General features: G+C 54.4%; 1 protein-coding gene across 1 annotated transcript; it reads right to left on the reverse strand.

Annotated features, from left to right (window-relative positions):
- Positions 1 to 16,088: 16,088 nt before the first annotated feature.
- Positions 16,089 to 58,766, reverse strand: LOC309684127 (electroneutral sodium bicarbonate exchanger 1-like; the record flags this gene model as incomplete). Its single annotated transcript, XM_082500083.1, has 20 exons — positions 16,089 to 16,268; positions 16,369 to 16,542; positions 17,823 to 17,891; positions 19,336 to 19,587; positions 20,187 to 20,348; positions 20,702 to 20,815; positions 21,519 to 21,680; positions 22,573 to 22,678; positions 22,781 to 23,026; positions 23,905 to 24,038; positions 24,173 to 24,340; positions 25,096 to 25,236; positions 25,674 to 25,761; positions 26,136 to 26,287; positions 26,734 to 26,870; positions 27,825 to 27,985; positions 28,177 to 28,312; positions 28,716 to 28,859; positions 29,571 to 29,652; positions 58,761 to 58,766. 20 exons carry the CDS (start codon positions 58,764 to 58,766, stop codon positions 16,089 to 16,091), a joined length of 2,814 nt encoding a protein of 937 aa, XP_082356209.1.
- Positions 58,767 to 70,601: the final 11,835 nt, after the last annotated feature.

Raw genomic sequence — 70,601 nt, forward strand, 5'->3', positions numbered from 1 at the left:
GGAAACCTCAGCTGGTCCGAGGGATCAGAATGCGAGTTTAACATTGACCTTGAGCAGATATCCGTGTACCCTTGAAGAGACTGGGGAGTCCTGAGAAGAGCTAAGTAAAAGGATAAGGGTTGGCAAACATCCTGGCTTTGACCAGAGCATGAACAGCGTGTGATGTGAGAGCGTATCGGGCAAAAGTAGAATGCTGAATATATGCATAGATAAGCACCTGGGTAAGAGAATATAAAAAAGCACTGCTTGTTAAATGAAGAAATTGGATTGCTGCAACTTGATGTTCAGTGTCATGTCCGTCCAACAACGACACCTGGGTATTGCGAGGGCCGCAGCAGCACATGGGAAAGGAGTTTGCCAGACCTGTGTTCCATTTTCAGCTGCTTTAGTGTGTTTGCTGAGTTTACGGGTTTTATCCCAACGTCCTTGGTGAAAAGAAACGGCAGCAAGCCTGGGCTCTAAAGTTCAAAGTTGGGATGCTGAAACCAACCAAGCAAGGCAAAAGCGCTACCGCTCACTGAGCCAAGAAACCGTCGGAGGCAGTTGCTCTGTCACCTGAGCTGAATTTACAGGCCGTGTTTCAGTGGAAAGCTGCCCCCAGGTCAGCGTGCTCCATGCTCTGTTTCACAAGTCCTTCCCCATTGAATTGTTCCTTTCAGGCCATGGAGAGAGAGGTCAGTGCCGCATTTGGCAGAGGTGAGCCAGATGAGATCATGAGCAGTGCCTTCAAACTAAAGGTCACTCGCGAAGACATCCACACGCTCAGGAACCTTTGCTGGCTAAACGATGAGGTAAAACCAGCTGCAGCACAGGGCTAGTCTCACTCAGCCTTTATAGAAATCTCTGTACAGGTCTTATTTGAGGTATTGAAGGGTCGATCGTTTCTGGAAGTTCCGTTACTTCTTGTATGACGCAGCTTCCAGGAGTTCGTCCGGGTTATTGGCATGGGGGGCAGGTGTTTTGATCAAACTGCCAATGTAACCCCATGTGAAATTCTGGGAACAAAAGCTGACAGCTGAGGCTGGAGTTCTCTCCGCTGCGTGCTTAAGGGTGGCCAGAAAAGACGTGGTGCTGTATTTTTGGTTGGGGATGCCAGCGTCTTATTTTTACACCTCATGTTTCCTCTTTATGGTACAGGTCGTTAATTTCTACGTGGGTCTGCTGATGGAAAAAGGCAAGAAGGAAGGGTATCCAGTGGTCCACGCTTTCAGTACCTTCTTTTATCCCAAACTAACATCTGGGGGCTACGATGCAGTAAGAAGATGGACCAGAAGTGTCGATGTCTTCAAGCAGGACATCATCTTTGTGCCTGTGAACTTGCGAGCGCACTGGACACTAGCCGTGAGTCCCACGGGCTTTTTCTGTAGAATTGGACAGGGAGCAAAAACTGGCAAGAGAAGTCATTTAGGTGTTGGGGGGTGTGCGGCAGAAGGTTGTGCTTTGTCTAATGGTCACCTTTTAATAACAGGTCATAGATCTCAGGAAGAATACGATCACGTACTTGGACTCGCTGGGCCAGAAAGGGGACAAGATTTGTCAGACTTTGCTGTAAGTAACCGCTCCGTCACTGCTTTTATGGTGTGAATGAGGAGAGGGTTTTTAGATTGAGTCCCTGTAAGGCGACTGCAAGTTTTCACATGGCTTGTAGATAACCAACCCGGAATCTTGGAGTTGCTTGCTGCGAGTTGTCTGGCATCGACTGCTTATCTGCTGTCACAGCGTCCCCTCCGCCCACGGTCTGGGGTGCCTGGATTCTGCCACCTTCCCGTGAGAGGCACAGCCAAATACGCCATAGCCCTGTGGCACACATGTGCCGACTTTGTTAGTCAGATCCCAGGATGTGGGATCAAGGCACTCGGTGGAATTATGGCATTACGGTTCCCTGCTTGGTTTGTCTCTTGGTCCTCTGATAACATGTGATTTGGGGTTTTTTGACCTCTCTGAAGCAATGAACTTAGGTTTGTGTGGAAGCTTCTGTTGGAATCGTTGGCCTCGTTCTTGACCATTAGCTCACAGCCTCTCCCCATGTTTGTAAGTTTCAGATTGGGATTTTTCCTCCCAAATCAGCCTTAAATCAGCTGCTGTGAGAATCCTCTGACATTTTCCCGTTCTGCCGTCTGTCTTCCTGTGATCCTTCAGCCGCTTTATTTTGTTGTTGGCCTAAATTACAGAGATGAAAAGGGATTTCTGTTTTTCCCTTTTGTTTTAACCAGCCAATACCTGCAAAAAGAAAGCCGGGAAAAAAGAAACCTGGAGCTGAATGTTTTGGAGTGGACTCTTCACAGCATGGAGCCACGTGTACGTGAGCACCACTTGGGTTTGAAATGGGAACTGTCAGTGCTTCTTTGGGGCCCAGATCCTGGCACGTGACAAAGCAAAGGGTTGAGCTGATGTTTTTCGAGGAGTTAATAGTAAAAATCGGTCCCTAAAGACTGGATTTAAGAAAGGTCACTTGAGAAAGACGCCGTGCGAACCTCAAGACGCCTCGCAGGGAGGAGGGCTGCTGCCCCTTCTGGGCCTGCCAAGAATTTGGATTGTAGTGTCCGAGTCCGGGAGGCAGAGGGGAGGGATGGTGCGCAGTGAACTGGGTCTGTTCCTCGTGGGCGGGAGTGAGTATTCGGGATTACGCAAGTAGGGTCAGGAGTGTGCGGTGAGCGCAGTGTCGGTGTGGGTAATGTGCGCTACTTCCAAGTTGCTTTTCTTTTGAGACAGAGGGAAATCCTCCATCTTCTTTGCATTCCTTAGGAGATCCCTCAGCAGCTGAACGGAAGCGACTGCGGCGTCTTTATGTGCAAATACGCAGATGACATCTCCAGAGAGAAACCGTTCAACTTTAGCCAGGTGAGTGAAGGTCATAAACCCCTCCAAGCCCCTCTCGCCCAGGGACAGGAGCCAGGGAGGTTACGCAGCAGCTCTTAATTGTGTCCGGGGCAGGGGCTGAGGTTTCGTGCCCCGTTTCGGTGCGTAGTTGCTGGGGTCAGAACTTCCAAGTGGCCTGGGCAGGGCAGAGCTGTGGTTCTCCATCCCCGTCTTTGGGACCTGCTGCTGGTGAGATTCCTCTTGGGCAAGATACTGCCCACGGAATTCGAAAAAAGCTGCTTCTTACCAGAGCTTCATGCAGGCGGTGCAAGGCGTGCTCCAGGTTGGCTCTTCCCCCTGGCACCATGCTGGAGCAGGCGAAGTTGAGCAGATTTGTCACTAGAAATGCAACAAAAACCAACAGAAAGTCAGTTTCCATCAAGAAAGAGGAAAAGGTACGATACAAGGCAGCGGGCAAACAGAGCAGACAGACTGGAGACCCAGAAAAGGCACCGAAAAAAAAGGCAGGTTATCCGGTATCACGCTCTCTCCCTTCAGAGCAGCTTTGGGACCAGTAGCTCCGGAGATAGATCTGGCAGTTGAGGTGGGACAGCTACAAACACCCCTGACCGTCTCTCCCGGAGGACGCGACTGAGAGCACCACCGGTTGTTATCTGTTCACTGTCCCATCAGATCTGAGCACCCTCGGGTGCTACCAGCCATGAAGGCAGTCAAGGAAAGGAGGGAGATGGTCCCAAAGGACAAAAAGCTGCTGTGAAAACACAGAGTTTTCGACCCTTAGTATCTCGGGGGGGGGGACCTGGGAAGAAAAGCGTTAAGAGAAACCTCTGTCCTGTGTTTCCGGCTGCGTTGCGATGTCTCCCCAGGGCTTCCACACCAGCGACGCTCCCTCCTCCTCCTCTTCCAACCGGGATCTGTCCTGGAGGTCTGGGATCTCCGCCTGAAATTCACTGCCGCCGTTGACGTGTCTGAAATCGTTAAGGCAGAGGAGGTGAGGAAGCAGAGCTGGGAACAGCACGATAGCACGCACCCGCTTCAAAGGAGGGGACGTGTCAGGTACGGCAGTTATTTCCCAGCACAGCATCACCAACTGCCCTCTAACAACTCCCACAGCCCCTTCTCGCCACCAACAGCATTACCGTTCCACCACGTGAGCCCTTTTGCGCCCCATCGGGCAAGAAAATTGCCGCTTCCTTCCTCAAAAGCCTGAGCAAACTCGCAAAGTTCACTCTGAGACCGACAGCCAGCAGCAGAAGAGCTGCAACGGTGGGCCAAGACCACCGTTGGAATGTTGTGTAGAACGCGGGAGGCCGGCAACCAGCGTCATGAGGTCAGCCTGAGTGGCAAGCCCAGCCTGGGCTAGCACTGGCCATTTCTGGGCAGCACAGGGGTATACTCCAGCCAAAAATAACCCTCCATTACCCTCCGCAGTGCTGTGGGGCAGTGGGAGAAGTGGCCGAGCCACGGGGAGAAGGTCAATGGCAACAGCAAGGGCTGGCAGAGCCCTGGCGCCGAACCAACCACGCACCCGCTCCTCAGCCCCCTTTCCCCAGGGTTTGCGGTTATTCTGACCGCTGGGCCGGAGCTCACGGCCCAATGCGGATTTTAGAGTTAACCTTCATCGGCCTAAACACAACGTCCCCGGCCATTCTGCCCAAAAGATACATGAAAAAACCCGCTCACGGTAAAAATCATTGAGACCATCCTTTAGCCTTCCTCGTCATTGCACACCACTCCCCATTCTCCCAGAATTTCCCTCCTTTCGGGGAAATCTCTCACTGGACACAGAAGGTGTGGAGATGGACCCTCCGGATCTCCTGGCACAGCTGCCCCTCACCTGGGTCACAGTCGGCCCCGCAGGGATGGAGCCATTCGGGGCTTTTTCCAAGCCAAAGCCAGGAGTGGAGCAAAACCCCGGTGGGCTGTTTCAATCCCCGCTGCCATAACAGCAATCCCAAAGGAGAAAGGCACATCCTTTTTCACTTTTCCAGACTTTCTTTGGAAGGCAGGAGTCTTTTAACAATATAGTTTAATCACTGTCAACGTTAGATCTGCACTCGCATTTCCTGCGTAGAGCTCACTGCCTGTCTAGCTGGGAAATCTCTGCCGCTCAATTAGCGGCAAAAGATGGGAACTGGAGAAAAAAACCCAGCCGGACATCAATCCCCGGCATTATCAGGATACAGCCTGAAATAAGAGATGCGGTTAAGATCCCTTCTCCTTCCAGCGGCTACGTGAATTGCACCCATTGACAAATACGTATAAATATTTGTTTCAAAGTTACAGACATTGCTTTTTAATTGCGACACCAAAAAGGAATAACCTGCATTAAAAGTTCCAGGAGCATTTTGTTCCCACACCGTGCTGGAATTTCTGAAAAATCCTGTTTCCTGCACAGAAAAACTCATCATTTGTGGATAAGAAATGGCAAACTCAGCGTTTAGGGAAGGTGAGCTCTGACAGCAAAGGCAGTCAAAGCTTCCCAGCAGAGCATCCTTACTGCCTCCCTGTTCCTATAGCCCGGGAGATCCTCAGAGCCTTCCCACAGGAAGTGCAGGAAGACAGTAAGGCCTCCGAGTCCCAAACTCAAATAACAGATGGCTAAAAAGGAAGGAGGAGCACGTAGACATACTTGAATCCTGCTGAAAATAGTCAGCCATGGCCAACAGGAGCCGAGGAGGCAGTGGCCGTGGCCACCTGGCTCGGGGGAGCCGTGCAGCTCAGCACCTGTTTCGAGGCTTTTCAGAACAAGTAATAAAAGCTTGACAGCAGCAGGGAGTGCGGGAGTCATGGCAGCAGTTGCATCGATAAGCAATCTGTGCAACAGTTCCTAAAACAGGGGCCGCCCACAATCAGAAGTTGACTCTTTGGTACAAACTCCCTCCACACCAGTCATCACACAGGGGAAAAAAAACCACCAAGCTATTGTAGGGCTCAGTATTACCCATTTCTCTGCAGCTGGACAGAAATACACACTTCTGTGGCTTTTCCCACACTGGAAAATTCAAAGCATTAGTACTAATAAAAAGACTTCTTTTTCTAACGCCTCTGTTGGAGGGCTCCGGCCCGTGGTCTGCAACGAGCAAATATCCACACAAAAACAAGCCCCAGAAGTCCCATGAAGCGGCTCTACCTCTTACGGTTTATTGCTGGCGTCCCCACCAACACCTAAACCCACGTGCCACCCCACCCCCCCCAGTACATCCTTTGCCATTTTGAACTTCGCTGCAAAACATTTTACCATTTTTCCACCCCTCTTTCTTGGGAAAAGACAGAGGGAACGAGACAACTCCAAACCGCTCTCTTTTATTTGATCTGCAGCAATCTGACAACCCCAGCACTTCCCGCTGGATTAGGCTTTGGGAAACAATTCAAGGGTCCCCAGCCACGAGTAAGGAACGAGCCGTTACTAACTGGCGAATCAGTAGAAACACCAGCCCCAATCATTAGGAGAACGTCTCATTTTTCAGTCATGGATTTTCACGGGTTTTGTTTTCCGTCCACCCAAATAGGGTGCGCTTTTATAGCCATCAGCAATTAAGTTCTCCGTCCCCTCCAGAAAAGCCTTTTCCTACACAAAATCTAAAAAAAAGGAAAAGTTAAATAAGATTTGCTGTTACTCACCCACCAAAGCCTAACCACTACAACTGGCCCTTTCACAACCATGCCTGATCACAGATGCGGCGGGAGAAGAGAGGAAGAGAGGATGGTGGGGGGTGTGGGAGCGAGTGTGTGAGGGGAATAGGTGTTGTGTGAGGGGTGAATGGCTTTTCGGGAGAGGGAGGTTTGTAGGGCTGTGAGGTGCCTGTGAGAGAGGAGGCCCCGGAGGGAGGTGAGGGGAAAGGGCTGTGTGTGGAAAGAAAAGCTTTAAGGACAGGCTGGGCTGGGGAAAGGTGGTGGCCCTGAGGGAGGGCTTGGGGAGCGGGGCTAGAAGCGTGGGTTTGGGGCAAAACTCTGGGAAAGAAACTGCAGGACAGGGCCAATCTGAGTATACAGTTTTCGCGAAGCTTCAAGCAAAGGGTGACCAAAGGTGCCTCTTGTGGGCTGGTTTTGTCTAAGTTATTCATGCGAGTGGACTTTTGCCACACGGGATGGGAACGTTCGCTTCCCGGGATAGCTGATGCCCCTGGATAACCACTGCCCGCGAAGCACTGCGAAACCCCGTGTTCAAAAATGAGAACAAAGGCCGTGTTTTGCCTCTCAGAAGGATCTCTAAGCACCCTCTCCAAACTATTTTCAGTACCTTTCTGGTTGTTTTCTTTCCCCCCATCCCCGTGATGTCCGTCGGGGGGGCTGGCGGAGCTCTGCAGGCGGATGTCCGGCTCATTTTGGGGAGGGCTGTGCTGGCTTCGGGGGGTCCCGGTTCATTTTGGGGATAGCTGGGCTGGTTTCAGCCTCGCAGTGCCCGGTGCAGAGGGAAGCCGGCCCCTGGTTCTCCTCGGTGCGGTCACTCCCTTCTCGCCCGCTTTTGCCGAGGAGAAGCTGGGGGGCGTGGCCCGGGTTTGCCCCTCGGCGCATGCGCGGTTGGGCGGACGCGAAGGGGAGCACTTCCGGTGTACGGAGGGGGGTGGGAGTTGTGGACGTCGGTACCGGGGGAGACGGGGGGACCGGGACCGGGGCCGAGGAGGGCGGGAGCGGGAGCGGGAGCGGGAGCGTGGGCGTGGGCGTGGCGTGGCTTGGCGGCAGGAGCGGTGGTGCGGAGGTGTCCAAGGCCAGTTTGGGGGCTTTGTAGGGTGGCGGGACCGGGCTCGGGGGGCATCCTGGGCCTGTTTGGGGGGGCAGAGCCGAGTGGGGGGTCCCCGGGGAGAACAGGGCCGATTCAGGCCCCCCCCCTCGTTGCCGCCCCCTCACCCCCCACTCGCTCCCCGCAGGTGGCGGCAGCCCCGGCCGCAGCGCAGGGTGCCCGGGGCCGGCCTGTCCGGGCGCTTGGCTCCGCTCTGGGCTCCGCTCTCAGCCCCCCCCGGCAGGTCAGCCCGGCCGTGCCCCCTTGGCCCGCCTCCAGCCCACGGCCGAGTCCCCCCAGGTACCCCCGAGATGGGTCGGGGGGTGTCAGCGCTGGGCCCCCAAAGCGGGGGTGGGTGGTGGGCACGGGCATTGCTGGGAGCCCGTGGGCAGCCCTGGGACCCCCTTAAAGCCCACGGAGAGCCCTGGGGCCCCCTTGTCTCCCCCAGAGCCGACGGGGAGCCGTAGCTGTGGAGTCAGCTTAAGGAGTCTGCCCTAAGGACTGCTGCTTTTTGGAGCGTTGGGGGAGTGTTGGCTGTGTGTGGGAGGAGTCCTGTGTCTTGAGGGAGGTTTGGGGATGTTGGGCAGATTTGGGGGAGTGGGGGAGGGGTCCCCTCCTTTGGAGCTCCCTGGTTGGTTTCTTCTAAACTTTGTGAGGCAGCGGGCGAAGGGGGAAGGCAATAGAGTGAGTTGCTGTATTTCAGTCCTTGGTTGAGAGTCAGCGACTCTGCTCCCTTACTGCTCAGCAGACTATTAGCTCTGTGGGGCTCTTTCTCCAGGCAGGCTACGACTACAGAAAAGGCCCCAATTCCTCGGAAGAGTTGTCAGTGGTGACGTCTCCTGGGAACGTACTGCTTGACGTTGGATAGACCTGGCACCACGCAGCAGCTCAGAGCCCCGCAGCGTGTGCTGTCGCTCCCAGTTGGCTCCATCAAATCCTCCGACCTGAGAATGCCAAAGGTACGGAGTTGAAACGGGCCCTTCCTCACCTGCTGAGTCAGATGAACCTTTTTGCGCCCAAGTCGGCTGGGGACTGCTCCTGCCTCACCGCCTTCAGGCGGAGCATGGCTGTGAGCAGGGGAGCTCAACACACAGTGCTTGCTGATTGCACCTGCTCCCTGTTGCGTTAAAGGGGCAAAGTAGTTTTGGCAGAAAATAACCCCTCTTGCGTTCTCACACTCCTCACTGAGGTGGGAGGCGAGGTGCGGCTAGGTTTAAATTCTGAGTGATGCCCAACCACCACTATCAGTCCAGGCGCATTTAATATATTAAAGGTGTGAGGCGTTAGACCAGTGGGTGGCTGAGTAGGTACACCTTTAGAAGTTTTTTGGGGTACAGGTTTTGGGTTCTTTCAATTCTGTTTGCCAGTTCATAATTTTAGAACTTGGGCTTCTAAATAGGCATACACGATAAAAATAATATTACTGCCCGGATTAATGTCAAGATTCCTTGGAGGCACTTGAGGTCAGCGTAGGCCAATCCGTCGGTCCAGGTACAGTTCATTTAAGGTTCCTGTAAGACATAAAAGAAAAGAAAATCTGCTCGGTCTTATCTGACCGACGGGGTTAGAAAGAGGGCGAGATCCACTGGGTACTAATCCTGTGCATCTTTTCTGAACAATCTCTGGCTTCCTGTGCATGGGGATTTTGGGGAGTAATTAGTACCGTTGGTACTATCACCATTTGAGGCATTTTCGCCAGCACAGGTTGTCCAGGGTGAAATCTCCCTAGGTATTTTTCTGGTTTGGTGGGAACTTTTGGAGAGACGATATTAGCAGATGCACAGAAAGCTTTCATTTTAGGGCAGCCATCTCCACTCCATCTGTTATTTAATTGGTAGATGGCATCATCCAATCGCAAATGCCAACCAGGTTCGTGAGTTTTTGCAAAACGCTTAACCATGATTTCATTAGTGCCTTCTAACTAAGCATACCGCTTTGGAGCTGTGGGTTTCTGGGCAGTGCCGGCTGGTGGGGCTGTTCCTGTACGGACTACATCCAGGAGACAGAAAGGTCCCCGGATGATCACACTCTCTGTTCTCTTCTTATCTGCTCGGCTCGTTTCAACGCTCTCGCTGGGGACAGGAAACCCTTTTCAAGGTCTGAATATCTGTTCTCAGTGTCATTAAAGGAGTGAGAGCTAAATTCTAGTGGTCTTTCCGGTCCCGCTGGTCCCTTCTGCCAAACTGCAGTGAGAACCACGTTCACTGAACCCCCATTCTACATGGACAGGGTCAGTTGGATGTATAGGACCAAGTTGTTGGAATAACCTCAGCTCTTTTATTAGCAATTCCAAGGCATTGGTATGATGGTCAGTCCATTCCCAGGATTTTCCCTTCCTGAGCAAATTATCAAGGGGCGAGCAATGATGGAAAAGCCAGGGGTGTGTTTACGCCAACAGCTTAAAGTTCCTAGAACTTGCTGTAACTCCTTCACACTGGGTGGATTCTGCCCCTGTTCTGTTTTTTTTTAGGGTATCTTGAGGGACCGAAGCAGCTCCTTTAATCCACCAGAGCCCCAGGAATTGCACTTCCTGCGCCGGTCCTTGACACTTGGTGGGGAAAGGCCCCCGTTTCAGATCTGACCTTGGGGGATGAAACCAGGCTTGGGTCTAGTGGGAGGTGTCCCTGCCCATGGAGGGGGGTGGAACTCGATGATCTTCAAGGTCCCTTCCAACCCAAACCGTTCCGTGAGTCTATGATGGTGTCTGTCCAGCTGATGAGCTCCCACCTGAGTTTCACTCGGCGAAAAGCAGCAGCCGGTGCTTGGGTACCCAAAGGCTTCTTTTACATTTTTCCTCTTCTTTGTTTCTTAACTTTGTCAACTCAAACCAAAGGTGTTGGAAAGGGCGGCCCCGTGGGCAGAGAAATCATTCCTCCCTGCGAGATGGGCTGTGGCACCACAGGGCCATCTCACCTGAAAGGAGGAAACCCACAGGTCACTCCTTTTGGTCCAAAGAGTGGAAAAAAATAGAAAAGAGAAACAGCAACAACAACACACACACAAAAAAACCCCGAACCCAACCACCAAACCAGCCCCTCGCTGAAGGCGTAAGGTGGGAAATACTGCAACAACTGTATTTTTTGCAACAGCCCCACTTAAAAAACGCTGTAATGATTCATAACGACCCATCCGACTAAAACCAGGAGTAGCGGTGGCCTACCCGTCAGCTTTTAGCATCCTGCTAACCAGCTTAAAGGCACCGGTGAGGAGAAGAGTTCAGCCACAACCAGCTCGAAGGGGGAAAAGAGGATCTTGCTTTTAGGGGAACGGCTGTCTTTGCAGAAGGTAAGTGCCCCCGCGGCTCGACCGCCCCTTCAAACCACGATTTCTCCGGCTCAGTTTTCTCTGTAACTGCTCCCACAGCACCGCGGATCCTGCAGCTTTCCCTAAATCATAATAAAACCTTCCCTAAATCCGGCAGCCGGTTTCTGACGTCTCCAACGCCTCCGAGCATCGCGTGGGGATCCCGCACGCCACCAGTCCCCTGGGATTTCCAGGCTCTGACCCCTGGCTTGGCTCAGGTGCCCTCTTTTTTCACTCAGTTCCTCAAGTTTTAGGTAAAAGGGCACTGGGGATGCGCCTGCCTGACCCCACAGACCTGTGCCAGAGGGGGGTTTGAAAGAAATGAATAAAAAAAATACTATATGAAAGATAACTAGAATCTCTTTGGATTTTATGTAATGCTAATTAACTATTGCAAATGGACAAAAATATACCCCCAAGAATGTAGGGAGGAAAAAATGCTCAATTTCTGTTGTGCGCCGGCCCCTCCATCCCCCCAGTCCCCTTCCTGAGCTCCCTGAGCACCCCACAGTCTGGCAGAGGGGACACGTGTGATACTGGTGTCCCCTCCCTCCTGCAACACAGAGCTCATTGCAATTACTTGCACAGAGAAACAACCAAAATTATATATAAAAAAAACATTTAAAAACCCAAATTAAAGTAAACAACAAAATTTAAACCCCCAAATTTAATAACCCAAATTAAAAAAAAAATAAATTATAAACCAAAACATAGTTAAGTCATTAAATTTTTCAACCCCCAAACCCCCTAATTTCAGCCCTTTCCCCAGTCAGCTGGTTCCCCACCCCCAGCCCCAGGCAAATGGGCTTTCCCCCAAAAATCAGTGCTGCCCACTCCCCCATCCCCTCCAGCCCCCCCCCCCAAAAAAAGCTCCACAGCCCCCTCCGCCTCCTCCCCGCCCTCCCAAAGACACGGCAGCGGCGCAGTGAGACAAACGAGAGGTTTATTCCATTATTTTTCCCATTACGTTCAATGGGCAACAAGAGAAAAAGGGCCGACAGTCCCGGCTCCGGCGGGGGGAACCCCTCAGTCCACAGTGACGCTCCACCGACGGGACCCACGCGACGGCGACAGGGATTTGTGTCATTTGTGTTCCACAGAATGAACCCAAAATAAATTAAAAAACCCCAATGAAACAAAAAAACTAAACCCAGACACAAAACCACACAAAGATTCAAAGTTATAACTAACACAGATTTGCTTGGGGGATTCCCCCCCTCCCCCCGGTTTTATTTACAACACGGAGTGTTTCCAAACTAGATCATCTCTTACAATAAAATAAATACATTTCAGCATCTGCGCAAGAAAAAGAATTGCTGCATTTCTACATGTAGTGCACTGGGGGGGGGATTAAAATAATTTAACCCCCCCACCCTTTTATATTACCTTTTTACATTACACCCCCACCCCCCACCCCCCCCCCGCTTAATGATCTCTATTATGCGCATCATTTTAGGAAACTTCTTTCGAGGGGCCCCCGGGGGTGTGAGGAGCTGTTTGAAGGCACCGAAGCGCACAGCAGCCCCCGTCCCGCCTCGCTGGGAAGGGGCTTTGCTGCCAACTAAAGCATTGCGGGTCACTGCAGGGATATCTCTTTTGATTCCTAAAGCGACTCCAGCAGCAGCTTTGAGAGGGATTTTTCCTCCCGACTCCTCCCCGTAAAATTCTCCTCTGCACAGGGAAATATTAAATCCTCCCAAAATACGGAGCCGGCCGTGGGATCACGGGGCACAAAGGGGGGGACAGGCGCAGTACTGTGTCCCACAGTCAGTCCAGGGGGGTTACAGCCGCCTTTTAGGTGGCTCAGAGTCACGTTGTTAACCAAGACCTCAGCTTTCATTTAATTAAATACATAAATACATAAATAAATAAAAAATCTCACCCTGTAAGCAGCAAAAACCCCCGAGCTTTGAATGCAGAAGAGGGCCGCGCCGGGGAAATCTGCTTTGCTTTTTAAATAAGGAATTTTGGAGGCAGCCGCCAAGGTTTTGTGGCCCCTGGGGAGGGGGGAGATGCAGAGCCGGACTCAGCCCGCTCTGCCCCAAAACCGGCCGCGTTTTCCCTCCAGGGTGATTTTCTTCCTTTCTGTCTCTGCTGGAGTGATGCCCGGCACGTGCCGAAAACAATCCCAGTCTCTGGCCCTGGTCCCGGCCAGGAGGGAGTGAAGCTCAGCCCCACTCCCTCCTTTTACAGGGAGCAAAACAAAATGGAAAAAAAAAAAACAAATTGTCCTATATTAGAAGTGTATAATTCCATTTTAAGGGCAGGGCAGCAATAGGGCTGGTACCACACCCCCCCAGCCCCACAGCCACTGTGGGTCACCAGCGTAACGATTAAATTAAAGTTTCTTTTGGGAAGGGGGGAGAGACAGGGACTCTCCTGCTCTGGGACCTTTCCCCTCCGGGGAGGCAGAGCCGGAGCAGCGAGCACGGTCCTGCCGGGAGGGCAGCGTGGAGGGGACGCGCACGGGCATCCTGGAGGAACAGCAGCAAGGAAACCCGGCGCTGCACCTTTCCCTTCCTCCAAGCCTTTTTCTTTTCCTCTTTTAAGGGCTCAACCAGTTTCTTCCCCCTCCGACCGTCACCGTGGGGCACTGGCAGCAGCCGCTTTGCAAAACCCCATCCCGTAAAAGCCGCCTGATTTTGGCCCTGTTTGGGGATGCGCCGCTTCCATCCTTACAGAGCAAACTGATAGATGATTTGTTTTTCTCCCCCCTCCCCATTTAGCAAGAAGCACCAACGTGCCGTTGTCGTTTTGGGTCGGTTTGCTGCAGAAAAAGGCTCCCGCAGGGGACGGGATAAGCCGATGGCAGGAGGGTCCCTGCACCCATCCCACCGCTGCTGGTGGAGGGCGGCAAGGGGACCTTTTCTTCGGGGTTGTCCTCTCCTCCCGGGCTCCGCAGCCCCACGCCGCAGCCCAACGACCCCCCCGAGATGGGAAGAGAGCCCGAGAACCATCTCTGCTCAACAGCTTCTTCCTGCAAAGGGGCAGGAAAAAGGAGGAGGAAAAGGCACCTTCCCACTTGCCTCCGGGCTCATCCCACCCTGCGAGAGAGACGCGGCTTTGCGAGGAGAGGGGAGGAGGAAAAAACACCACAGAGAGAGAGCCAGGGAAGGAAAAGGAAGGAAAGCGGAGGGACAGCGGAGGGGCAGCCCGGGGACACAGAGCCCCAGGTCTCGCCTGGCCGCTCCCGCCACCACCCGGCGGATTGGAGTGGTTTGATCTGAAGCGCTGCCTTATATTAATTTAACAGCCGGGGGAGGAGAAGGCGCCATTTCTGCCTTTTGCAGCTTCCAGGCTGACGGCAGAGCCGAAGGAAGAAAAATAATTATAATAAAAACAAACAAACAAACAAACAAAAATTCCAAAAAAAACTCCAATGTAAAACTGGAGCGCAGGGAGCAAATGCTTTTCCTTCCCCTCGGCCCAACCGCTCGGGCGCTCCGCGCTGCCCCGCCACGGAGGGCATCCCTCTCCTGCCAGGGAGAGACAGAAGGGCGAACTGAAGGCAGGACCCCAAACCAGATCCGAGAACCTGGTCGCGATGAAGAAGAAAGTGGAGAATGCGTCACATACAACAGAAACATTCAGAGTTTATTTTGGGGGAACAAAAAAAAAAAGAGAAACAGAAGAGGAGGAGTGAGATATTAAAAAAATAGCACTGAACGATGAAGCGGCAGCAGTCCCTCTACCGCTACAAAACGGCAACAACCCACACACGAACACACGGAGGCGGAACACCACCGAACTCCCACTGACTGTCATGTGCACCTCAGTTTGCTGCTCTGGAGAGAGGGAATGCCTGAAGCACACCAAGGACAGCTGAAACCATCGCCGTGGCTTAAAGGGGAATCCTCCAACTGGAAAACAAAATAAAAGCGGTTTCTGCCCATGTCTGCGTGGGCACATCCCCGAGTCACGTTCTCACGCCTCTCCTTCAAAGTCAAGATTCCTACACATGAAAACTGGAGTCGGGGGGGAGGGAGGAGAGAGAAAAGGAGGGAGAGCGTCATCAGTGGGGCTGTTGCCCCGCTCGTGGGACCGCGCCGGCAGAGAGGAGCTGGTTCGTGTGCCGCAGCCCTTGCCGCTTGCTTGGCATTGCTGGCAAAAAAATACAAAAAGCCGTAGGCACGTGCCACCGCTCGCAAAGGAGCACGGCCACGTTCCCACGCGATCCTTTACCTCTTTCCTCCCCCGATTCAGACTGTTTCTGTGCTCATAGTGAGAGCCTTCCACATGGTTGTTTTCGACACCTCATCCGAGATATTAATCTCCGAAGGATCAGTCCTGCAATAAATATTTGAGACAGCAATCTGTGACTGTGGGAACTGACACCACCCAGCGCATCAGCACCAGCAAGAGGAACCGGGGGGAGGAGAACCAAAGCTGCGCATAAGCACAGCGGGTTGGGCGGGAGGAGGAGGTTTGGAAGGCGAGCCGGAGAGCCGCAGAGCTACAGCTCTGTGCAAAGGCTCTGCACAGAATCCCAGACTGGTCAGGGCTGGAAGGGCCCTCTGGAGCTCCCCCAGTCCCACGCCTGCCAGAGCAGGGGCACCTACAGCAGTGGCACAGGACACCTCCAGGCGGATTTGGAATGGCTCCCGAGTGGGAGACTCCCCCACCTCTCTGGGCAGCTGTGCCAGCGCTCTGCCGCCCGCCCTGCCCATAAATTTGCTCTTCCCGCCAAGCTGAGTGCATGGCGCTGGGATGCTCAGCAAAGATAAACGCAGTGAAAATTCTGCCAACCCCCTTCAGGCTAATCTTGCCGGGGGTCCTGCTGCTTGGTGGGGCTTTACCTGTCGCTGCTTGGCTTTGGGATATCCGCGGTGCTGCTCTTGCCCAGCTGCAGCCGAACGGAGTTTGCAGCAGCAGCTTCCATCATCTCCTGGGACTCCTGACATAAAAAGGGACAAATCAAAGTTCTCTGTCTATGATCGAAGTGGAGATAAACTAAACACCCAGCAAAGCCCACGTGCTGCCCTCTCCTTCTGACCTTCTGTTAGCGCAGCCGGGGAAAGACGTTTCACTCCAAACATTTTGGGTTAAAACCACCCTTATGAGCAAATCTTTCCATCATAATTATAATGTTTATTATAAATGGCACCTTTAAAAATTATACCGCTATTCAAGTGTTAAGCTCACTGCTAATTTAATGCGGGATCCAGGCTGTCAGGATCTATTTCTATTGAGTTCAGATCTTCCCCCAACATTTCAAGAGAAGCTGTGATGGAAAGAGGCAATCTCAGAGCCCGAGGGAGACATCCAGCCCCGAGCACCCAGCAAGCATCACCTCTTCTTTGGCTTCATTTTTGGCATCAGCCAACTTCTTCGTGCTTTCTGGCATAAGGTCATCCAAAAAGCTGAGCTCCCGCTTTGAGAAGCAGAAGTCCATCACTTTCCGGACAAACACGAGAGCCAAAACCTTCACAAAATGAGAGGGAAGAGGGGGTGAGGTGTAAGATGATGCTACGTCTCACTCCGACACTGCAAACGTCCCGCTGCTGAGCGGCACCGGCTCTTACCATCATGGGAAAGATGATGGCAGCACGGGACACCTTGATGGCCCAGAGCAGGACGAGGCAGATGAGCTGGATCATGGTGAAGAAATGCACCTTCCGCAAGGGAACGTGCCGCAGGTAGATGAAATCCGGCTGGTGTTTTGCCGGCATCCAAAAGAGCTTCAAGCGGTCAAAGAACTGCAAAATAAAAGCGGAAAAGTTACTCCTTGGGGCTGCGGAAAGTTTCCGGCCCTGTTGGGACGTGGAAGGAGTTTTCAGGATCTCACGTGCAGTGAGAAATCCTGGATCCCACTTTGTTCCTCCTGGGAGCAGCACCCGTTTTCCCTTTGCTCCATCTATAAACCAGTGTGTCCATGAGAGCTGCCCACCAAATTGCAATTATTCCACATCCTTCTATTATAGAAACACAGAAGGGTTTAGGTTGGAAGGGACCTCGAAGATCATCCAGTCCCACCCCCTGCCCTGGGCAGGGACACCTCCCACCAGCCCAGGTTGCTCCAAGCCCCGTCCAACCTGGCCTTGAACACCTCCAGGGATGGGGCAGCCACAGATTCTCAGGGCAACCCGCGCTGGTGCCTCACCACCCTCACAGGGAAAAATTTCTCCCTGATATCTCATCTCAATCTGCCCTCTGTCAGTGTAAAACCATCCACCCTCGTCCCATCGCTCCCCTCCCTCATCCAGAGTCCCTCCCCAACTCTCCTGGAGCCCCTTTAGGCACTGGAAGGGGCTCTGAGGGCTCCCTGGAGCCTTCTCTTCTCCGGGCTGAACACCCCCACCTCTCCCAGCCTGTCCTCCCAGCAGAGGGGCTCCAGCCCTCCCAGCAGCTCCGGGGCCTCCTCTGCCCCCGCTCCACCAGGTCCATGGCTCTCCTGTGCTGTGGCCTCCGAGCTGGAGGCAGCACTGCAGGAGGTCTCCCCAGAGCAGAGCACAGCAGAGGGCACAATCCCCCCTCGCCCTGCCGGCCACACTGCTGATGCAGCCCAGGATGTGGTCGGCCTTCCGGGCTGCGATCGCGCATTGCCGGCTCATGGTGAGCTTCTCATCAGTCCGCACCCCCAGGTCCTTCTCCTCATACCATCTCACCCCCCCTCCCTGTTCTTCTATAAAAATATATTTTTAATATATTCTATTCTTCTGTTTGTTATTTGGCATTTCTCAGCCCACTGAATCCCCCAGCGAGGATTCCCACCGGCAGTAGAAATTGCCTTCGCTTTGCACTGAATTCCCCCATTTTCACCACACCAAACAGTGCCCTGTCCCAAACCATGACGCAGAGCGCGCTGAACTTGCCTGGTCCTCCCGCCCTACGTACCTCCTGTGCCCCCACCAATCTTTTCCTTATACAAAATACTTTCACTGCCTGCTTTTGGGGAGGTTTTCTCCCACACCACTGCTTTTTTCCTGCGTCTCTGGAGATGACACAGCAGGGAGCTGCACGCTGTAAGAGTCCGTACCTGAATCCCTCTGAGCGACGACACACCCATGTAGAGAAAGACACCGTAAAGCACAGGCATGGGTATAAACTGGGAAATTAAAAAAAAAGAATGAAATAATTTATTTTTTTTAATTGCTTTTTCAGTATTACTGCTCTCTTCTAGAGGCACTGCCTAAAATTGCCTAAAGCTTTCCAGTTTCCACAGGGTTGGAGATGTGTCACCTCTTAACCCGTAGAGGTTTTGTGCGTGCGAGTGAGTTAATGCTCTGCTTTAGGCTGAGCTTCTGAGTTACGTTTCATTAGAATAATCCTGTTTTCCTGAAAGGTTGGAGGAAAATAGGCCATTTCACCCATGCTACTGTACGCCACGTTCTGTGATGGCAGAAGAACATTTCTACACATTCTTGCGGCAACACCCAAAAGCAAAGTGCCTCCTTTTAGCCTAGAGCTGAGGTGACTTTGTGGGAGTGTCCTGGTTTGAGAGACACAGGACTAATTTCTCTTCTAATGCTTGGGAAAACTGCACTTTTTTAGAAGACTCCAGTGTCTGAATTTGTGAAAATATTTACTTTACAGCCAGCTGTGGTGTGTGGGTCTCAAGGTCTCAGTGTTTTCGAGCTCGCCAGGTGCAGGGATGAGGAGGAGCGAGACCCGGGCACTTGACCCAAGCTGGCCAACAGGATTATTTCATACCATCAACGTCACACTCATTATAAATTAGAAAGTTTGCTGCGAAGTTCTCTCTCTCCCTTGATGGCTGCCATCCTGAGAACTTCGTGCCCTGGTGCCGGAGCCCTGAGGCCTTCCCTTCCTCCTGAAGCCATAGCACTCGCAGTGTCCCACATTAGCTGTCCACTGCTGGGAGTGCACAGCTTCCTACTGATAGAATTGGCCGAGTATAATCTTTGCATATTCTGTACTGGTGTCGGGATCAATATCAGTTCTTTAGTGCTGTTAATGTTAATTATCTAATCTTATTCTATTAAATCTGTTTATACTTCAGCTCTCGGGTTTTCTTGTTTTTCCCAATTTCCCTTTCCCAGGTGGGGAGGGGTCATCGGGTGATAGAATGATTGTCTAAATGACCACAAATTGTTATGGGTCTCTCAAACCGTAACAGGGAGGAACACACAAGGAAGCCCACGGGGATGATTTTGGTGTGTTTAGCTACTGGGAAAGGCTGTTGGGAGGCATTTGGGGGAGCCAATTGCATCCCATAAGGTGCTGCCTGCTTGAAAGACAGCAGTGTACTGGTCTGAATCCGCTTCATCATAACCCATAAACACAGGTGGGCCTGAGAGACACCTGGGAATTAAAGCAGTTGTCCTGCTCGCTTGCCTCGAGGACACCAAACTGGGGTGTGAAGGGCTGGAAAGCGTAACTGAGGCTGGTTCCCACCGTGGGCCAAGCCTCAAGGTTTGGGATCGCCTCCTCCTCTGCTCCACACCTACTCAGGCCTGGAGGGAGGGGATGGTTTTTGTATAACCTCCAGAAAGCTCACGCTTGTTGGGCATTTTGCATTTTCCTCTTACCTTTAACACCGAAGTGAAGAAGACAGAGCAGCCCATGAGCACAAAGATCATCAAGCCGGTGACTCTCTGCTCTCGTATCCCCAGAAACTTGGGTTGTTCTCCTGGAGCTGAGCAGCCAGACTCCACTTTGAGGCTATTGACGTGGGTGATGGACAGGACAGTCGCAGCCACAAACCAGGGCAGCCCCATCACGGAGCACACCCCGAGCATCACGGCCACCATGAAAAGGTCCAGGTGGTACCCGCATCCTTTCTGTGGGCAGCAAAACAAGGAACAGAGCATCTCACAGCACAAGAGTGAGGACAACGTTGCGACTCAGACTCAAACCCTACTTGGGCGCAAGTCACCCTCTTGAAAATTTAAGAGAAGAATTGGCAAAAATAAGGATGGATCCGGTCTTTGCGCAAGCACCTTGCATGAAAATCTGGCAGGGGTTCAGACCAAGTGGATTTGGGAGGTTTGTGCAATAGCTACTTCTCAAAAAAAAAAAAACAAACAAAAAAGACTATTTTCATTCATAAAGAAAGTTCTACCACTGGCAAGCAAGGCGTGACCCTGAGTTATCCCTGGCAGTGTGTCAAAACAGTTCGTTCCCCCAGCTCCTGCTGGCGTTTTGAAACAAAAACACGCTTCTATAGTGCTCGAAAATTAATTTGTTCCTCCAAAAGGTTGCTCATCTGAACTGCCCTCGTTTGCTCCCTGTGACATCACTAATCCAGCAGAGCATCCTGCCACACAGCCTGACATTGTCCCAAACCAACGCCTTCACAAAGCACTTGGCATAGGAGCTTCTCCCCACACCTGCAGCCCAGAGTGGGGTGGGGATGGGGTCAGCTCTTGCAGCCCCTTACCTTCAGCTTGTGCTCCTTCCTGTTGACAATGACAGCCGTGATCTGCTGATCCATGAATATCAAGATGGTGCAGAGCAGAGCTGGGATGGGCGCGGCCAACACTGTCCACCAAGGGTTGGGCCCTATGGGGTTGACCAACCACCCGCGGTCGTCTCTGGTAGGCTGCAACAAAGCCAAAACACACATCAGGATCAACTCCCAGCCCAGCCACTTCACTGGCTTTGATTTTCCTCTCCATCGCTGTGCCGCCTCATCTCCTGGCCCTGCCTTCGTGTCACCCTCTCCTACGGGGTTCAGCAGTGCCAGCGTCCTCATCGCAAGCACCTGTACATACTTCTGTAGGTATCAAGTTTTGGGGCTGGCGTCTTCTTTCCAGAAGGAAACAATGCACTCGGAGGTGGAAGAGGAGATGGTAACACCACCAGCATCTCCAGACTCAGCCCTGTCCTGTCCCAGCATCACCTTGTGGCATCCCCAAGGGCTGAAAGCGGCTCCACACCAAAACACCCCATTACCTTGAACATGTGGGGGACGTGGAGCTTCGGTGACGGGATCCCAACCAGGAAGTCAATGAGCACCATGACAACGATGGTGAGGAAGACACCAAAGTCACTTACTGCGGACCGTACCTGGGGCAAGAAAGGAGAGCTGAAAGGGACAGCACAAACGGGGCCATACCGTGAGATGGAAAAGTTAAAGACATCAACAGCATTAAGGCTGGTTAACAAATTCCCACCACTCTGAGAAGATGCAGCCAAATCCCTCGGTTAGATGCTGTTGCTGTGTTTGTACCTGCGAGATCTGGTGTCAGGCAATAAAAAAAGTTTAATTAGGTGGAAAAGGGTGGTTTAAATTCAAACTTTAAAAAAAAGCCAATAAATATTAAAAAATAAGGAAACAGACGTCTGCCACTACAGCTGCACTCACAGCGACAATGGGAATAAGGCACTGAGGCATCATTTACTCCTCAAAAGGAAGAAACAGTGTCTTTTGTGTCTTTTTCTATGGCAGCTCCTCATTTGAATCAACTTTCCCCTTGGGCACACCAGGTGAAAAAAAACACAAACGAAAAAACAACAAACAACCAACTTAGGAAGACCTGATTTCCCACTGCCTGGGCAAAAAACCGCTCCGGGGCAGGTCGCGAGGCAGGTGGGAAATGCTACGATCGTTTTGCACTCCTGGAAATGAGTGAGGGACATCCAAGTTTGGCCTTCAAGGTCCAATATTTCCCAGTTTGACCAAGCGGTGGCAAACACTGCTTAGTGCTCCGGGAAAGCCATTTTGGGAAATGAGTGTGGAGACTGCTGCTGGCCACCGTCTTCTACCTACTCTGGTCGGGAAGTAGCGGCTGGTCTTAAACTTCTTCAATAAGCCCGACAGGACAAAGGTGGAGAAGAAGAGGATGCAGCACCAGAAGAGGACATCGGGCGTGTAGGGGCCATCGTGTCCACAGGCAGGTCCACGAAACTCTCCATGCAAATACCGACATTCCTGGGGAAACAGAGCATCAGGACACAAAGGTAGTGCACATGCGGCAAGGAAACCTCGGATAACTAGGGAGTTTGGAGGATCTTGCTCCAAGATCTGTGACCTCGGGACTGCTGCTGCCAGCGGAGATTTATATTTAACGATCAACAGCAGCTGAATAAGTGACACATGGAACTACACAGACAGCGGAGAGAGGAGATGTGATGGGACACTGTACCACAGACCCATGGCACATCCTCTGCTTGAACAGCAGGTAACCGTGGCTGAAGAAGACACCAGAGGGGAAGGAAACACTGGAAACTCTTGGGGAGAGTGAAAGAGGGAACGGGGAATGAGGGCTAAGACAACAGCGACAGGAAAGGAGAAGAGACAAATTGTCCCTTCCCAGGGGCGGGCTCACAGGACACGGACAAGGGGGGTGAAGATGTCCATAAGAGCATCCCACCCTGTGCCTGAGCTCTGATTCCAGCAACAATGGCCCAAGGGGCTGCTCAGACATGCAAGTTTATGCACGTACCTTCAGACAGCGCTGAGTAAGAAAGCAAGGCCTGGAGTTACTAGGAACCAATTAAGGAAGCTAATTATGGCCTTCAAGCATGAACTGAAGTCCTCCAACTTCTCCAATAACCAAAGCACCCACTGAACCTTGCTCCCAGACAGAACCGCTGTCCTGAGGATAACAGTTATTGCCCACCATGTCGGGGATGAGGTAGAGTCTCCTTCCCAGGCCCAAGGGGGTTAAACCCACACCTTAGACTGAAGTAATGACTTTTCAGAGCACCACTGGCACAGTTGGAAGCCCATCATCACCTGAAGGGCTCTGAGCTTTGCACCAGGCCAGTGCCCCTGGAACCCGCGGCCGCAGCACGAGGAAGCAGTGACTCGGGGCACTTACAGTCACCGTGAGGTTCTCCCAGGTGATGCCAGACACATTGATCTTGTTGCTCTCCCAGAACTGCAGGGTTCCGTTGCTGGGATGGGTCGGTGCCTCACACTTACAGCTGGGAGGAGAGAAGCCAAGACAGGGGTGAGGGGAAGGCGATGGAGGTGCAGCCCTGAGCTCCTGCCAAGGGGCAGTGGCGTTTTAGGAGGAAGAAACCCACTAGGAGATGGTGAGGAAGTCCAGCTTGCTGTGCGTGTGCACAGGGTAGGTCACTCGCAGGTGACTCAGCTTCTCCAGAGCCTCGTAGATGAAGATGATGCAGATGAGGGAGGCAAAGGCTTCTTCGGTGAAGCGGGTGATGTAGCACACCAAAGAGCTAGCATCAGTGGCCACCAGCACTATGCAGAAGAAGGCGGTCCACAGACCAATGCATGCCCGGAGAGAGAGATAAGAGAGCGCGTAGTCCCTGGGAAAGCAAAAAAAAACGCAGGGTGGAGAGGGCAGCAAGAGACTCCGAGCCGTGCCTTCCTTCGGGGAAAGTCGGCAGCAATTCAGGAGCGTGTCAAGGCTGCGGATGGTAAATGCAGTTTCCGGTCCTACGACAGACAGCCTCAGGGCTGCGGCACAGGGTGTGGGCCCGCAGGAGGAGAGGCTAATTAATCCTTATTTAACAATGACCTTGTGTTAATGCCTCGGAGGCTAATTGAGGTCAGGTCCCTGTTGTGGAAGGTGGTGTTCTCCCACATCACCCCGATGCCCTAACAGCGAAACCGGCTGGGTTTGCACCCAGTTACCTGCTGCCAGCAAGTTGGGGCTTCAGAATAAATTTAATTGCAATAAGGGGGTTAATCTCCCATCACAGTTGCCACAACAAAAAGACTGTCATGGAAAATATCCATTTCGCGTGAAAAGCTCCTGCTTTCTCAAAAATCATCAAAACATTGGACCAGAAAACTCTTTGGATATGTGGGTAAAATATATTTCCACTTCCAGCAAAAATCATGCAAAAAAGTGCCCGAGTTTGTACTGAGAGGAAAGCAAATCTTCCCTCATTCCCAAACCAGAGTCATTTGTCTCATCTTCCCTGTGCAGCCAAGCTCGGGCATCCACATCCTTGTGGTTTCTCCTCCTGCTCTTTCACTTTAACCCTAAAAACCCCGAACCACCCATCCATCCTTCAGAGACTGAGGGCTCCTGCACCGTCACATACTAAAGCAGCAGCGCGTGATGTCTGTGACACAGAAGACAACTTAAATCCACCAACTACCACTAAGAAAAACATCTTTTCTCCATCCCTGCCTTCCAAAGGCGCTCGCAGCACCTGGCCGCAGCAGCCAGCCTTACTTGCAGAATTTGTAGAGGATCTTCTCGAACACAAGGACGGGGCCGGTGCTGCCGAGGATGGTGAGAGGTTGGCCAGCAAAGAGGGAATACACCACGCCGGTCATGGATGCGCCCAGCAGCGACTCCATGGCACTCTGTCCGGGGAAGAGAGGCAGCAGCGAGTAATTAAATCATTAGGGGGAAAAAAACAAGTGCAAATTCACTGCAGCAAGGACTTTTGCATGAGTTTTGTCCTCCCCCGTGCCACCCAACAGAGAGAGGTGCTCACTATGTGGCCGTTGGTCGCCTCCCCCAGCAGTCCCCCGAAGGTGATGATGGGGGACATGCAGGCACAGTAGAGGAAGAGGAAGGACGCCAGACACTGCAGGCTCAGACCATCCCGAAAGTCACTCCAGAACCAGGGGGCTTTTCGCTTCACATCCCGGATCAAACCTCCAAAGAGCCTGGAGGAAGGAAAAAAAAAACCAAACCATTTTCGTGGAAGACAGCGTTAAGTTTTCTTGGCTGAGGAAGGACAATCGCAAGCACAGAGTAACTTCCATTGCTAAAAAGAAGTCTCCTTCTCCCATTTTAGCCCCAGTAGAAACTGAGGCATACAAAAAACCCTCCAACAAAAAGAAAAAGAGACCAAACCTGAGAGCCCGTCCCCTCTTATTGCAACAGTCCCTCACTTTGAGAAGCAGCAGAGCTCTACCTGGAGGTACTTACACATCTGCTTCCACCCCAAAGCAAGAAAACCTGTGTGCAACCATGCTGCGGCTCAGCCCAGCTGCCCAAATCTCCCACCCGCCCAGCCCAGGGGACCAAGCTGGGAACCTGGAGCCCCTTCACTGACCCAGTTAACCCCAAAACTCTGCTAGAAGGGAGGTGTGCGCTCAGATTTTAGGGGCAAACAGAAAAACACCCCACCAAACTATTTCAGTTCACACCTTCCTGTCCGCTCCAGTTCAGGACCGCTGTGCTTCTCCGGCTTGCTGTGAGAAGCGCTGTCATCGAGAGCTTCTGGCACCTTCCTTTTTTCCTGTTAAAATGGAAATAAGATAAAGATATGTCTTTGCAGCCACTGGCTTGTTTTGCTTTTTGGGCTGGGTACGTGACCTGTGAATTTGGGCCCCTGAGCAGCACCCCCAGCCGTGCTGCCCTCCTGCCCGTCCCCCTCGTGCCTCCTTCTGCCGCAGCACCCACCTGCGAAGGGACGTTTTTCGGGGGCTCAATTCGGATGGAGGGATCCCACTCTCCTGGCGGCAAAACCATGACCTGATCCAGAAACTCATCGATGCCAGCCACCAGGTCAGCCCGGTTCTTGGCTTTATAGGCAACATCGTGGAAAACCTGCCGTAGGAGACAACCTGGTGAGAGCATGACCCATCTCGGATGTCCTAACCAGTGCAATAAGCTCTTGGCTAAATGCAAGGTCATTTCCCCCAAATCGCCTGTTGGAAGTGGCAGGAAATATTCCCCCCAAAGCAAAAATCTGTGCATCACAGTATTTGTAACCATCTCCACCAGGCTCCCGTCCCCCATGGCACACCACAGCCTTCTGCTTCAAGCAGAGAAGTTTCACTGGCCCTGGCAATGCCACCACTGGGGACAGCGTGCTGGGGACCCTGGGGAGAAGGATGAGGCGCGGGCTGCAGCCCAGGTGGGATTTTAGCCTCCAGCAGGCAGCTAACAGGGACAACAAACCCTCTTCCTCACTACTACAGAGACAGGGAGAGGTGAAGAAAGCCCAAAAAAATGACCCGGAGATATCTCTTATCTCGTCACACCTCGTCCGTCATGATAGTAGCCATGGACCTGCCGATCTCATGGTACTGATGGGCTTTTCCTCCTGGTCCAAGCAAAACAAACAGGAACCTAGGCAAGAAAACCAAAATGAGAGAGAAGAACATGGCCTCACTCAAAGGGCGCCCAAGGAAATCCCTGGGAGCTCCCAGCCCAGAGCGTGGCTCCAGGGGGGACGTGTAGGCTCACTGACTCCCGTGATGAATTTGAAACGCATCAAAACCAAATGCAAATTTGAGGTTTGGGCCAACTTTCATTAAAATTGGCCAATGGGTTTAAAAGCTCCAGCAGGGAAGGGAGGAATGAAAGCACGGAGATGTGGGTGGGAGAAACATGCTTGCTCCCACTGGCCGTGTTCCCCTGGGACGCCCAACTGATGCATGAATTTGGTGTTTTGTTGTGGTGTTTTTTTTTTTAAATAAAAACTTTGCGCTTCTCATTCAGACCTCATTGGGATGGGAACTTCCGTCATGCCCGAGAGGAGGACAGCTGGGGTCAGGCGGACAAATGCCACGATGGGCTGGCGAAGGAAATCCAGCTCTCCTACGAGCACGTTGCACGCTTCAGCCCCGGTGGGAATTTTCTTCATGAAGCGCAGCTCCGCCTGGGCATGACAAAGGATTTTCAGGCCATTACCCCAAAAGTAAAGCCCACCGCACTCTGCAGAACACTCTGCAGCCAAGTTCGCAAGAACAAATCTGGCCCTAAAGGCGTAACAAAGCTACGAGTGTCTCACCTTGCTTAGATCCACTGCATTGGTGTCACGGTTCACCCCATTTTTAGCTTCTGCAGTGGTGGGAGATGGATGAGGAGTGAGTGTTTGGGTTGGGAGGAGAAAGAAAGACACTGAGAAAGACAGGCAAAGAGCAATCGGGACACTTCTCCTTTGCCGGGAGAAGTCTAATGGGGCCAAAGCCCTGCAGAAACCTTCACCTGGTGCCAAAGCCTGGCAGAAACCCTCACCGGGTACCAAACCCTGCAGGAACCCTCACCTGGCTTGCCGAGGGGATGCACGTCTAACTGCTTCTTGCTCATGTCAGCAAATGAGCAGACGATGGGGAGAAGGTTGTTTCTTTTCTTCTCGTTCTGATGGTGATGCTTCTTCAAAAGCACTTCTCGAACTTTCGCCCGCATGCGCTCATCAAACTCTGCAGACTGCTCTCGCTGGCCCAGGATCATATCTGGAGATGGCAACGGGAAACGAAGCCGTCAGAGCAGAAAGTCCCCAAGCCCCGACCCCTCAAGCCCCCGGCGAAGGCTGCGCCATGCAGGATACCCTAACGAGGGCTCAGCCTTGCTTAGCAAGACGTTTTAACGCAGTTCAGCCTTTGCAGCGAAAGGAAGAATTCTCTTTTGCTAAAAGCCATCATCAAAGTGCTTATTCATCACTCCGCTCAGATAATTATTCCCAATCCTAGATAATGCCATTTTTTTGCCCAATCTGGCGTTTCTAGACAGACTCTCTAGACTCGACACATTTCAACAAATTATAAGCAATCTCTAGCACAGACTTTCCCAGAGTTTCCTTTGCCCATCGACTGCAATTTGCCAAACACAGGGAGAAACGTGCTAAGAACGGCTCCGACTTCTCCAGCTCTTGCAAGGGCTGAATGGAGACCTGCCAGTCAAAGATAATTTCTCCAAAGCCGCTTTTTCAATTAACTTCAATTATCTTCCCCACAGAAATATGCTGCTTGGTCACCTGCCATATAAACTCTGCCTTTAAAGCTCTTAAATCCTGGATGTTAAGGCAATAGGAAAAAAACAAAACAAAACAAAGAACGGGAGGAAACAGCTTGTAGTAAGTAGTTTATTTAAGGAGGTTCAGCTCTTAGGCAGACTCCGTGTTTCTGAGAGCAGCCTGCCAAGCCCTGACACTCCTTTCTGGCCGGAGAATATTCTCTAATCGCCTCTCTGACCCCACAAATTGCTTTCAAAAGGCTCCCATACTGGGAGAAAAAGCTGATGTGACTGTTGTACACCCAGTCTACATCCAAAAAGCAACCCACGATTTAAAAACACAGCGCGACTTCTGGAAAAGGATGTGCCATTGGGGCAGGGTTTGATACGGGAGTGAAGGGCACCGCGGCAAATTGAGCTCAGCCGTTCCCGGCGGGACGCAGCGTGCTCAGTACCTGCGATCTCTTCGATGCTGTTGGCACAAACGTCCAGCAGCACCATCCCGTTGCTGATGCAGCTCCGCAGCTCGAAGAGGCTGTGCAAGGACAGCGTGGCCACGTAGGGCTTGCTCCAGCGCTCGCCGCCATCTTCCACGTCCTCCTCAAACTTCAGCCACCTGCGGACATCGGGCACGATCAGCCCCGTTGCAAGAAAACAGCCTCAGCTCTGCAACCCCTTCGGTGCAGCTACGGGGCGGCAAGAGGAGAAGGCTCCGCGCATCGGCACCTGCAGCTGCAAAAGCTTCGCGTTCCGGAGAGCGGAAGGCAGAGCCCACGGCCGCCACCGCAGCCGGCGGCAGGGATTTACCTTGCCGTTTCCTTCCACTCGGCATCTTCACCCGCCTTCAGGAAGATCTCATCCAGCTCAGTGAACAAGTGGTGGGGAACATGCTGCTCGTCCTCCTCAGTGCTGAGGATGAACTGCACCCGCTGGGATGGGGTGTCTGGGGGCAGAAGATAAATCCCATTACCACACCTGCATTCGACCCGTCACGCTCACACGCAAAGTGGCCATCGATCGGCACCAGTTCAGCCCTAAATATTGGGCTAGCCCCTCTCCCCCGGGTCTGGCCAGGCTTGCACAGAGCCACGGAGAAGGAGAAGCATCTGTTCCACCTCTGCATAAGGACGGGCCACTTTCCTTCCCCACGTTTCCATTTTTAAAAGCAGGATCCCTCTACGGAAGACCAGCCTCAATCCATTATGCCTTCAACTGCCTCCCAAATAATGCCACTTTCCCTCAGAAGAACAGCAAACCACACAAATCAGCCACACGGACCTGCTTGCAGAGGACCCCGACACCCACGCAGCCCCGAGAAGGCTCGTGAACACTGCGGCGGGACTTACAGTGGTAGCCCTGCTCCATCGGGGCACAGTCCTTCTCCCGTTCCTTCTTCCGATGCTTCTGGCGGTGGGGTCGGTGGTGCCGGTGGCACCGGTGGCTTTGCCTCACCAGCGGCATCCGCACGCCCACGGACAGGGTGCGGTGGCCTGCGAAAAAAGCAGTGTTCGCATCACTCTCGATATTGCGGAGACGGTTGACGCCGCTGCCACGATTAAACCAGCGCATCCATCCCAGGAGGAAACACCAACTTCTCTTCATTTTAGTTTCGCTGCATCCCTGAATGTCAGAGACCCCTCCCTTTTTCCAAGCCTGTTTTACTCTAACTTTGCAACAACAGAGCAACAACAAGCGATGGCTCCGGGTCACCTAAAAGTGCCCTGAAAATATCAACCCTTGTCTAAAATTCCAGCTTTGGCTGGACAACACTCAGACCTGCTCATTAAGCAGCGACAGAAGGTAATTATTTTTAAAATCTTTGTATGGCACAAGGCAACAAGAGGAGATCCAATCAGTCCTGTGATAATGAAGTCTGGAACAAAAAAAAAAGAAAATCACAGCCCTGTGTCTGCAGCCATCAAATTATTCTCCTGACCTCTCCAAGCCAAGAGCAGCCTCTGAGAAAACAAGCTGGGAACTACCAAGCTCTGTGGCCAACGCTCACACCGCAGATGCCATGGGGGCTTTTTCCCCTCTGTCTAAAAGCCATAATATTAAAACAATGTGAAAATAACTGTGCTTGTTTATTTAGAAGCACGCCACGTTTCGCTGCAGGTGATGCATACGCTGAGCACAGGACGCGGCAGGGACTTAGCGCGACGGAAAAACGCGTGGGGCTGGTGGCACCTCTCCCGACTCACCTTCCAGCTCCTCCTTCTCATAGTGAATAGTGACAGCGGTGCTCGTTCTTCCCTGGTCAATCACCGCCTCCTCGTCGTGTCTCTGTTTAGCGAGGAGAAGAAGATACAAGTTGGGACCAGGTGAGGAGAGCTCCCTTACGTCTTCCCAGTCATCACCCATCCCTGCGGCCACGTGAGCCCAAGAGCATCACACCTCTGCGTGTCTCCTCCTCCAGGCACAGCCCAAAAAACACAGACTTGGAGGTTTTTATTCCCATACCCAAATAAAACCACCTGTAATGTCACCTGTATTGTATATACCGTGAGTCTGGAAGGATTTACTAAAAGGGGAGACAGTTGAGTGTTTCAAACCAAACCCAAACCTCCTGCTTCGTTCTTGTGGTTCCTTTCGAAAAATTAAAATTAAAAAAGGGATTTCCAAACTGGGGGTGGAGTGGGGTGGGGGAACCCAACTCCACACTTTTGAGCACAGCCAGTTTCATTCTCCAAAAGTGATACCTGCAGGACTCACTAGATGGCACTTGGCCACAGGACATGGCCACCATCAACCTCCAAAGGCCCTCAAGAACCTGCAAGGGTGAAGCTTCGACTTCAGCCCAACCAGGCTCGGGCTTCTCTTGCTGCAAGCCTGCTTTCCACACAAAACTGCGTTTTTCTCCTCAAAAGAAAAGCCAAAGACTAACAGCTAATGCCCTCCTTGGCTGAAATACCACTGCCAGCGCTGCACAAAGAGCATCTGTGCCTTAAAAGCTGAAGGAGAATTACAGGCGTTCTCTTCTCCCCTTGCCCCTGGGCTGGGGAAGGGCATCACCGGGATCACCACGCTCAAAGAAATAAAAACCCAACCACGTCTCACACTCGAGTCGCAACTGCAACTTTGAAAGGGCCTCCAGGAAACCCTTCTCTTTAGAGAAGAGCAAAACACCAGAAATCTGCTTTTTATCCCCCAAATCCCTGCTTCGACTGAATGGCATCATCTGCTGCCGCGCAGCAGCGACGCTCGGGAAGCTCACACCTCCCGCTCACCAGTTAATTTAATGAGCAAAAGGAACAAATGTTCCCATCTGGGAATGAGTTTTTTCTGGCCCCCGAGTACTAATTTCAAAGCCGACTTGCTGCGACCTCCCCGCCACCTCCCGGCACTCGCCCGCGTCACCCGGCAGCCGGATTATGATGCGCCTGTGGCTTTCCCGTCCTCTCTCCCACGCCGATCTCCACCACCCTCCGTCCCTTCTTAGCAATGCGTCTACTCCCCTCCAGATTTACCGGAAAAAAAACTCAAAAACCCAAACCCCATCCTCAGAAAAGGCACGGGACAAAAGGGGCTTAATCAAATCGCTTTAAATGGCAATTTTAGTAAAATCATTACTTAAGTAAAACACCAATTTGAATTAAATCACAATTTAAGTAAAATCGCCACCGAAATAAAACCCCAATTTGAATTAAATCACTGTTTAAATTAAATCGCAACTTAGATACAATCACAATTGAAATAAAATCGCAATTTAAATACAATAGTGAGCTTGAGTGTGTTACAGGGGTGTCAGAGTGGGAATAAACGGAGCGATTTGGGCATCACAGCTCCCCAAATCCCCCCCGAGCAACATGGGGAAAGTCTGCTTCTCTCTCAGAAACCATTTTGGCTCCGTGCTCCCACCCACGATGCTAAACCTGCCCCCGGCAGGGCACAAAGCATCGTCCCCCCGCATCCTTCCCTGCTCTGGCGACATGCCACTAGGATTTTGGGAAGTCTCCCCCCCTTTTTGGGGGATGCGCAGCCCCTCGGCACAGCCCTCCCACCTGTAACTCTTCCAGAAGTGTCATTTTGGGACGCTCCTCCTGCTTCATCCTCAAGTCGGTCACCGGTTTTGGGGGATAACTGAGCCTCCAGATCAATCAGAGGACCAAACCCTCCGACTGCAGCCCAGTGACTCCCAGTCTGCACCATCTCCAGCACATAAACAGCGACCGTTGCTGGGATCGGAATGTTCAGGGTGACCCTGGCAGTTATTTAAAGCTATACACCCCAATACTGATCCCGCTTGGAAAACTTAGCGGATGGGGAGAAACCTGCTCTGTTTTGAGGAAAAACTATCCAGAATAGAGAAAAGGGGTGGAAACGCTGCATCTCGGCAGGGCAAAAGGTGTTACACAGTGTTTGGGTGTATTTGAAAGCCCAAACTGCCAAAAGACCACGTGAGGCACAAACCATTGGGGAAATGCCCGTTATGGGGCAGCCCTGATTTTCATCAACATTTCCTGCATCAAATCAGGGTGTTTCAGGGAGGTCTCCCTTCGGCACAGCCTCCGTCCCTTCGCGGCTTCCATAAACCCTCGTTAGACAGACCAAGTCCTACGCCGTACGGAAATGGCCAGAGAAGCCCCATGTTTTACTCTCCTCGCTTCCGCCAGCTATCTCCAGCCCTACTTTATGTTCCGAGCGGAGCTAATCCCTCATTTCCAGCCTACAGATTCATTTGCTGTCATTAACTTCCTCCCTGGCGCTGCTCAGCACAAAGGTTGACAGCCCCGGCTCGCCCTGAAAGGTGACATGGGATGTAAAATAACACAGCGAAGGAGGGTGACAATGAGGTCTAATCCGTTAAAATCCCATCGGGATCCAAGCTCAGATCTCTGCTGCTTTTTTATTATTTAGTATTAAAGCTTCAGGCGCAAAGACAGGAGGAAAGAAACCAAGTGGGTCCGTGGCAAGATGCTCCGAGCATCCCATCGCCCTTCCCCAGTTGTTGCAGCAGAAATCGCGGCAAACCTCGCACAGAGATGCCACCGAAGGAAACGGTGCCACTCAAAACCCTCTTTTTCCCGATTAAGACACCCAAATGGACTCAGAAAGGTTATTTCATTGAGGAAATCGCTGGAGGATTTAAGGATTTAATAAGTCTATGGGATCTGTGGATGTGTGGGCTTGGGATGGGACGGAGCAGGATGGAGAGAGGCCTCCAGAAAGCGAATTATCCCATCCCAGGATGGGTACCAGCACTCACAGACGCTTCGCCTTCCCTCTTTGTCCTTCTCCGCCACTGCCAGGCGCTTGGAAAACATCAAATCATCGAAACGGGGCTGGGAAAGGGGATGGCGAGCTCACTTTTGAGTTTCGGAGCAGAGGGTGTTGTTCCATCTCAAGAAAACTTCTCCAAATTATTATTTTGCTGCAGGGTTTTTTTTGTCCCAGCAGGAGAGAGAGGGATTTTTGACTGTCCTGCCTCAGTTTACCTGTCTCAGTGCAACTCCTCCAGTTAGAAAGAAAAATCTTTCCCTGGGGAAGCTTTGGTGTAATTGAGGATGATGAAAAGCACAAAGCAGAGGTTCAGGTCCGGCTTTGAGTCCTCCCGGTGCCAGGGGAGGCCAAAAGCATCGCACGAGCAGGCAAACTTCCCATCTCAGCCCCCTCATTCCGTCACTCGCAAGCTGGACTGGCCACCAGCAGCAGGAGGGAGGATTGATGTAATTAATCTCGCGCAAAGTGTAATTAATAACACTGATCCCAGTGTTATAAGGGGATGAGGGGCCAAACTGGGGGAGCTGCTCTAGTGGTGGAGCAGGAGACCCCCCTCCTCGCCCCTCTCCATCTCCATCCTACCCAGACGAAGCCACCGGTCCTGTGGCTCCCTCCTTTGCTATCGTGGGGGTCAGCACCATCCCCTGCAGGGACCCCTCCAGCTCCTGAGCCAGGATTTGGGCTGTGACGGGGACTGGACCCGGGAGAGGACACATCTCCAGAGCCCCAAAGTGGGGCTGTGAGGGGGACACACACGCAGGTCACAGCTGAGCATCACCAGGACATGACCGTCTTCCCTTGCTGGCAGAGACGCAAATTCCTCTCAGTCTTTCCCGTGAGCTGTAATTTCAGGGCAGATTAATTAATTCCCCACCTCTCGTTTGCCCCCGAGAGCACCTCCTGCAGCTGGGTCCCATGGGTGCAGCGGGGGGGCGGACAGGCCCTCCCCCGGGCCAAGGAGATGCAGAAAGAGGGGGGGACCACCCAGCCACCTCCTGCCTGCACCCCAACACCGGGCGCATCCGTGCAAGCGCCCGGTGGGACAATAGCTGAGGTGACCGGGTAGCATGGGGCTCTGTGGGGACAGTGGCCTTTGTCCCCCTGCTCTGAAGGGCCACAGCATCACCAGGGGGTCACATCGAGATGCGGAGGAGGGGGGGTCTGGTGGGGAGACCCCCAACAGGCATTGCCCAGGTGCCTTCCTCCCCTCCTCACATCCCTCCCGCACCCAACTTGGGTACCCCTCGCCTCCCCCTTTGAGCCCCCACCCCTCTGCCTTGCAGATGCCTTGCTGATGCCTTACACCCCCTTTCAGCGGCCTGCTGTCCCCCCTCCTTGCACACCCCCAGCACCCTATTTTAGACACCTACCACCCTCCTTACCCCCTCCAACCTTGCAGATGCCCTTCACTCCCCTTTCCATGGCCCTCACAGCCCCTTGCAGATGCTTTGCCTCCCCCATTCACCCCCACCCCCTGCTCCCAACGTGTTTCCCCCCAGCCATGAGAAATGCCGCAGTGAGCAGCCATGGAGCATCCTCCAGCCACACCGGCGGCACGGCCCGCCCGGGGGTACCAGGCATCGCCCTCCCTGCCCTGGTGCCGCTGCCCCCCACCTGACAGCTGAGGACCCCATCGGCCCGTTGCTGCTGGTGGGCATGGCGGGGCTGGGGGGGAGATAATTGCTTGATAATGATACTCTTAAGACATCCAAACAAAACACTAACAAAAATCACTACGATCACAAAAATGAGTAGGTTTCACAATAGGCTTTGCAGCTGTCAGCTCAGGGCAAACTCAAAGCCATGCAAGATTTTGTTCAACCATCCGACTTCTATTGCCTCTCGTAGATTTCTGCCATCCAAGTAGAAAACAAATTAATTTTTCTTATTTTCTCTTTTGACTGATTCCCTGTCCAATCAATACACCAAGGAGGAGATCGCGTGTAATGCCATTCTCCGTGTTCTGCCGTCTTCCAAACTGAAGGGAACTGCATTCGAGAAAGTGCTCGAAAGCCCAGCAGTTATCGCCTCTGTTTTGGACCCGCGCTTCAAGGAGATGCAGTTTCTCAGCCCCAGCCTGAGAAGCGAGTTGCACCAGCCAGTGAGAACCACGCTGTTGTGGGTTTGCAACCACCAGTCCCCATCTGCCACCCAGTCTGGGGTGCCAAACTCAGATTCCAAAGCCACGGGCACAGATGCCGGCAGCCAGCTGCCTGCTCGCAAGGACCCATGCACCAGCGCCCCGTCTCAGAGTAGCTACGACATCCTTCTGGGGTAGGACCCGATGGAGAGCATGCCCGAGATCCACCAGCAACTGGAAAACTACATCCTGGAGCCCCTCTGCAAGCACAGCACCAGCTGGTGGAAGAAGAACGAGCATCGCTTCCCGGCCGTGGGGCGGCTGAGCCGGCAGTACCTCGCCATCCCCGCCACCGCCCTCCTGCCAGACCAGGCCTTCGCTGCTGGGGAAAGCGCCCTGGAGCATCGGTGCACTGTCCTGGTGCCGGAGAATCTGGTCCAAATTCTGTTCTTGCATCCACATTCTGATTTTTTAGAATCAATGTGAAACAGCAACAAGACTTGGAACAGGAACTGGCACGTGGAGCCCTTCCCTGGGTCAGTGGGGGGTTAAATCGACCCGCGGGGTTTTGGACACCACAGTTAGATAGGGTGCCGGGTATTTTTCCCAAACTCCCGCCTTTTTGGCATCGCTTGGGCAGCACCGGCAGTGAGGAGCAGGCTTAGGGAAGAGGTGTGAACACGCCGATGCCTCTTCTGACTTTTAGGGTAGTTTTTTTATAAATACAAGTGATGGGAAACAAAAGGAGAATGTTCGTACCCGCTCTGCAAAGCGGGCGCTTCGGGGAAAGAAGTTTACCATGGCCCAGACCTGAAGATCAATACTTTAAAGACAAAACAGAACCAAAATACAGATTTGCTTCAACCGGGCGGGAATATTCAGCCACACAAAAAAAAAACCAAACCAAAACAAAAAAAAAAAAAAAAAACAAAAAAAACCCAAAGCCATGAAAATCAGGTGGCCTGGCAACGAAAAGTAAACCTTTTCTCCCTCCCGGTACACCGCCAGCAGAGACCAGCCCCCTTCTTTAGATGTCATTCCCTGAACTAACCCAACCACCATTGTCACTGCCAAACGCTGCGTTATTTGTGCAAACAAACACCGATGGGCGCTACAGCGCAGCACGAAAGGCCAACGCCGACTCTGGCAAATAACCAAGAGGCCTCGCAGACATCCAATGCCTTCACCCGCCCCAATCCTGCTGCCGGCTTTGTCATGGCAGTGCCGCTGCGCTCTCCAGTGGGAAAACCAACCCGGGAACAGCACTGTGTGGCGCAGGCCCAGGTTCTCCTTTGCTTCGCACCACCAACCGCACAGAACGGGTTTTGACGGCTTCGATTATTTCTGGCTCAAACCCAGCAAGAGCAGCCCCAGGACTTGAACGTTCAACAGCTCAATTTAATAAATTGAGGAGAACACATAAAAAAAAACCTTACTCCTCTCAGAAGAACAACAAACCTTACTCCTATCAGAACAACACTAAAGCCTAAAACTAAGAGCTAAAAGATGCCTAACTAAGACCGAAAATCTACACGTCACTATCACCTAAGGGGGAAACACTATTAAATACAATACCTTATTCTCTGCTGTTCTTATCTTCTGGGTCTTTCTGGAGTGGGGGTGACCTCGTGGTGGTGGACCCTCCGCAGAGCTCAGGCGCTGCTGGAGGCGAGAGATGGTGGGTGAGGTTTTCTTAGTGGTGGAAAGGGACCTGGTTGCTGGGCTGCACCGGCAGTTGCCCAGTTGCCAACGGGAGGAGGTCACCCTCTGGGCTTCTGCCGGCTTCGCCGCCCTTTGAAGACGTCCCCAGGGCCTTCCGATCCTCCCGTGGGCGATGGTATTTCACATGCGCGTTCCTCCCGTTGACTGTCCCAAACACCCTGGAAGGGAAAAAACAAACGGGGATTTTTAACTCCTTTTCTAAGAAAAAAAAATTTGTTAGACGACGTTTTATTACTTCTAATTTTGTGAGTTTCTTGTGCGTTTTGCTGCGTGGTGCCACACAGTCTCTGCCGGTACCCCCGGCTGGGTGGGACCTCGTTGGTTAAACACGGCAGATCATTGGGGATTAAAATAGGAGAATTAACATCACGATGGATCAAAATCGGGTCGGACTGAAACTCGAGTGGCTCTGCGTGGCACGAGCAATGTCGCTTGGCACGAGCGACTGCAGCGCAGGAGACCTCGGGCCGCAAACCGCAAGAAGGAACTTCAGTGGAACCTTTTTCTCAGCCAAACAAAGGAGAAACGCTGGGATTCTCGCCCAAGGAGATGAACCGCCCCGAGCCTGTAATGGGAGGAAAGGGCCTTCAAAGAGAGAGAGAGAGAAACCGTTGAGGCTGCAGTCAGCGGGAGACGGAGGAGCCCCGAGTGCAGGGGAGACGGGAGGAGGATGGAACTGAGCAGGAACAATCCCGACAGGTTCGTTGCTCCAACAGGCACAGAGGAAAAGCGGCTATTAAACAAATGGTGGTGACAACACGTGGCCATGTGCGGCATGGGACAGGTGCCCCAACACCTCAGGGAAGAGACAGTGAGGCCTTCAAAGGCACAGGAAAACACAGCGGTTTCAGCTAAAAGTCCAACAAAAGCAGCAGGTGGCGGCGGGACAGTGGGAATCCTCCAGCTGCCCTTAGTTCTGCTCCCCCCCAGCCATCTTGGAGAGTTTCCATCTGTTTGAGCCCAAAGCAGTGAGTTTCAAGAAGAAAAAGCGAGCAGCTCACCTTCCACACTGCCCGCAGGGAAACCCAGCTGCATCGCCTGCGCCTTCAACCCCGCGCGGAGCGTCCCCGGGATGGCGGGAGGGACTGCCTGTGCCACGGGGCGTCTTTTCGCTGCTCTTCTGCTTCTTGGTGGGCCCAAGCCGGCGCCTCTTCTTTGGGCTGCAACCAGCCTGTAAACCAGACAGCTTGTGCTCATTTCTCCTGCTCCTCAGCAAGGGGGACAGCTAAAGCGAAAAACTGGCTGGAAACATCCCCAAACGGCCCAGGCAGTGAGGGGTTTATTTGTGTGCTGGGTGGAACGCGTTCTATCAGCCCCAGCCTGCCCCGCTGAGCTCCTCCGAACGCTAAAACAGCCAAAACAATGCTGAAATTCGACGGGGAGGATGGGGTGCAAAGACAGATGGTGAAAGAAAAACCATATTATTTCTACTGTCCTCAGCAGAACAGTAGAATTACAGAGAACTGAAGTGACATGCTTACCCAGTGGCTGCCATCAAAAAAAAACCCTAAATAATATGTATTTCTGTGAGCCACATTTCTGCTTCCTGGCAAGGAACATTTTGGCAACACCCACACAGAGGCGGATCACCGGCAGTTCCTGTGACGGAGCACTGGGACGTCATGAAACATCCCCGAAAATCATCAGAAGCAAGTTTAATGCAAAGGGGATCGTTTCCCAGAGCCCGAGACAATGCGTCCATGGGGCATCTCGCACCCACCCCCGGCAGTTCTCTTACCTTCTCTTCAGCCGCCTCCACCTCATCCGTGCCTCGCTGCAGCCTTTTGGCTGTCTGTCCTGGTCGGGTGGCGCCAAAACTGACGTGTTTTTTCCAGGTGTAGTAATATTCCACACACTGGGCCACGGTCTTCGTCTGAATCTGTCAGGAAAAAAACAGAAGCGATCGATGAGGGAAATACTGCAGGAAAACACTGAAGGCACAGACCCACAACAAATCTATCCAGTGCTCTTTGTCTGTCCCCCCCTCTGTCTGCAGTCCCCACAGCACAATGAACAGGTGAGATCAGGCCGAAAACGAGCCCCCTTCTTCTGAAAGGGCCGTAAAGAAGCCTTGGGAGGGCAGAACTGTACGTTATATGCCGATGGTCAGCGGAATGTGTCATTATTCTTTTAATATTTCCCATATTTTGTACCGGAGAGATTCAATTTCTTTGGTAATTACACATTAGGAAAATTATGTTTCGTACCGGTGTCTTTTTAGCATGAAGCTGCATCCCAAGGACAGGATTCCGACACGCCGTTCAAAAGATGACTTTTCTGGGTTAAAACTCCCCTCCACACTAACAACCCGCAACCCGCCTTGGTCTAACGGCTTTACCTTCTTCTGGATCAGGTGGAAATTCTTCTTATGCACATAAAAAGCCTCTTTAAACAACTGCTCCTCCAGGGGCGTCCAAGTGTCTGAGCCTGGGAAGAAACAGCCACGTGCAAATGATTAGACCACTCGCAGCCTACCTGAAATCTGCACAAGTTATTCATCACACATCCACATCTCTCCTCCTGTGGAAAGTGATTAGCCAATGCCGCAGGGAGTTCGTTAGCACGAGCAGTTATGGCTGCCAGCAGAGCTGCCGTGAAGCCGGCATGCAAAAGGAGGAGCGTACAGCAGCGTGGGGCATCACTGTACAGGACAGCAGTGGGCTGGAATACAGGGACAAGGCACTCCCCATGCCAAAAGACCCCCGGAACAGATTAAAACAACTATTTTCCCTGCCCCGAAGAACATGAACCGTTGCTCGCACGTTTTTAAAAATCACTTCTTTCAATCAGAACAAAGGGAACGGCAGTACCCGCTCGCATTCCTGGAGAAGCAACAAGCTCTGCTTCCACTTTACCTGCGTAATGATAATCAGCCAGGGGATGGGATTCAGGTCGCTGAGGTGCCCCAGACTGCAACATCTCCAGACCCTCCTGCAGGAGTTCAGAGAACAAGACTTAGATTCCCCCTCAGGAGGGACCTCAACTCTTCAGCCCACTGTAGGAAGACGGTGCTCAGTCGATGCTCAGCAACAGCGCGTCGGGGTCACCTCCGCCCACGGCAGTCGATGGGAATATTTCCTCAATCCACACTGATGTGTTTTAAGAAACCAGAACCCGCGCAGATCTCCGGGGACCAAGCTGTGGCACCCCAACGGCCACTGCTTGCTGCTGGAGTCCTTCTGGGCTCGTCCCCGCTGCAGGCAGAGCTGCCTGCAGGAGTAGGAGGACTTCTATTCTCCAAATTGTCAGAATTGACAAGAGACAGAACAAGCTCTTATTGATACACAGGGTCTGTCATCCCACAAGACCTTAATGCAGACGGCGGCCAACAGGCAGCACGCAAGAACTCTGCCCCTTTAGCAAAGGGATTCGAGCCTGCGGAACAGAAAACTCAGGAGCGACTCCCAGCTCACCCCAGTAATTAAGTCTGTCCTACTCCAGCAGGAATTCGAAAATAGCTGCTTCTTACCAGGGCTTCATGCAGGCGGTGCAAGGCGTGCTCCAGGTTGCCTCTTCCCCCCGGCACCACATTGGAGCAGGCGAAATTGAGCAGATTTGTCACTAGAAATGCAACAAAAACCAACAGAAAGTCAGTTCCCATCAAGAAAGAGGAAAAGGTACGATACAAGGCCGAGGGCAAACAGAGCACACAGACTGGAGACCCAGAAAAGCCACTGCAAAAAAGGCAGGTTATCCACTATCGCTCTCTCTCCCTTCAGAGCAGCTTTGGGACCAGAAGGTCCAGAGACAGATCTCCCCTCTACCGAGGTCGCTGCAGTTGAGGTGGGACAGCTACAAACACCCCTGACCGTCTCTCCCAGAGGACGCGACTGAGAGTGCCACCAGTTATCTGTTCACTGTCCCATCAGATCTGAGCACCCTCGGGTGCTACCAGCCACGAAGGCAGTCAAGGAAAGGAGGGAGAGGGTCCCAACGGACAAACAGCTGCTGTGAAAACGTGCAGTTTTCGACCCTTAGTATCTCGGGGGGGAACTGACAAGAAAAGCGTTAAGAGAAACCTCTGTCCTTTGTTTCCAGGTTCGTTGCGGTGTCTCCCCAGGGCTTCCACACTAGCGACGCTCCCTCCTCCTCCTCTTCCAACCGGGATCTGTCCTGCAGGTCTGGGATCTCGGCCTGAAAGTCGCTGCCAATGTTGACATGACTGAAATTGTTAAGGCAGAGGAGGTGAGGAAGCAGAGCTGGGAACAGCACGATAGCACGCACCCGCTTCGAAGGAGGGGACATGTCAGGTATGGCAGTTATTTCCCAGCACAGCATCACCAACTGCCCTCTGACAACTCCCACAGCCCCTTCTCGCCACCAACAGCATTACCGTTCCACCACGTGAGCCCTTTTGCGCCCCATCGGGCAAGAAAATTGCCGCTTCCTTCCTCAAAAGCCTGAGCAAACTCGCAAAGTTCACTCTGAGACCGACAGCCAGCAGCAGAAGAGCTGCAACGGTGGGCCAAGACCACCGTCGGAATGTTGTGTAGAAGGCGGGAGGCCGGCAACCGGCATCATGAGGTCAGCCTGAGTGGCAAGCCCAGCCTGGGCTAGCACTGGCCATTTCTGGCCAGCACAGGGGTATACTCCAGCCAAAAATAACCCTCCATGACCCTCCGCAGTGCTGTGGGGCAGTGGGAGAAGTGGCCGATCCACAGGGAGAAGGTCAACGGCAACAGCGACGGCTGGCAGAGCCCCGGCACCGAACCAACCACGCACCCGCTCCTCAGCCCCCTTTCCCCAGGGTTTGCAGTTATTCTGACCGCTGGGCTGGAACTCATGGCCCAATGCGGATTTTAGAGTTGACCTTCATCGGCCTAAACACAAAGTCCCCATCCATTCTGCCCAAAAGATATATGAAAAAACCCACTCACGGTAAAAATCATCAAGACCATCCTTTAGCCTTCCTCGCCACCCTCATCATTGCACCACTCCCCATTCTCCCAGAACTTCCCTCTTTTCGGGGAAATCTCTCACTGGACACGGAAGGTGTGGAGATGGACCCTCCGGATCTCCTGGCACAGCTGCCCCTCACCTGGGTCACAGTCGGCCCCACAGGGATTGAGCCGTTTCGGGCTTTTTCCAAGCCAAAGCCAAGAGCGGAGCAAAAGCCCGGTGGGCTGTTTCCATCCCCTCTGACACAAAAGCAATCCCAAAGGAGAAAGGCACATCCTTTTTCACTTTTCCAGACTTTCTTTGGAAGGCAGGAGTCTTTTAACAATATAGTTTAATCACAGTCAACGTTAGATCTGCACTCGCATTCCCTCCGTAGAGCTCACTGCCTGTCTAGCTGGAAAATCTCTGCCGCTCAATTAGCCGCAAAAGATGGGAACTGGAGAAAAATCCCCAGCGGGACATCAATCCCCGGCGTTATCAGGATACAGCCTGAAATAAGAGATGCGGTTAAGATCCCTTCTCCTTCCAGCGACTACGTGAATTGCACCCATTGACAAATATGTACAAATATTTGTTTCAAAGTTACAGACGTCACTTTTTAATTGCGACACCAAAAAGGAATGACCTGCATTAAAAGTTCCAGGAGCGTTTTCTTCCCATACCGTGCTGGAATTTCTGAAAAATCCTGTTTCCTGCACAGAAAATCGCATCATTTGTGGATAACAAATGGCAAACTCAGCGTTTGGGGAAGGTGAGCTCCAAAGTGCTGAGGATCCATCTCTCCATTCACAGGAGGAAGATAGCAAAGGCAGTCAAAGCTTCCCAGCACAGCATCCTTACTGCCTGCCTGTTCCTATAGCCCGGGAGATCCTCGGAGCCTTCCCACAGGGAAAGGGAGGAGGGGGCTGACCACTAAGGCCGGCTGGACTGGGTAACGATTGTCACCATATTCATTTCTTGCCAAAGAACAATAAAATTCATCCATCTAACAATATAGCAGGTCCCTTCCCTGCCATGGTTCCAGCGCTGGAGGAAAGGTGCCTCTCCCGAGGCTGCATTGGGATGGCAGTGCTGCACAGAAGGACAGAGATTTTTAAATCTCTTTTTTTCCTTCCAGGGAAAAACTTGCTTTCTCATTCAGTAAAGGACAAGCTCCCCAGGCCGGGCAGGAAGGCGGCACAGCCACAGTTTACTTACAGAGAAAGGACCAGAGGGGTGTGCGGTCCCTGTGCCCAAGGAAAGCGGCCATTGCCAAAGCAGAGGGAAGGACGTGTCTCATCTTCAGCAGAGAGAACCGAGTCACAGACTCACTCTAAAAGAAAAAAGCATTAACCACAAAATTAGCTAATGGCTTCCCAAACCTAAACTCAGGGCCTGCCTCTGTGGTTATAATGCAGTAACGGTCTTAACAGGCAGGCAGCTCACCAGGAATGAGATGGAGAGTGACCCCTGTATTCCCCTGGAAACCCTTCGATGAGGCAAATCCCTGAACGCCCTCCCAGATTGTCGGTTCTTTACCTCCACGAGGAACTTGTGGCCTTTTATTGTCATATTGGGTGACCAGAACAAGCCCTGCCATTCCTTATTCCAGCCTTAACAGCCTTCAGCGTTTCACTCCGGTCACCTCCCTGTCCCACTTCCGTCCCTGCACAGTTTTTAAGACGGCAACTGAGAAATTAGGTCTTGTGGTTCCCATTGAAACACCCATTAATTCATACAACCAAAAGCTAGGCAAATGAAAAGGCGATGTTAAACCTCAGCCCCCCCCAGGGAAAAGAAATGTGCCCGACGAGGTGCTAAAAGGCGCTCTGGCAAACCACCCCCCTCTCCAAACTGCAGTTTGCTCCAGGAAACTGACAAGTTTTCTTCCTCTGCGGCCTTAGCGAGGCTATAGAATTTTCCCACCCTGCAGGGAAAGAAACAATCCTCAAAAGCAGATGTCATTCTGCCCGCAAGGAAAGCTTTAAAATAGGCATTCTGCCTTTAAAAAAAAGAAAAATAAAGGGAACATCTGAGCTGGTTTCTCCATGAAAATAACACTTTGCACTTGCGCAGCAAAGCAACGCTCATTAACCAATCTCGTAAAGCTTCACAGGCATTAAGAAACACTCCAAGTAACACACGTGCGTGCACCCTGTAAGCACACGTGCAAAGAGGAATCCCCGTTTACGCACCCCGGCTATATCAAACCGCACTATTTCCCTCACAAGCTGTGATGGAAACGGGCCACGCTCCCATTCCTCGGCTCCAGAGCTCCGGCGATGCCGGGATCATGCCGACCCTCAGCTGCTGCGGGCATCAGCTCTGCTAACACCCCGCTGACGGGTCAGCGACAGGAATCTGGGAGCAGGAAGGGGATTGTACCACCCAGGCTCCCCAAAATCCCCCGCAGTTATGAGGAATGCAAATCTCGGGCTCCCTAAGCCAACACATTTCTCACCGTGACCGCCGCACTAACACCCAGAGCAGTTTTTAAGCAGCACACACCGGGTTTAGCCTCTGCACTTGAGAAAGTCCCTGTCCTGAAGGCTGCCGGTCCCCTCGGCCCAATGCAGGAGGCAGCAGCAAACCCCTCCAGACAGGGCAAGAGGTGCTTCTAAGAGTGACATCCAGCTAATAACCAAAGAGCACTTAAACCAACCCCAAACTTTGGAGATATTTAGTCTCGGGCCAGCAGCAGCATGTTGCTCAGTAAGGCACGCTTCCACGACTCCCCTCAATTAACCGTCACCTCCAGAGTGCGACCTCTGAAGGTGAGAAGTTCCTTTAGGTTGACTCTTGACGTCCCTTTCCCTCCCACAGGCAACGAGACCCCAAGTATTTCCACTTGAGAGTGCAGTTCCCCTTCCACGGGCACCCAGCTCGCTCTGCAGTTTTGGATTATCACCGACCTCTGTGCCAGCTCCACCAAGAAGCCAGGTGAGAGGCTCCGAATCACGTTACTAAAGATCCCAAGGCTTGACCTTGTTCCATTTATTTCTAAACCTTTGGCCCTGGATTAATGAGTTCATTGTTTTCAGGGCGTTCCAGATGTAAGCGCTGAGTACTGTTATTGGTGAATCCAGAACTGTCAACAGTGATAAAAAACAGAGCGCAGGAAGACAGTAAGGCCTCCGAGTCCCAAACTCAAATAACAGATGGCTAAAAAGGAAGGAGGAGCACACAGACATATTCGAATCCTGCTGAAAATAGTCAGCCATGGCCAACAGGAGCCGAGGAGGCAGTGGCCGTGGACACCTGGCTCGGGGGAGCCGCGCAGCTCTGCACGTATTTCGAGAGCTTTTCAGAACAAGTAATAAAAGCTTGACAGCAGCAGGGAGTGCGGGAGTCGCGGCAGCAGTTGCATCGATAAGCAATCTGCGCAACAGTTCCTAAAACAGGGGCTGCCCACAATCAGAAGTTGACTCTTTGGTACAAACTCCCTCCACACCAGTCATCACACAGGGGAAAAAAAACAACCAAGCTATTGTAGGGCTCAGTATTACCCATTTCTCTGCAGCTGGACAGAAATACACACTTCTGCGGCTTTTCCCACACTGGAAAATTCAAAGCACCCAAACAGGGCGCGCTTTTAGAGCCATCAGCAATTAAGTTCTCCGTCCCCTCCAGAAAAGCCTTTTCCTAAAGGCGTTCTCCTCCCAAGGGCAGACCCACAAAAAGAAGCCCTCTCTGCTTAATCCATTTCACAGAGAATTTGAAATGCAAACAAGAATTAAACAGGACGTCTTTTCCCCGCTTCAGGGAAAGCCACTAATATAGACCTTGGCAACAGATTTAGCAAATCTATCATTGTAATGCCTTTGCATTGCCCATTTCCACCTGGAGAGCAGGCTGAAAGGACTCATAAAAAAACCTCAAACCAACCACAAAACATATTCCTGTCTAGGGGGTAATTTTATGAAACGATTTGAACACCTTAACGATTTGAACATCTTTTTACAGGTACAAGGCAACAAGAAACATTCTCGAGGTGAAAAAAAAACAAACCACCTATTCACCTCTTTACCCCAAAGATCTTTTCACCACACGGATTCCACCACCAATACACAGCTGCTAAATATCCCCGGCTGCTGCCGATCCGTAAGAAACCCTTCAAAACACAAGAGAACGCTGAGCCCAGCGCGCTGACGGTGCTGCCAGGGCTGTGAGTCGGAGCCCCTGAGGACGGAGTCGCAGCCCCTGAGGTTGAAATCAGCCCCACACTTAGGCACAACCCGGGGTTTTAAGCCTCGCTACAAACCAGCCCCCCGCTTTTCAAGAAAAACAGGGAGATTCACCTCAAAATAAACCACGTTCTCGACGCCAAAGGGTCGCTGGTCCATGGCCGCCGCCGCCCTTAGGGCCAGTTCCATGGGGCTTCGCTTGACCTGGAGCAGAACTCGCGGGCGTGAGGACAACGAGCCCCTTACACAAAATCTGAAAAAAAGGAAAAGTTCAATAAGATTTGCTGTTACTCACCCACCAAAGCCTAACCACTACAACTGGCCCTTTCACAACCATGCCTGATGGCAGAAGAAAACTGAAATATCCCAATTCCCGCTTCAAACACAAGGCGTGGAGCTGCCCAGACCCTACGTGTGGGCTGGGAAGACAGGGGGCTCTACTCAAAACCCGCAGGAAGAGAAAGGGCAGGAGTGTTTTCCCAGCCCTGGAAGAGCTGTGGGGAGAAGGTGGGAGGGAGGAAAAGGCTGCCCAGGAGTGCGGTAGGGGGAAGGAGAGGGCTCCATCCATGGGGGAAACGCCGTTCCTGGCCACACAGGCGGCTGTGGGACCACCCTGGGGATGGATTTGGGGGCTCTCCCTGAGGGAAACACTGCTCCCAGCCATGCAGAAGGCTGTGGGACCACCCTGGGGATAGGTTTGGGGATGAGGGGGGATCTATCCCTGAGGGAATCACTGCTCCCAGCCATGCAGGAGGCTGTAGGGCAATGACAGAGATGGATTTGGGGGCTCTCCCTGAAGGAAACCCCATTCCCGGACACACAGGAGGCTGTGGGGCCGCCCGGGGGACAGATTTGGGGGCTCTCCCTGAGGAGAGCCTGTGGGGAGGAGGGAGGCGGGGGCCGCCCCAGGGCCGGGGCCACTCCTGGAAGGGGAGGGGGGGATCTCCAGCCGCCCACGCGGGGCTGCCCGAAGCCTGAGGAGATGAAAAGAAGAGGAGAAAATCCAAGAGTTCCCTCACCGCCATCGCCTCTCACAGCCCCGGCCCTCCCCGCCGCGCCTCATGGCGGCTGTGTGCGGTGTCACCTGAGCGGGGGGCGGGGGCTGAGGCAGGAAAAGGCGAGAGGGGGAGGGAAGGGCCATTTTGAATGGGAGGAGAGGGGAAGGGGGGGCGAAAGATGGGGGGAGAGGGAGGGGAGGAGAGAGGATGGTGAGGGGGGTGGGAGCGAGTGTGTGAGGGGAAGAGGTGTTGCGTGAGGGGGGAGCGAGGGGGGAATGGGTTTTCGTGAGAGGGAGGTTTGCAGGGCTGTGAGGTGCCTGTGAGAGAGGAGGCCCCGGAGGGAGCTGAGTGGAAAGGGCCGTGTGTGGAAAGAAAAGCTTTAAGGACAGGCCGGGCTGGGGAAAGGTGGTGGGCCCTGAGGGAGGGCTTGGGGAGCGGGGCTAGAAGCGTGGGTTTGGGGCAAAACTCTGGGAAAGAAACTGCAGGACAGGGCCAATCTGAGTATACAGTTTTAGCGAAGCTTCAAGCAAAGGGTGACCAAACGTGCCTCTTGTGGGCTGGTTTTGTCTAAGTTATTCATGCGAGTGGACTTTTGCCACACGGGATGGGAACGTTCGCTTCCCGGGATAGCTGATGCCCCTGGATAACCACTGCCCGCGAAGCACTGCGAAACCCCGTGTTCAAAAATGAGAACAAAGGCCGGGTTTTGCCTCTCGGAAGGATCTCTAAGCACCGTCTCCACGTTATTTTCAGTACCTTTCTGGTTGTTTTCTTTCCCCCCATCCCCGTGATGTCCGTCGGGGGGGCTGGCGGAGCTCTGCAGACGGCTGTCCGGCTCATTTTGGGGAAGGCTGGGCTGGTTTCGGAGGTCCCGGCGCATTTGGGGAAGCGCTGGGCTGGTTTCGGCCTCGCACTGCCCGAGGCGGAAAGAAGCGGTGGTGCGGTGATGAGGGCAGGGGCGGTGCTGGGGGGCGTGGCCCGGGTTTGCCCCTCGGCGCATGCGCGGTTGGGCGGACGCGAAGGGGAGCACTTCCGGTGTGCGTCGGCGGTCGGGAGCTGCGATGGTCGGTACCGGGCGAGACGGTACCCGGTCGGACCGGGGCCGAGGGTGGGCGGGAGCGGGAGCGGGAGCGGGAGCGTGCGCGGGAGGGGCGGCGGCGGCGGAGGCGGAGGCGGAGGCGGAGGCGGAGGCGGCGGCGGCGGCAGCGGCAGCGGCAGCGGGAGGAGCGGAGGTGTCCAGGGCCAGTTCGGGGGATTTGTGGGGTGGCGGGACCGGGCTGGGGGGCGCGGGGGGCGGTCTGGGCCTGTTTGGGGGGGGCAGAGCTGACTGGGGGGTCCCCGGAGGGAACAGGGCCGATTCAGGCCCCCCGTCCCCCGCTGCCCCCCCTCACCCCCCGCTCGCTCCCCGCAGGTGGCGGCAGCCCCGGCCGCAGCGCAGGGTGCCCGGGGCCGGCCTGGCCGGGCGCTTGGCTCCGCTCTGGGCTCCGCTCTCAGCCCCCCCCGGCAGGTCAGCCCGGCCGTGCCCCCTTCGCCCGCCTCCAGCCCACGGCCGAGCCCCCCCAGGTACCCCCGAGATGGGGTGGGGGTGTCAGCGCTGGGCCCCCTGAAGCGGGGGTGGGTGGTGGGCACGGGCATTGCTGGGAGCCCGTGGGCAGCCCTGGGACCCCCTTAAAGCCCACGGAGAGCCCCGGGGCCCCGTTGTCTCCCCCAGAGCCGACGGGGAGCCGTAGCTGTGGAGTCAGCTTAAGGAGTCTGCCCTAAGGACTGCTGCTTTTTGGAGCTTTGGGGGGGAGGCAGGGTTGTCGGTGTGGGGAGTGGAGATGTGTGTGAGGAGTCCCGTGTCTTGAGGGAGCTTTGGGGGTGTTGGGCAGATTTGGGGGAGTGGGGGAGGGGTCCCCTCACTTGGAGCTCCCTGGTGACTGTGGGAGGCAGCGGGCGAAGGGGGAAGGCAATAGAGTGGGTTGCTGTATTTCAGTCCTTGGTTGAGAGTCAGCGACTCTGCTCCCTTGCTGCTCAGCAGACTATTGGCTCCGTGGGGCTCTTTCTCCAGGCAGGCTACGACTACAGAAACGGCCCCACTTCCTCGGAAGAGTTGTTAGCGGTGACATCTCCTGGGAACATACTGCCTGATGTTGGATAGACCTGGCACCACGCAGCAGCTCAGAGCTTCACAGCGTATGCTTCCACGCTCAGTTCCGTCCCCTGCCTGGGAACCCACTCTTTCTCGGTCCCTGCTGGCAGCTCCTGTGGAGGCTCCTGGCTGAGGACCAGCCCCAGTTTCCCCACTGCCCCACCAGCAGCCATGGGAGAGCGGGGGTGTCCTGAGTGTGTGAGCACCACTGGCTCTGTTGCTGCACTGGGCCAGGGCTCCAGGAAGTGGTAGAGGGATCTCTGGGGAGAGGAGCTGCTCCTCAACAGGCTGCTGCAGTCCTCCGAGTTGGCCAGCGAGCACAGGCTGCAGGGGCTCTTGGGGTGGCCCTCGGGGGGCCCAGGAGCCCGGGGGGTGCCTGGACCAGAAGGAGCTGTCCCCACTGATAGGACCTATAGGCGGCAGAGGAGGGCAGGGGGACCTGGGGGCTTGGGGGGGGGCAGGGGGTAGAGAGAGGCATCACTGCTTCGATGGTATATGGTTGGCAGGGAGCCCAGTGGGTGCTGCCTCCTTGGTTGCCCTGCAGAGGAGGAGAGAGAAGAGAGCCCACTATACGCTGTCTCCTCTATCGGGGCCCGTGGGCAGCACCCCCTCCTCAGCAGGCGGGCAGGGCTGCCCAGCGCAGGCAGGGCAGGGCACAGGCTGAGGGTCTGGGGCAGGATCTGGGGGTCTCCCCCACACTCCTTGCTTCTCCTGTGTCGACTTGAGTTCCGTTCCTTCATCCGCTAGCCGAGAAGCTGCTGAGGGAGGGGACGGAGTCCTCCTCCCATCCCGCGGCTGGGGCTGTGCCCCCCTCAGTGCCCGACCCAGTGGGACAGGCTGGCACTGCGGGCACCCACCAACCTGGGGGGGTGATGGTGTCGGGGGAGCTGGGTGGGCTGGAGAAAGGGAGGAAGCACTTCTTGAAACCAGCTCGGCCCTCTCCAGCCACAAAACCCTCCCCAGAGGCACCAGAGGGGACCCCCAGATCCTTGAAAAACTGCCCCAGACTCCCTCTGGCCTGCAAGAGTCCCCCCCAGGACCCCATAAGGGCCGCCCAGGACCCCTTACGGACACCCCAGTGGCGTCCCAAATCTGGGTTCTTTACCTGCTGGGCAAGCCAGTAACACACTGTGTGGGAGCAGCCAGCCAAGCCGGTTTCAGAGCACCAGAGGTGAGAGGCAGGGAGCTGCCATCCCACTCAGCTCCATCTCCGCTGTGCCTTGGCTGTGCAGAGAGAACTTGGGGGGAGCTGCAGAACAGCTCAGCCCGGGCTTATCTCCAGATGGCACAGAACAACCAAAACCAAATGGCCCTTAACAAACAAAATGCCCCGAGTCCCATCCCACCACTATTCCTGTGACGTTGAGCGCCGGACATCACAAACTGGCAACAGAGACTTCGCTATGGCACCACCAGAGGGAAATATCCCAGACAGTGTAATCCACTCGGGCATAATCCTGCACCCTCACCGAGTCAGGAAATATAAACCGCAGGGTCTGGGGAGACAAATGGGGAATCCTCCAAGGATACAGCTGGCCCCTCGGAGATCTGTCCCCCCCATCCAGGACGCTGTACAGGGTAACTTCCCCGGGATGGAGCGACCTCACCTGAGAGAGAGAGGGTAAGTGACTAAGAAACATCCGTACGGTATAGGGCATGCGATTGAGTTTGTGACTGGTGCACTCTTTTAAGGCATTAATATCTAGCGCCCTTGTGGTTTGTGTTGCTACTTGTCGGGGGCATTTGTAGCTCGCAATAGTGGATCCCGCTAATTTCTTTTAAACCGCAATAGTGTAATCGCCATCGCACACACAGAACTTGCAATAGTGACATATTGGGCCCGTGACCGAAGTCCAAAGAAATTATTAATTTGAACCTCTCAGTGAAGCCCTTTTTCCCGTTTCGTCACACTCCCCGAGCCACTGGGTAAAGCGACACCTGGCAAAAAAACCACCACCACCTCAAAATAACCACCACCACCCCAAAAAAACCCCACACGACACCCCCCACTCCCCACCCACCCCTTCTCCCCCCATCACAGCCATGGGGCAAACTCCCACCACCACCACCCCCCAGTCTCAGCTCGGCTGTGACCCCCCGAAGACACTGGAATGAGAGCAACGGAGAGCGAGCTCAGGCTCTTGTGAGTTTGGTTTTTGATGTTGTCGTTGGGTGGGTTTTGGTTGGGTTTTTCACAGAACACTTTGCAGTGTGGTGTCACAGCCCCCGGGGCCGGCGCTGGCACCGCCACCTCACCCCCGGCTCTCGTCCCTCGTCTTGCCCGAGGGCTTTCACCCCTTTCCTTGCTTGGCTTGGTTGTTTGTTTTTTCCTTTCTACCTTTCTTTTTTTTTATATTTGGGGTTTTTGTTTCCTTTTCCTTTTTTTTTCTCTTCCCCCCCCTTTTTTCCTTTTCCCTTTTTTTCTTTTTCCCCCTTTTTTCTTCCCCCCCTTTTATCTCTTTTTCTCTTTGTTCTTCTTTCCCCTCTTTTTTTTTCGCCCCCATTTTTTTCTTTTGGTTTTTTTCTTTTTCTCTCTTTAAGCATCTCTCAAGCTTTCTCCGAAGGAACGGCCCCTGGCTCTCAGCCAGCAGAAGGAGACTATGGAAGAGCTCTGGCACCCGTGGGATTGCTTTCCTTCTCCCGCCTCGCACTCAGTAGAGAGCGTGTTTTCCAAGTCTTTTTTTTTTTTTTTTATTAAGAAAATAAACAAAAATAATGCTCCAGCTATCAGTTTTGTAAGGCACAAAAAATCTCTAAAAGGAACAGAAGCGCAATGTGCTGAGGTATGAAAGCCTGAGGTAGTTTTTGTGTGTGGATGTGTGTGTGTCATCGGGGGTTGGGGGTTGTGTGTGTGTTACTTTTGAAACTAAAAAAAAAATTAATATTTTTGCTAGTGTTGGGTTTTTTTTTCCCCCAGCCCTGGGCTGACAACCTCTTGGAAATCTGTTTTTCCCCCCCGCCCCTCTTTCCCCCCTTCTCTCCTTGCAACTGGGATCTTTCCGCAAAGCGTTTACGGCCGAGCACAGCCTTTCCTTTAACCTCTAGAAAAGCCGGCTTGTGCTAAAAAACAAACATCCCCCTCCCGCCCCCACCCCCTCTGAAATGAAATAAATAAATAAATAAAATAAAGTCCTTACAAAACTTAAAAATCACCATTTGTTTCGTTATCGTTACATTAATTCTAAAAACTAATGAGCCGCTGTGCTGTGCACTGCAGCCCAACCTCCCCCCCTCAACGCTGGGCGCACCTCTGGCCATGCCTGGGATGAAAAACCGGTGGCTTTTAGGAAATAAAAAATTAAAAAAAAAAAAAAAAGAATAATAAAACCTCTCTCTCTCTCTCTCCTCACAGTGCCACGGGGAATGGGGGTGGGGGGGGTCTGTGTGGGGGTCTTTGGTTTGCACAGGGTGGCCGTGGTGGGGGCTCAGCCCCATCCTTACAGTGCTGGGGCGCACGGGGCTACCAGGCACAGGGTCCCTCCCCCAGTGAGGTGCTTTGGTGCGTTGAGGTGTTAGATGGGGTGGCAGCAGCCCCTGCCCGCCCCGGGAGGGGGGACACCACCTCTCCGGTGGCACTGGATGGGAGGGAGGGAGGGAGCAGAGCTGTGGGAGCCATGGAGAAAGGCGTGGGGGTGTCCCTCATCGTGGCAGCCCCCAGCAGCCCCACCCAGCCACCCCAAGGGACACCCAAGCCCCATCTTGGTCCTCTCCCCGTTGGGTGACGCCCTTCCACCTGCCCTGGAGGTGCGCTCCTCTCCTGTGGGGGGGACGCCCAGCGCTCGCCTGGCTAGAGAAGCACCGGGGGGGGTGCTTAGGGGGCATCTGAGCTTCCCCATTACACGGGCCTAATTACTGTGCTGTTGAAACCCCCACACCACATCCCCCACTCCCCACCCACCCCTTCTCCCCCCATCACAGCCATGGGGCAAACTCCCACCACCCCCACCCCCCAATCTCAGCTCGGCCGTGACCCCCCCGAGACACTGGAAAGAGAGCAACGGAGAGCGAGCTCAGGCTCGTGTGAGCTGCAGAGATTTCTCTTTGGGTTTTGATGTTGTCGGTGGGTGGGATTTGGTTGGGGTTTTTTCACAGAACACTTTGCAGTAGAGGACAAAAACGTGGTGTCGCAGCCCCCGGGGCCGGCGCTGGCACCGCCACCTCCCCCCACGGCCCCCCCCTCCCCCGGCTCCTGTCCCTCCTCCTGCCCCGCGGCTGTTCCCACTTTCCTTCCTTGGTTTGTTTGTTTTTTTTTCTTTTCTACCTTTCTTTTTTAATATGTGGGGTTTTCTTCTTTCTCCCTTTTGTTATTCGCTTCCCCCTCCTTTTTTCTCTTTTTTCCCTTTTTTTCTTTTTCCCTTTTTTTTGCCTTTTCCCCCTTTTTTCTGTTTCTCCTTTTCCCCGTTTTACTTTTTCTCTTTTTTTACTTTTTTCCTCTTTTTCCCCTTTGTTCTTTTTCCCTTTTTTTTTCCTTATCTCCCTTTTTTCTCTGTTTCTCCCTTTCCCCCCGTTTTCACTTTTCTCATTTTTTCACTTTTTTCCCCTTTTTTTCTCTTTTTTCCCCTTTTTTCTTTTCCCACTTCCCCCCCCGCTTTTTTTTTTTCCTCTCTTTAAACAAGCTCTCTCCCGAAGGAGCGGCCCCTGGCTCTCCGCTGGCAGAAGAGCCTACGGAAGAGCTCTGGCACTGACACGGGCGGGAACACCCACTCACACATCGCAACACAGCAGTTAGTTTGGCAACACCCCCACAGCCTGTCACAAGTGAGACCTGCACAGAGAAAGGGCTCCTGAGTGAGGGCACTGGGGCAGCCCCACCTTAGAAGCAGCAGAGGAGCAGAGCCATCCGGAGCCATCAAGAGCACAGGAAGGGCTATTCAGGGCCTCATTGTCTGCGCCGAGTGACCGTCTGCTGAGAACCGCTCTGGCGGCTCAGAGCTCAGCCCCAGCAGCAGTCTGGAGCCAACGGGGAAAAGTACACTGGGAGGAAGACTGGCAGCCTTCCTCCACAACGCCCCGGAGAGAATGACCACAGTGCTGCCTATTCCCATCGTTTTGTCCAACTCGTTTCTTTTTTTATTAGAAAATTAATAAAAAAACCCTCCAACTCGCAGGTTTCCAAGGCACACAAAATCTCTAAAAGGGAGACACAAGCGTGAGGTGCTGAGGTACCCAAACCTGCCCACGTTAGTCCAACTAAAGGGAGAGCGTCGGGAGGCGAGGGAGGAGGAAGGGGGAGGCTGTGGGATGGAGAGAGCCCTCCCCGTACCCCTCGGCTGTGCATCCTCGCAGCGCCGCGGGGAATGGGGGGCTGTGTGTTTGGGGGGGTCTTTGGTTTGCTCCCCTGACCTGCTGGGGGTGGGGGAGGAGGGTTTGGGACGGGGGGATGTCCGGCGGTGGGGTTACATTCATCGGGCGGTGCTGGGCGGCACGGCGGGAGCCTCCCTTGCTGTGCTGCGAGGCCGGGGCTCCCGGAGCGTGTTTCTGCTCCTGCTGCTTCACCTGCTGGAGCATTTCCCTCATCTTGCGCTGTGCAGTCCTGGGGAGGAGAGGGGAAAAGCAAGAGGTGGGGGTCAGGGCACCTCTTCTCCCCCCACCAACCACTCCCGAGCCCCCACTGAGCATCTCGCCGCTCCCAACTTTTCACTCTGGACAAGCTGTAATTAATTTCGTGGGAGTGGTGCTGGTGTGTGTTTGGGTTTTTTTTTGTTAATTTTTTGTTTTGTTTTGTTCTTTTTTTTTTTTAACTTGTGCTTCACTCCTCGAGAGAGCCTGAATTTTTTGGGGGGTCGCCATCCCGCCGAAGTGGACAGGAGACAAGGTTATGGAAGATGCACCCAGGTGGGATGCGCATGGATTTGCCCGCACCAAGGAGTCCATTCACACCCTGGGTGCTGCTCTGCACAGCATCCAAAACACACATTTTTAGCTCAATCAAGCCAATCTTCAATTTCAGTTCTCGCACAGCCGGGGGGAGCTACCGAAACACCTTCAGTGCCTCTTGGGGACACAGGGACCTCCCAAAAGAAGAGCAGCAGGTCGCTCGGGTGGTGCTGGGCTCAGCAAGCCCCACACCTTTCCTCGGTGGATGAAAGTGGCCAGGGAGGATCGGGTAAAGCCACAGCCAAACAGTACCTGACTGGCAAAGAAATGCCCAATGATTTTAACGATGACCTCCTCGTTCTCGTCCGGGGTTTGGTCTCATGGCACAATGACTTCCACACTGGTTAAGTTTTGCAGTTCGTTCACCTGGAGGAACCACAAGAGGCTTCTGTTGTGGAAGAGCCAAAAACCTCCACTACCGGTGTCACGACGGCACCAGGCACCCTGTGTGTCTCCCCCTTCCTTGGGACCAACGAGAACCACCACCAGGACATGGGGGCTGAGGGTCAAGACGTCGCTGAAACCACTGTGCACCCGGGATTTGTCCCCCTGGGGTGGGCAGGGGTGATGGGTGATGCCCAACTCTGCATCCCCGGGGCACCACCACCTACCGTTTTGCCACCTTTGCCTATCACACGACCAGCAGTGAAGGAAGGCACCTTGATGTGGGCTTCAAGCTTCACTTCTTTCGCGTTAAAGAAGTTTGCCTCTTTCAGCTTCCCAAATATTCACCCCTGGGCCTGGGGAGCAGACGGACGGGAAGGAAAACCATCAGGCAACGCCCGCTGTGCCTCTCCATCCCCAAAGCTGATAATGTCCCCACGTCCAGCAGCATCAAAACCACTGTACCCAGCAAAGAGCATCCCCTGGCGCTGAGGGAGGCCAAGCCAGGCTGGCAGCACAGTGGTGACCACAGGGACGCCCGCGACTTGTCCCTTACTGTCCCCCCCACCCACAGCCCCCACCCAGAGCACCTTGAACTGAGCCTCGGGCGGCCCTGTGATGATGACCATCCGCTCGCTGCCCTCGGGACCTTCTGCCGGGGCGATCTGGGGAGGGATGGGGGAGAGGGAGCATGAGCGCGGCCCCCACTTTGGCGAGACCTTCCCTCGGTGGCATTTCCCCCCCAGTGCAGGGCAACCCCCCCATGCAGGAGCATCCCCTCCCACCCGAGCCGGGCTGATAACCGGGGTGCTGCAGGCCTGGCCTTCTACTAATGACAGGCCGGAGAGGTGGGCCCATGCCAACCTCATCAAGTTCAACCAGGACAAGTGCAATGTCCTGCTCCTGGGTCGGGGCAATCCCCAGCCCAAATCCAGGCTGGGCGGAGAATGGATGGAGAGCAGCCCTGGGGAGAAGGACCTGGGGGTGCTGACTGATGAGAAGCTCAACATGAGATGGCAACACATGATCACGAGATGTGGGGACTGAGGCAAAAGAAGGGTTAAGTGGGGTAGAACTAATAGGGAGGAATAAGCAGCTGCAGCACTGTTCTGGCAGACGATGAAGCTGTGTGAAGCTCCTCCCGAGATAAGGAGGTGCTGCTCACAGGGAAGAGAGATTCCCTTTTCGGTGGGAACGTGATCTTTTGGAGTACGCGATGGTGTAAACAAGTACAGTAGGCAATTACTGCCTTGGTAGAAAGGTATGTAAAGAGCACGCTTGCTTAATACAGCGGATTCCGGTTTCGACCCTGCATATCGCAGTCCGCGCGTTCCCATCGCCACACGCCCCCTCCCCCGCGGGCCGCCCCCCGGCCCCGGCAGCGCCCCGCTCCGCCCGCCCGCCCCCGCCCTGGGCAGGAGCTCCCCGAGCCCGCGCCGCCCCGCCGGAGCGCAGCGGGACGAGCAGCTGCAGCGCCCGGTGCCGCGGGGCCGGTTCCTGCGCGCCGTCACCCGCGGCGGGAGGAGCCGCACCGCGCCCGCGGGCACCGGCGGGGCTCGGCTCCGCTCGGATGGGGTGGGCTCCGCTCGGATGGGGTCGGATGGGGTCGGATCTGTTCGGCCCATCCATCCCCCAGTGGTGGGAGGGGAGAAGGGAACCCCCCCTCTTTGCCAGCACCGCCTCCTCCCCACAGTGTCCCCCAGAGAAGGCTCTGAACTCGGGACGATGCCAACGCGGGGGGGGACTGCAGTCTCTGCCCTCCCGCACCCACTCCGAGGGGATCTTCCGCTCTCGGACCATCTCCTGCTCCCGCTGCGGGGAGTTCCTGCTCTGGATGGATCCAGCCGGTTATGGAGGTATCGAGGGCAGTTGGACTCTCGCGTCCGCTACGGGGAGGTCAGAGCTGGGAAGCGCTCCGTACCCCGGCAGCAGCGGGGGGGGTTGAGCTGAGCAGGGAGGTGTTGGCCGGGCAGGAGGAACTGCTGCGCTGTCCCTGTCTCCCTCCAGAAGGACAGCGGCAAGAGAGGAGTGTGGGAGGAGGAGGTGGCGGGGGCAGAAGAGGAGGGGGAAGGGGAGCCGAACGCGGAGGAGCTGCGGGAGAAGAGCTGGACCATGGGGCTGTCCTGCCCCCCGCTGCGGGGCACGGGGGTCTGGGGGCACCGAGGGCTGGAGCTGTGCTCCGCAGGGCTGTGCTGGCCCCCAGGTGTGGTTTTAGTGTTGAATTTCTGTAAATGACTGGCTTGTAGAAGGCAGGTGTAGATTTGGGGAGGGGGGAAGCAGGAGCTGTGGCCGTGGGGGGGTGCATGCAGCTGAGGGGGTGGAGCTGTGACCTTGCTGGGCAGGAAGGACCACGGACCCGTCCGTGTCTGACCCCTGCAGCCCCCCCGGCTGTCCCCCTGCAGCTCTAGGGGAAGGGGCTGCCAGCGTCGGACAGGCGGCTCCTGCTCCTGCCCCCCTCCGGGGGAAAAGGGTCCCCGGGGGTGCGGGCAGAGCCCCTCCTGTGCTCCCCGGGGGCTCTCGGGACAACGCCAAGGTGCCGTCAGGAGCGACCTCCTCTTGCAGTAGCAGCGGGGGGGGCAATGCCGCCCGAACCAAGGTGCCTGCCTGTGTCAGGTTCTGCAGGCAGCCTGTGGGCAGGGACGGTGCCCGGAGGGGGCGGGGGGGACCCCGCGCTCTTCCCACATGCCTGCAGCAGGGCAAGCAGCCCCAGGACCCTCCAGCCCCCCACGAGCGCCGGGGGATGTGCCTGTCCCCACCATGGCACCGCTACGGGGAAACAACATCCAGTGAGACATTGCAACATGGCAAAATGCATAGCGAGAGTCGTAGCTGAGAGGCTCCTGAATGGTGACCCTGGGGCAGCTCTACCTTGGAAGTGGCAGAGAGCAGAGCCATCTGGAGCCATAGAGCAGCGGCTTTGGCAACCAGATAAGGACAGTTGACCAAAACAATAGAGTGATTGAAAAGGAGTCAACGACTCCCAGAGGATTCTGAAGGACCACCGGGAGACTATAATGCGCATACCGGGGCGGGTAGTAGCCTATGGTAATGAGTTCCCGGAAAAGTCACGAACATGTTAATCATTTCCCGAAACCCTTGTGAATGTGTATATATGGCATGTCTATAAGCTGTATAACTAACCCTTTACGGTGTGCGAGTTTGGAGGAGCGATCCCCCTTGCAACAGTGCTGGAATAGACATAGGTGCTTTATAACTCTGCGTGAGTTGTGGAATTTGTTTCCGCACGTCAGCACTGCAGGGCTCAAGGATGGGGACGACACCCCCCCCCCCCGTCCCGTCCTGTCCCGTCCCATCCCCCCCCTCCATTCTGCCTGCAGGGAGCAGCCCCAGGCAGGGTTGCTGAGCACGGGGGTTTCTTGACAGGCCTGGGGCTGGCAGTGGTGACACATGGGGGCTGTAGGACATGTCCCACCCAGGCAGGGGTGCAATTCCTTCTGGGGGCAGCATGTCACTGAGAGCTGGGGGGGACTTGGATGGTCTTGGGCAGAGCGAGTGTTACCCCAGCCTGCCACCATGGCCCTTTGCAGCTCCGGCGGTACCCGGGCAGGGACGGGATGGGCTGGCCTGAGGCTGGAGCACCCCAGGGTGATGCCCCCCCACCACAGAGCATCCTCAGACCAATGGGCGCTGTGGGGATGGTGGGGCAGGGCTGGATAAAGGATGTGGGGCCAGGGCAGGGCCAGGGCCATCACCTGTAGCTGTAGCCAAGGGGAAGCCGAAGTCCTTTTGGGGTGAAGGTGGTGGAAGGAGTAGCGAGGGTGGCACTCGCTGTCGGACAGGTCCAGGTTGCAGTTCCAGCTGATGGTCACACTGATCACCCAGTCCTGCAGCAGGGACCAGCAGACCTTGCACAGTGCCAGCACGCTGCGCACACAGCATTCTAACGGGCACGGCACCGCCATGGTCACAGCATCTCCAGGGGCACGGCATCCCCATGGGATACAGCACCTACCTCCTTGCGGGCGTAGAATCTCCACAGACATGGCAATCCCCCAGGCACAGCACCCCAATGGGCATGGCAACCCCCATGGCATCCCTGCGGGCACAGCATGTCCACGGCTATGGCATCCCTGGGGGCATGGCAGCATCCCCCCAACCCACACTGCTCTCGCCCGGCCACGAGCACAGCCCCATCCTCGCCCTCCCCAGCAGGACGGGGCTGGGTTGCCACAGGCGTTGGGCCACAGGCCCTTGCCAGGGACGCCGTTGGCACTGCCTGCTGGCCCAAGAGTGCCCGGGAAGGGGCTTCCCAGAGGAGCTGGCCGGGCAGCAAGGAGCAGGTCCCAAAGGACGGGAAGACGCTGGGGACGGGCAGGGGGGCAGAGAGCGGGGGAAGGATGGAACAGCGTCGAGTGCCTCTCCTGGGGGGGACTTGTCTGCTCCCGCAGGTGCAGAGGGCAGGGAGGGCCCTGCGGGGACGCTGCGCTGCTCGGCCACCCGCCCCCATCCCCGGCAGAGGCGGGAGGGAGTCCCGGGGAGGCGGCACTGCCTCGCTCCGGCCGCGCCTGCCGCCTGCTCCCCCCGCCCGGCTCGGCCCGGCTCTGCCCGCACGGCTGGCTGGATCGGCTGGGCCGGCCTGCGCTCGGCTCGGCTCGGCTGGGCTCGGCTCGAGTGGGCTGCGGCCCTGCGGGCCCGGGCCGGGCCGTGCGGCGGGAGCCCCGGCGGAGCGGCGGGGCAGGTGTGGGCGCGGAGGGGGCCGGGGGTCCCGGTGGGTGCGTGCGGGGGCTGCGGGCAGGGGGCGTGTGGGCCTCGCTCCGCGGAGGCTGCGGAGGCCGCGGCGGGGCCCGAGGGCAGAAGCGCGGGGCCGGCGGGCCCGTGAGCGGGTCCCCGCGGGAGCGGGCAGCGGCGCAGCCGTCGGGCGTCCCCCGGGCGCGGCCCCGCCGCTGCCCGCTGCTGCCGGGGGTCTGGCGGGGCGGCCGTCGGCGGGCAGCGGGGGTGCGGAGAGGGGCCGGGCTGCGGCCGCTGGCTGCGCTCCCCCCGGTGCCGGCGGGGACGGGGACGGGGACGGGGACGGGCCCGGGGAGAGGCGGGCTGGCGGCGGGGCAGAGGCTGCGGGGCTCCCCCGGGGCACAGGGTCGGGCCCGGGCCGGTGGAGACGCTCTCGGGCTGCGGCCGGGACAGACGAGGCACAGCCGGCGGCTCTGGCAGAGGAGACGGAGGCTCCGCTTCGATTGCCCGCTCCGTCCTGAGGCAGCATGGCGCCTGCAGCCTGTGCAAGCAGGCCGTGCCCGGCACAGGGCAGAAGACCCCCGGGGGGCTCGTGCAGGGAGGTCCCGGAGGTGCCCCTGCCAAGCTGGCACAGGGAGGAGAGGCGGAGGGATGGAGGGCACCGCTGGACTCCCGCTCCTGCCAGGACAGGGAACCGCTGGCCACAACTGGCCCCAAGGAGCCCTGGCAAGGGGCCGTGCTCGGGGCTGCAGAGGAAGGCGAAAGACCCCCGGGGGCCCGTGCCAGTGTGCCCCGGGGGAAAAATTCCTTCCTGACCCCAAAAGTGGCGATCGGCTGTTCCCTGAGCACTCGAGCAAGACCTTTTGCGTGGCCTCCAGGGCAGCGGTGGCTCCAGGGGACACGTGCACTGCCCAACCCCTCCTCTGCTTCCACTGGGGGCACCTCAGGGCCATTCCAGCATGGAAACCTGACATGGTATTCTCTACCAAAACACTCTTTTTCTATGAAAATGTATCCTCCAGGGTCCACACAAGACTCCTCCCAGGCAACTCCTCCAGGCTTTTGATCACTGCTTTAGGGACCTGAGCTCCCAGGAAGCAACCCCAGACTCATCCAGGGAAGATACCCAAGATGATTTTTCTCCGTGGACAATGCTCCATCCTCTGGGATGCATCCGAGACTCCACCCAGGTATGGCTGTGAGTCTTTTTTTTCCAGTGTTTAAGTGACCTGTGATCCCGGATAGCAACCCCAGAATCCTCCAGGGAAGATACCCAAGATGATTTTTCTCCTTGGAAAATGCTCCATTCTTTGGGATGCAACCAAGACTCCTCGCAATTATATGTCTGAGTGTTTTTTCTGGTGGTTTAGGGCCCTGTGATCCCAGGTAGCAAGACCAGACTCCTCCAGGGAAGATACCCGAGATGATTTTTCTCTCTTGACAGTGGTCCATCCTACGGGATCTACCCAGAACTCCTCCCAGGCGTCTTCCGCAGAGTTTTCTGCAATGCTTTAGGGCCCTGTGATCCTGGGTAGCAACCCCAGACTCCTCCAGGGAAGATACCCGAGATGATTTTTCTCCTTGGACAATGCTCCATCCTCTGGGATGCATCTGAGATTCCTCCCAGGTGTCTCCCGCAGACATTTTTCCTGTGGTTTTGGTCCCTGTAATCCCAGGTAGGAACCCCAGACTCCTCCAGGGAAGATACCCGAGATGATTTTTCTCCTTGGACAATGCTCCATCTTCTGGGATGCATCTGAGATTCCTCCCAGGCATCTCCCACAGACATTTTTCCTGTGGTTTGGGTCCCTGTAATCCCGGGTAGCAACCCCAGACTCCTCCAGGGAAGATAACCCGATATGATTTTTCTCCTTGGACAATGCTCCATCCTCTGGGAAGCATCCGAGACTCCTTGCAGGTATGTCCCTGAGTGTTTATTCCGGTGCTTTTGGGCCCTGTCATCCCGGGTAGCAACCCCAGACTCCTCCGTGGAAGATACCCAAGTTGATTTTTCTCCTTGGACATTGTCCATCCTGCGGGATGCACCCGAGACTCCTCCCAGCTCTGTTTCTGAGTGTTTTCTTCCGGTGTTTCCGGGCCCTGTGATCCCGGGTAGCAACCCCAGACTCCTCCAGGGAAGATACCCGAGATGATTTTTCTCCTTGGACTATTGTCCATCTTCTGGGATGCATCTGAGATTCCTCCCAGGTGTCTCCCGCAGACATTTTTCCTGTGGTTTTGGTCCCTGTAATCCCGGGTAGCAATCCCAGACTCCTCCAGGAAAGATACCCGGGATGATTTTTCTCCTTGGACAATGCTCCATCTTCTGGGATGCATCTGAGATTCCTCCCAAGTGTCTCCAGCAGACATTTTTCCTGTGGTTTTGGTCCCTGTAATCCCAGGTAGCAACCCCAGACTCCTCCAGCGCAGATACCTGAGATGATTTTTCTCTCTTGACAGTGGTGCATCCTGCGGGATCTACCCAGAACTCCTCCCAGGCGTCTCCCGCAGAGTTTTCTCCAGTGCTTTAGGGCCCTGTAATCCCGGGTAGCAACCCCAGACTCCTCCAGGGAAGATACCCGAGATGATTTTTCTCCTTGGACAATGCTCCATCCTCTGGGAAGCATCCGAGACTCCTTGCAGCTTTGACCCTGAGTGTTTATTCCGGTGCTTTTGGGCCCTGTCATCCCGGGTAGCAACCCCAGACTCCTCCGTGGAAGATACCGAAGTTGATTTTTCTCCTTGGACTATTGTCCATCCTGCGGGATGCACCCGAGACTCCTCCCAGCTCTGTTTCTGAGTGTTTTATTCCGGTGGTTTAGCGCCCTGTGATCCCGGGTAGCAACCCCAGACTCCTCCAGGGAAGATAACCCGAGATGATTTTTCTCCTTGGACAATGCTCCATCCTCTGGGAAGCATCCGAGACTCCTTGCAGGTATGTCCCTGAGTGTTTATTCCGGTGTTTTGGGGCCCTGTAATCCCGGGTAGCAACCCCAGACTCCTCCAGGAAAGATACCCGGGATGATTTTTCTCCTTGGACAATGCTCTATACTCTGGGATGCATCCGAGACTTGTCGCAGCTATGTCCCTGAGTCTTTTTTCTCGCGGTTTATGGTTCTGTCATCCCAGGTAGCAACCCCAGACTCCTCCAGGGAAGACACCCAAGATGATTTTTCTCTCTTGACAGTGGTCCATCCTGCGGGATCTACCCAGAACTCCTCCCAGGCGTCTCCCGCAGAGTTTTCTCCAGTGCTTTAGGGCCCTGTGATCCCGGCTAGCAACCCCAGACTCCTCTAGGGAAGATACCCGAGATAATTTTTCTGCTTGGACAATGCTCCATCCTCTGGGAAGCATCCGAGACTCCTTGCAGGTATGTCCCTGAGTGTTTATTCCGGTGTTTTGGGGCCCTGTCATCCCGGGTAGCAACCCCAGACTCCTCCAGGGAAGATACCCGAGATGATTTTTCTCCTTGGACAATGCTCCATCTTCTGGGATGCATCTGAGATTCCTCCCAGGCGTCTCCCACAGACATTTTTCCTGTGGTTTGGGTCCCTGTAATCCCGGGTACCAACCCCAGACTACTCCAGGGAAGATACCCGAGATAATTTTTCTCCTTGGACAATGCTCCATCCTCTGGGAAGCATCCGAGACTCCTTGCAGGTATGTCCCTGAGTGTTTATTCCGGTGTTTTGGGGCCCTGTGATCCCGGCTAGCAATCCCAGACTCCTCTAGGGACGATACCCGAGATAATTTTTCTGCTTGGACAATGCTCCATCCTCTGGGAAGCATCTGAGACTCCTTGCAGCTTTGTCCCTGAGTGTTTATTCCGGTGCTTTTGGGCCCTGTCATCCCGGGTAGCAACCCCAGACTCCTCCGTGGAAGATACCCAAGTTGATTTTTCTCCTTGGACTATTGTCTATCCTGCGGGATGCACCCGAGACTCCTCCCAGCTCTGTTTCTGAGTGTTTTCTTCCGGTGTTTCCGGGCCCTGTGATCCCGGGTAGCAACCCCAGACTCCTCCAGGGAAGATACCCGAGATGATTTTTCTGCTTGGACAATGCTCCATCCTCTGGGAAGCATCCGAGACTCCTTGCAGCTTTGTCCCTGAGTGTTTATTCCGGTGATTTGGGGCCCTGTAATCCCGGCTAGCAACCCCAGACTCCTCCAGGGAAGATACCCGAGATGATTTTTCTCCTTGGACAATGCTCCATCTTCTGGGATGCATCTGAGATTCCTCCCAGGCGTCTCCTGCAAACATTTTTCGTGTTGTTTGTGTCCCTGTAATCCCGGGTAGCAACCCCAGACTCCTCCAGGGAAGATACCCGAGATGATTTTTCTCCTTGGACAATGCTCCATCTTCTGGGATGCATCTGAGATTCCTCCCAGGCGACTCCCACAGACATTTTTCCTGTGGTTTGGGTCCCTGTAATCCCGGGTAGCAACCCCAGACTCCTCCAGGGAAGATAACCCGAGATGATTTTTCTCCTTGGACAATGCTCAATCGTCTGGGAAGCATCCGAGACTCCTTGCAGCTTTGTCCCTGAGTGTTTATTCCGGTGCTTTTGGGCCCTGTCATCCCGGGTAGCAACCCCAGACTCCTCCGTGGAAGATACCCAAGTTGATTTTTCTCCTTGGACTATTGTCCATCCTGCAGGATGCACCCGAGACTCCTCCCAGCTCTGTTTCTGAGTGTTTTCTTCCGGTGGTTTAGCGCCCTGTGATCCCGGGTAGCAACCCCAGACTCCTCCAGGGAAGATACCCGAGATGATTTTTCTCCTTGGACAATGCTCCATCTTCTGGGATGCATCTGAGATTCCTCCCAAGTGTCTCCCGCAGACATTTTTTCTGTGGTTTTGGTCCCTGTAATCCCAGGTAGCAAGCCCAGACTCCTCCAGGAAAGATACCCGGGATGATTTTTCTCCTTGGACAATGCTCTATACTCTGGGATGCATCCGAGACTTGTCGCAGCTATGTCCCTGAGTCTTTTTTCTCGCGGTTTATGATTCTGTCATCCCGGGTAGCAACCCCAGACTCCTCCAGGGAAGACACCCAAGATGATTTTTCTCTCTTGACAGTGGTCCATCCTGCGGGATCTACCCAGAACTCCTCCCAGGCATCTCCCGCAGAGTTTTCTCCAGTGCTTTAGGGCCCTGTGATCCCGGCTAGCAACCCCAGACTCCTCCAGGGAAGATACCCGAGATGATTTTTCTCCTTGGACAATGCTCCATCCTCTGGGAAGCATCCGAGACTCCTTGCAGGTATGTCCCTGCGTGTTTATTCCGGTGATTTGGGGCCCTGTGATCCCGGTTAGCAACCCCAGACTCCTCCAGGGAAGATACCCGAGATGATTTTTCTCCTTGGACAATGCTGCATCTTCTGGGATGCATCTGAGACTCCTCCCAGGCGTCTCCCACAGACATTTTTCCTGTGGTTTGGGTCCCTGTAATCCCGGGTAGCAACCCCAGACTCCTCCAGGGAAGATACCCGAGATGATTTTTCTCCTTGGATAATGCTCCATCCTCTGGGAAGCATCCGAGACTCCTTGCAGGTATGTCCCTGAGTGTTTATTCCGGTGGTTTTGGGCCCTGTGATCCCGGCTAGCAACCCCAGACTCCTCTAGGGAAGATACCCGAGATAATTTTTATGCTTGGACAATGCTCCATCCTCTGGGAAGCATCCGAGACTCCTTGCAGGTATGTCCCTGAGTGTTTATTCCGGTGTTTTGGGGCCCTGTGATCCCGGGTAGCAACCCCAGACTCCTCCAGGGAAGATACCCGGGATGATTTTTCTCCTTGAACAATGCTCCATGTTCTGGGATGCATCTGAGATTCCTCCCAGGCGACTCCCACAGACCTTTTTCCTGTGGTTTGGGGCCCTGTGATCCCGGCTAGCAACCCCAGACTCCTCTAGGGAAGATATCCGAGATGATTTTTCTCCTTGGACAATGCTCCATCCTCTGGGAAGCATCCGAGACTCCTTGCAGGTATGTCCCTGAGTGTTTATTCCGGTGTTTTGGGGCCCTGTGATCCCGGGTAGCAACCCCAGACTCCTCCAGGGAAGATACCCGAGATGATTTTTCTCCTTGGACAATGCTCCATCTTCTGGGATGCATCTGAGATTCCTCCCAGGCGTCTCCCACAGACATTTTTCCTGTGGTTTGGGTCCCTGTAATCCCGGGTAGCTACCCCAGACTCCTCCAGGGAAGATACCCAAGTTGATTTTTCTCCTTGGACTATTGTCCATCCTGCGGGATGCACCCGAGACTCCTCCCAGCTCTGTTTCTGAGTGTTTCCTTCCGGTGGTTTAGCGCCCTGTGATCCCGGCTAGCAACCCCAGACTCCTCCAGGGAAGATACCCGAGATGATTTTTCTCCTTGGACAATGCTCCATCGTCTGGGATGCATCTGAGATTCCTCCCAAGTGTCTCCCGCAGACATTTTTCCTGTGGTTTTGGTCCCTGTAATCCCGGGTAGCAACCCCAGACTCCTCCAGGAAAGATACCCGGGATGATTTTTCTCCTTGGACAATGCTCTATATTCTGGGATGCATCCGAGACTTGTCGCAGCTATGTCCCTGAGTCTTTTTTCTCGCGGTTTATGGTTCTGTCATCCCAGGTAGCAACCCCAGACTCCTCCCGGGAAGACACCCAATATAATTTTTCTCTCTTGACAGTGGTCCATCCTGCGGGATCTACCCAGAACTCCTCCCAGGCATCTCCCGCAGAGTTTTCTCCAGTGCTTTAGGGCCCTGTGATCCCGGCTAGCAACCCCAGACTCCTCTAGGGAAGATATCCGAGATAATTTTTCTGCTTGGACAATGCTCCATCCTCTGGGAAGCATCCGAGACTCCTTGCAGGTATGTCCCTGAGTGTTTATTCCGGTGTTTTGGGGCCCTGTGATCCCGGGTAGCAACCCCAGACTCCTCCAGGGAAGATACCCGAGATGATTTTTCTCCTTGGACAATGCTCCATCTTCTGGGATGCATCTGAGATTCCTCCCAGGCGTCTCCCACAGACATTTTTCCTGTGGTTTGGGTCCCTGTAATCCCGGGTAGCTACCCCAGACTCCTCCAGGGAAGATACCCCGAGATGATTTTTCTCCTTGGACAATGCTCCATCCTCTGGGAAGCATCCGAGACTCCTTGCAGGTATGTCCCTGAGTGTTTATTCCGGTGCTTTTGGGCCCTGTCATCCCGGCTAGCAACCCCAGACTCCTCTAGGGAAGATACCCGAGATAATTTTTCTGCTTGGACAATGCTCCTTCCTCTGGGAAGCATCCGAGACTCCTTGCAGGTATGTCCCTGAGTCTTTATTCCGGTGGTTTAGCGCCCTGTGATCCCGGGTAGCAACCCCAGACTCCTCTAGGGAAGATACCCGAGATGATTTTTCTCCTTGGACAATGCTCCATCCTCTGGGAAGCATCCGAGACTCCTTGCAGCTTTGTCCCTGAGTGTTTATTCCGGTGCTTTTGGGCCCTGTCATCCCGGGTAGCAACCCCAGACTCCTCCGTGGAAGATACCCAAGTTGATTTTTCTCCTTGGACTATTGTCCATCCTGCGGGATGCACCCGAGACTCCTCCCAGCTCTGTTTCTGAGTGTTTTCTTCCGGTGGTTTAGCGCCCTGTGATCCCGGGTAGCAACCCCAGACTCCTCCAGGGAAGATACCCGAGATGATTTTTCTCCTTGGACAATGCTCCATCGTCTGGGATGCATCTGAGATTCCTCCCAAGTGTCTCCCGCAGACATTTTTCCTGTGGTTTTGGTCCCTGTAATCCCGGGTAGCAACCCCAGACTCCTCCAGGAAAGATACCCGAGATGATTTTTCTCCTTGGACAATGCTCCATCCTCTGGGAAGCATCCGAGACTCCTTGTAGCTTTGTCCCTGAGTGTTTATTCCGGTGGTTTTGGGCCCTGTGATCCCGGCTAGCAATCCCAGACTCCTCTAGGGACGATACCCGAGATGATTTTTCTGCTTGGACAATGCTCCATCCTCTGGGAAGCATCCGAGACTCCTTGCAGGTATGTCCCTGAGTCTTTATTCCGTTGGTTTAGCGCCCTGTGATCCCGGGTAGCAACCCCAGACTCCTCCAGGGAAGATACCCGAGATGATTTTTCTCCTTGGACAATGCTCCATCCTCTGGGAAGCATCCGAGACTCCTTGCAGGTATGTCCCTGAGTGTTTATTCCGGTGTTTTCGGGCCCTGTGATCCCGGGTAGCAACCCCAGACTCCTCTAGGGAAGATACCCGAGATAATTTTTCTGCTTGGACAATGCTCCATCCTCTGGGAAGCATCCGAGACTCCTTGCAGGTATGTCCCTGAGTCTTTATTCCGGTGGTTTAGCGCCCTGTGATCCCGGGTAGCAACCCCAGACTCCTCCAGGGAAGATACCCGAGATGATTTTTCTGCTTGGACAATGCTCCATCTTCTGGGAAGCATCCGAGACTCCTTGCAGGTATGTCCCTGAGTCTTTATTGCGGTGTTTTGGGGCCCTGTGATCCCGGGTAGCAACCCCAGACTCCTCCAGGGAAGATACCCGAGATGATTTTTCTCCTTGGACAATGCTCCATCCTCTGGGAAGCATCCGAGACTCCTTGCAGCTTTGTCCCTGAGTGTTTATTCCGGTGGTTTTGGGCCCTGTGATCCGGCTAGCAATCCCAGACTCCTCTAGGGATGATACCCGAGATAATTTTTCTCCTTGGATAATGCTCCATCCTCTGGGAAGCATCCGAGACTCCTTGCAGGTATGTCCCTGAGTCTTTATTCTGTTGGTTTAGCGCCCCGTGATCCCGGGTAGCAACCCCAGACTCCTCCAGGGAAGATACCCGAGATGATTTTTCTCCTTGGATAATGCTCCATCCTCTGGGAAGCATCCGAGACTCCTTGCAGGTATGTCCCTGAGTGTTTATTCCGGTGTTTTCGGGCCCTGTGATGCCGGGTAGCAACCCCAGACTCCTCTAGGGAAGATATCCGAGATAATTTTTCTGCTTGGACAATGCTCCATCCTCTGGGAAGCATCCGAGACTCCTTGCAGGTATGTCCCTGAGTGTTTATTCCGGTGCTTTTGGGCCCTGTCATCCCGGGTAGCAACCCCAGACTCCTCCGTGGAAGATACCCAAGTTGATTTTTCTCCTTGGACTATTGTCCATCCTGCGGGATGCACCCGAGACTCCTCCCAGCTCTGTTTCTGAGTGTTTTCTTCCGGTGGTTTAGCGCCCTGTGATCCCGGGTAGCAACCCCAGACTCCTCCAGGGAACATACTCGAGATGATTTTTCTCTCTTGACAGTGGTCCATCCTGCGGGATCTACCCAGAACTCCTCCCAGGCGTCTCCCGTAGAGTTTTCTCCAGTGCTTTAGGGCCCTGTGGTCCCGGCTAGCAACCCCAGACTCCTCTAGGGAAGATACCCGAGATAATTTTTCTGCTTGAACAATGCTCCATCCTCTGGGAGGCATCCGAGACTCCTTGCAGGTATGTCCCTGAGTGTTTATTCCGGTGTTTTGGGGCCCTGTGATCCCGGCTAGCAACCCCAGACTCCTCCAGGGAAGATACCCGAGATGATTTTTCTCCTTGGACAATGCTGCATCTTCTGGGATGCATCTGAGACTCCTCCCAGGCGTCTCCCACAGACATTTTTCCTGTGGTTTGGGTCCCTGTAATCCCGGGTAGCAACCCCAGACTCCTCCAGGGAAGATACCCGAGATGATTTTTCTCCTTGGATAATGCTCCATCCTCTGGGAAGCATCCGAGACTCCTTGCAGGTATGTCCCTGAGTGTTTATTCCGGTGGTTTTGGGCCCTGTGATCCCGGCTAGCAACCCCAGACTCCTCTAGGGAAGATACCCGAGATAATTTTTATGCTTGGACAATGCTCCATCCTCTGGGAAGCATCCGAGACTCCTTGCAGGTATGTCCCTGAGTGTTTATTCCGGTGTTTTGGGGCCCTGTGATCCCGGGTAGCAACCCCAGACTCCTCCAGGGAAGATACCCGGGATGATTTTTCTCCTTGAACAATGCTCCATGTTCTGGGATGCATCTGAGATTCCTCCCAGGCGACTCCCACAGACCTTTTTCCTGTGGTTTGGGGCCCTGTGATCCCGGCTAGCAACCCCAGACTCCTCTAGGGAAGATATCCGAGATGATTTTTCTCCTTGGACAATGCTCCATCCTCTGGGAAGCATCCGAGACTCCTTGCAGGTATGTCCCTGAGTGTTTATTCCGGTGTTTTGGGGCCCTGTGATCCCGGGTAGCAACCCCAGACTCCTCCAGGGAAGATACCCGAGATGATTTTTCTCCTTGGACAATGCTCCATCTTCTGGGATGCATCTGAGATTCCTCCCAGGCGTCTCCCACAGACATTTTTCCTGTGGTTTGGGTCCCTGTAATCCCGGGTAGCTACCCCAGACTCCTCCAGGGAAGATACCCAAGTTGATTTTTCTCCTTGGACTATTGTCCATCCTGCGGGATGCACCCGAGACTCCTCCCAGCTCTGTTTCTGAGTGTTTCCTTCCGGTGGTTTAGCGCCCTGTGATCCCGGCTAGCAACCCCAGACTCCTCCAGGGAAGATACCCGAGATGATTTTTCTCCTTGGACAATGCTCCATCGTCTGGGATGCATCTGAGATTCCTCCCAAGTGTCTCCCGCAGACATTTTTCCTGTGGTTTTGGTCCCTGTAATCCCGGGTAGCAACCCCAGACTCCTCCAGGAAAGATACCCGGGATGATTTTTCTCCTTGGACAATGCTCTATATTCTGGGATGCATCCGAGACTTGTCGCAGCTATGTCCCTGAGTCTTTTTTCTCGCGGTTTATGGTTCTGTCATCCCAGGTAGCAACCCCAGACTCCTCCCGGGAAGACACCCAATATAATTTTTCTCTCTTGACAGTGGTCCATCCTGCGGGATCTACCCAGAACTCCTCCCAGGCATCTCCCGCAGAGTTTTCTCCAGTGCTTTAGGGCCCTGTGATCCCGGCTAGCAACCCCAGACTCCTCTAGGGAAGATATCCGAGATAATTTTTCTGCTTGGACAATGCTCCATCCTCTGGGAAGCATCCGAGACTCCTTGCAGGTATGTC

The sequence above is a fragment of the Vanellus vanellus genome, assembly GCF_965231255.1.
Source record: "Vanellus vanellus genome assembly, contig: HAP1_SCAFFOLD_98, whole genome shotgun sequence".
NCBI lineage: Eukaryota > Metazoa > Chordata > Aves > Charadriiformes > Charadriidae > Vanellus > Vanellus vanellus.